Raw genomic sequence first — 72,089 nt, 5'->3', positions numbered from 1 at the left:
CGTTTTCTAGAGCATTTTCTAGAGACAAGACTACTTGTGAGGAACATACGAACGAAAGGTATACACTTGGGAAAATTTCGATTAATTCCTCTAATCATAAGCGCCTTGAGTTTGGTCTCTCGCGTTTTATCATATTTGGCGGTATTATGAATACTGCACTATAATTGGTGGGTATAATACGCAGATGAAGCAGGAAGAGACAGATTTTTAGTTCGCAAACCGAAACCACCCAAGAACTAATTAGGTGATGCTGCAATGTTAACACACTTTTACTTCGTTTCTGCTCTTTCTTAGATTTAGTTACGTTTGTGAGCAAAAAAAACGCAAATAATATTGCCAAGAAATTAAGGAAAGGAAGCAACACTAAATCTTTGTGGCACAGCGTGACATTTTCTGTTCCAAAGCATGTTTATTTTTACAAATTTGCTCTAGAAGACTAAAAAGAACTATCTGAACTGCTTCAATGCCGTAAATCTTTGAGTACGTATTTTTCCATTTTTTTACAAGGCTAACGACAAACTGTTCTGTTAGTCTAAGGCTTCTGACTAGGACGAGTGCAATAAAATACCACTACTGCTACCAGTGCATTTTATAATGATCGCCCTTTGCGCCGAAAGAAAAAATGGTGTGGTAACACGGCAATGGCCGACCTTGATGCAATGAAGAACAGCATATAGAATCACTACTTAAAAGCCACTCATCATAGTGGCCATATTTGTGAAGACGGTACACGCCAGGAACATTTACGTGCTTCATAAGGTAGGCTAATTCCTCCGTCCGGAAATGACAGAATAGTTCTTAGAACGTTTGAACCGTACTACACTCTGCAGCAGAGCCAGGTTACGGCAAGCGTCGTTCCCCTATGAATGGAATGAATACTTTTCGAAGTATCACTCATTGAGTCTCTTTTTTGTCATTGCAGTGCTGTGCTGAATATACGTCGTTCTTTGCTTCCGCTCCCACATCAAAAATGGTTCACTGAAGCCTAACGGTGGTGTTTTGATAATTGTTCGCCTTTTTCTGCACAGTCAACGTTCATTTCCTTCCCGATATAGAATAAAATAAGTTTTCGAAATACTTTTGCCTCAAATATTCGTTTTTTTTTTAGTAAAATGAAATGCAGGCCTGAACGAATAAACAAAAAAAGGCCTAGTGCCTCGGAAATACTTGTTCGCATTGCTTAGAGCAGCTAGGCGCCCACTGAGGGGAAAGATACAGTCAGGCCCACCAAGGGTCTTTCTACTCATTTGCGTACATGCAAAAACTCTGGGCGAGGAAAGCTACCGTTTGCTGTTAATAACGGGGTTTTACTTTGCCCATGCACATCGTGAAAATTTCGCGTTGAATTAGAAGTTTTTTCTAAACCTCAGTTTGTGAGATGGAGCTGAAATATAACCCCAACCTAGCCTTCAACGCAATCGAGAATCTGTGCTGCTCTATTTGCATTTGCGCAACGTAGTATTTGCATTGCAAACTGTATGACGTAACACACCCCACAGTAAAGGTATGCATGTCTCTAGGTTAGTATCCATGCATAAATCCGAATTAAGGGTGCCATATTCTCAAAAAAAGCTGTCACAATGCAATTCACACTATTCTATACAACCGCCTTATTGGATCAAAGAGCGCAGCGTCCGTCATTAACCAAGAGTAAAAGGCATTTGCGGGCAGTAATTGCTCAAAAAGCTGCTAAGGTGTAAAATATACAAGAGTTCAAATGGCATATATGTTAAACATGGAAATGAAAAAAAGCCCAAACTAATCTCCTTGAATACATGTGCCTGAAGAGCTTTTCCCAGGCAAAAAAATTCATCAATATCAGAATTAGACGCGACCTGTATTTCAGTTTTTTTCTGCTGCTAATAAGTAAAGTATGGTACTTATAGTTTAACCCTGAAGGAGGCAAAGGGAAGAGGGCCTAGAAAAATTGTCTGAAAGCAGTAAATATGAGCGACGTAGCCTTAGATGGAATGCAAGAAGTGACGGCGTTCTGTGGTATTATTTTGAAAAGAAAGACATAAGTTTCTTGCCGTTGTTTCTGAACCGAAGGGAGGCATTATTTTTTTTGCGGCCTCGAGTGGCCTTGAGTGGGTTTTTGTTTATTTATATTATTACTTTTAAGCTTTTTCAATGCAAAACTACCGCTCCATAAGTTTCGATGTTCTTCACAAACTTCGTGTAGAGCTCAGCGGGCATTTTAAATGAATTAACTCTTAAATAAATCCTACCCCCTTGGTTTATAACAAATTTCTCGGCTTACTCTTTCAGGTAAGTTTTAAGCAACCAGTTAATTGTCTTGAATCGACAACTGTCAATACTTTTTCTTTTAGCTTTTTGCTGCCATCTGAAAAAATGCTTCCCAAAATGTTTTGAATTCAAACAATACGCCTCAAGTCTTAAAATATATTTTTTCAGTGGTACAAAAACTAGAGACTGTTTTAGTAAATCCTTCGTTTTACCTAATGAGTCGCTATTAACTTCCAGAGTTGTACACGTTGCCAGGCCAATGTGGCTAAAAACTTCTTCCGCAAAGTTTAGGAGTGCAGAGCTAGGAGAAAACCTGATACCGAACACAGCTAGGCTAATATTCCTGTTTTTTGGCTACTCATAAACAGAATATGCGGTGAGGAAAAGCCAATCACCGCGGTTAACAGAAAGACAGAAGGGACAAGAAACAATGTGACTCGTGACATTAAAAGGCGATGATATACGCGAAATCAGGGCACCAGAAAGAATTCAATAACAAACAGGCGCAGAAGATACACAGGCCAAAAAGCAAATGACATTAAAAAGCATTAAAAGAAAATGATTTCTTCAAAGGCGTGAGGTAATAAAAGAAGAAATTAAATAGCTCAGAAGAAATACAGCAGGGCCCATGTCCATGAAACGCAATGAGTACGGGCCGATGCTTTCTCCAGTTATTAGTTTTAATGCTCCGCTTGCACTAATTTTTTTATACTCGACGAAGCGAAGGAGTCTTCTGCAATTCGTTCCACCTTCTGCTTTGGGTTTCTTGAGATTTTATACCTGTATTTCTTTACTTCGTTGCAGTCGTTTAACTGAGGCCTTAAAACATGTGTTTATCTCACAGTAAGAATGTTTAATGCATGTGCAGCTATAGCAGATAAAGAAAACGATATAATTCAGCCCAGATTTTTCAACTACTATAGAAGGGCTAAAACAAAAAGAAAATTACAATTCGCAAAACTTCCACGACTGTTCTGCGCGTAAGACAAATTTGGCGGCGAAAACAGTGCATCAAAAGCCTTGTCAACATATAGCGTCCCGTGAAGCTTATCTTTTTGCATTGTGAACGTTACGGTAATGCGGTCTCCTGCAGTGCTTTTCCTCAAACCCCTCCATTAATCTGGCATGACCTCGCTCATATGGCATGGATTCCAAGAGAAAGTAAGCGGAGCAGGGGGCGGCAGAAGGTTAGGTGGGCGGATGAGATTAAGAAGTTTGCAGGCAAAGGGTGGATGCAGCTGGCAAAGGACAGGGTTAATTGGAGAGACCTGGGAGAGGCCTTTGCCCTGCAGTGGGTGCAGTAATGTTGATGGTGATGATGATGATGACCTCGCTCTGAAAAAGAAACTTGTGGGCGCATGTACCAACAAGCCAAGCTCTGTTATTGTTCTTCACTTGTTTTAAAACTAATTGCTTCTAAAACTTGATTCCGCTTATTGTGTAAATAGTCCCTTATTCGCCCGCACTAATGTATACTATTAATAATAATAATAATAATAATAATAATAATAATAATAATAATAATAATAATAATAATAATAATAATAATAATAATAATTAGTTTTTGGGGAAAGGAAATGGCGCAGTATCTGCCTCATATATCGTTGGACACCCGAACCGCGCCGTAAGGGAAGGGATAAAGGAGGGAGTGAACGAGGAAAGGAAGAGAGATGTGCCGTAGTGGAGGGCTCCGGAATAATTTCGACCACCTGGGGATCTTTAACGTGCATTGACATCGCACAGCACACGGGCGCCTTAGCGTTTTGCCTCCATAAAAACGCAGCAGCCGCGGTCGGGTTCGAACCCGGGAAACTCCGGATCAGTAGTCGAGCGCCCTACCCACTGAGCCACCGCGGCGGGTCCTAATGTATACTATTCGGCCGCCTTTTTAGTATGCGTAGAACCTCTCACCCTCGTTCAGTGAGAATAAAGGACTCAAATCTCGATTATGGCTGTGCTAATGCGGATAAACAGAGAAAGCCGTTTTCGTCGTGTGCTTCTGCGTTTCAGTGTGGTTTGTCCTTGGGACTGCGTAATGTGTTGTGGTCTTCCCCACCACCATTCCGAGATAGTTGGGATTACTGTGCCCTTGCCTCGCCCTGATGGGCTCCTTCACGGGGAAGAGTTTCACCGCACCATTTTTTTCTTGTTTATGGTTTATTAGGGTTTAACGTCCCAACACGACTCAGCCTATAAGGGACGACCTAGTTGAGGGCTCCAAAAATTTCGACCACCTGTGGTTCTTTAACGTGCACTGACATCGCACAGTACACGGGCCCCTATAGAATTTCGCCTCCATCGAAACTGGACCGCCGTAGCTGGGATCGGACGAGCGTCTTTCGGGTCAGCAGCCGAGTGCCATAACAACTAAGCCACCGCGGCGGCCCACAGCATTTCTTTATTGGCTCATACAGGGGATTTTTGTTAGCCGAACTTATCTACCGCCTCTACCCCATCACTCCGGGACCATCTCCCACGCCTGCACGTAAAACGTATTCAGACTCGGCGGCGCTCTCTGCGTGTAGCAGCGCCCTCCTTATGAGCCGCTTCTTCGCTTATTTTACTGCGCCCTCTTTAATAATTGTTTTTTTTTGGGAAAGGAAATGGCGCAGTATCTGTCTCATATAGCGTAGGACACCTGAACCGCGCCGTAAGGGAAGGGTAAAGGAGGGAGTGAAAGGAGAAAGGAAGAGAGAGGTGCCGTAGTGGAGGGCTCCGGAATAATTTCGACCACCTGGGGATCTTTAGCGTGCACTGACATCGCACAGCACACGGGCGCCTTAGCGTTTTTCCTCCATAAAAACGCAGCCGCCGCGGTCGGGTTCGAACCCGGGAACTCCGGATCAGTAGTCGAGCGCCCTAACCACTGAGCACCGCGGCGGGTCGCCCTCTTTCTACGAAGCTACTTTGTCGTCTAATTTCGATCCAGCAATGTGTGCCGCTCCATCGTTCTCAGCTCTGGCAACTATCCCCGCTGCCTTTGAACTATTTCCTTCTCCTGTTAAAAACTTTCGGTAACTTTCAGTCATGTCGGAGACCCTGCAGCTTCGGCGAAAGTAAAACGATACTTGTTGAATAGAACTGATGTCAGGTTAGATAACTGGTTTACCATAAATCGGAGGAGGGATGTTGTTGACACGGCGCCCGGTCCGGACTACATTCCTTGCGAGGTTTACAAGAGATAAAGTTCCCCTGTACTGCCTCAACCCCTCGCCACCATTATCAAGGTATATATAGAAGGCATCGTACCAGAAACCTGGGAATCGGCTATTGTGATCCCCATACCTAAGCTGGGGAAGCCGCCGACAAACCTCGGAAATTTCGGCCCTATTTCGCTTACGCCAACATTATGCAAGCTTACCGAAAAAATGCTTGCCATACGACTTTCATGGTAGCTTTAGCACCATGGATTCTACCATCCCGCCCAAATTCGCTTTCGTACGTCCATAGGTACAGAAGACTGATTGGCTGTCTTGGCGTCAGAAATCTGGCCTCAACTCGCAGCCACAATGTACGTACTGTACTGGCCATGGACATTGAAAACGCCTACGATAATATCAGTCATGCTGCCATCCTGGAATCGCTTGACGTGCTGTATTTCCCTTTTAGAGTGAGCAATTTTGTTAAATTCTTCCTTGAAGGCCGACACTTTGACTTATGCTTCAGTAGTGAGGCCGTCGGATCATTTGTGCCTCATCGCGGCGTTCCCCAGGGATCGGTGTTATCGCCAACATTATTTAATATTGCTTTTTTTTCTCTTGCTTGGCGCTTACATGATGTTCCTGAAATTAAATTCTTATTGTATGCTGACGACATAACGGTGTGGAGCACTCACAACGACCTGATTACTGAAGCAGCCGGCCTACAATCAGCCATAGATATTACGTCGACTTTTGCTTCTTCAATTGGTCTGCAGCTTTCATTGAGCAAAACTACGTTCCTGTCAGTCGCCAACCGCTGAAGGCGCCGTAAACTCGCTGCAACACCAATTCGTCTTCATCTATTAGGAACTCCAATTCAAGAAAGTTCGACCGTAAAAAACTTGGGCTTGACAATACACAAGTCAGGAACAGATACTGCTTTGCTTTCTCGGGCAGAAAAGCAAGCAATTCTGGCATTGCGTCCGATTAGACGCATTGCTCCTAAAACAGGTGGAGGCCGTCCTCCTGTTGCACGGTAGTTGGTGCGGGCGGTTGTGCAAGCGCGCCTCGTTTACCGGGCCCAATACCAGCATTTGACGAGTGCTAAATGGGATCGTCTAGAAGCTGTTAATCGAGGGGAAATGAGGGTCATCACTTGCTTTCCCCGCATTACCCCGATCATGGCGCTCCAAGAACATGCACAGCTGAATACACTAGATGAGCTGGTGTAGCAACGACGCGATGCTCGCCGCCTGAAGTCAAACCTTACAAACACAACGTGTGCACTCAGGGCATATGCTTCATAGCACTCCATTCGACAGCCGGCCCCGCTAGTTCTACCTTCCTGGCGTTTTGTGCAGCTAAGCGACAACAAGCCAACTGATCTACGTCGGCCATCATCTACTCGCGCGGCATCATCATTTCGCGACTGAATTACACAGCAAGATGCCAATCTTCCAAATGGCTCCATAGTTATGTATATTGTCGCAAGCATCCAGGCCTGCAAAACAACAACGGCAGTTTATTGTTCTTGCAAGCCTGCTCTGAACAAAACGTCAAGGTTTCGCCTCTCAGAACCTCCTTCCTCCTTCTGTGCGGAGATGCTTGCGGTTCAAGAGGCACTTTGCTCTGTGGCCGCCGTTCCCATGCTACCTACGGCCCGCATTGTCATTCGCACCGACGCCCTTCACGTCACACGCCTACTACGACGAGTGAGTCGCACCCCAGAAATCTGCCAAGACATACATCGTCTAGCGGCACGCATCCCGCAGCAAATACATATTGAGTGGGTCCCGCGTGACCTCCTGAGCGCACAAAGCCGCGCAGATTCTGCGACCCGCCATTCGACCCCAACCTCGTCTTTACCTCGAGCCCTTACTCTGGATGACACCACGCTCCTTTTAACAAGGAACACCTCCGGCGCCGCACACGTGCTCTAATCCCTTCGTGTGCGGCAATATTCCCCCGTGGTCTTACCCGTGCAGAGGAGGTTGTGCTTCGGAGGATACGGGTCGGGGTTGCCCTAACTCCAGCTCTGACACGCAAGTGGCCGCGTTTCAAAGATTTATATCCCCGCCCCGGGGATTCAGCCTGCAAGATCAGAGGCTGTGACGCGGATATCCACCACCTGTTGTGGGACTGCCCGGCGCTGAAGCCGACAAGATTTCGGCACCTGGCGTTAGTGGGTCTGTCACCGGACAATCCGGATTCCTATATTGCCTGGACACAGGGTCCATATCATCGTTCACTCCTTTATTTCTTCAGATCAGCCCACCTTTTTTTCATTTATTTAAGAAACTTACTGAACTCTCCTTTCATAGTTTTTATGCATTGAGGCAATAAACACCGCTTGAGAAAAAAAACGATACCTAATTTTCTGTCTTGCAATGCTCGCGCTCTGCCCACAAACGTGCGGCCGCGATCGCATGCACGCGGCAGCATGATGGTCAGGACGCTCGACGTTAATGCGATAAGATCTTTCTATGAGGAGGAGCATTTAAGAAATCGCCAGCAGCCTCACTATACACCACTTGGCCAATCGGGCCAACAAATATTGAATAGAGAAAGAATAAGTTTGAAGGCGTTGGGTGTGATAGTGAGCCTAAACATTGGTGCGTTCCTTTCAGTGTACAGGGTATTTACTGACTTCTGGGGATTTTACACACTATTTACACATGTTTTCTGAACTACGGAGGGCACAGGAAAGCATGGGGTTTGCCACTGAAATCTGCACTTAACACCGCAGTACAGAAGTTTGTTACTCTAACGTCACACTTCGCACTTTTAATAGTGATATCCGTTCATTAGAGACTTTGCAGATGTTTAAGTGGACAGAGAAATGTTCTCATATATTGCGGTTCATATGTATGGCTGAAAATTTGTATGGTTGAAAAGTTGGCGTCATTTTCTCCGGGTCAAAACTTTTTGGATGTTCCTTTTTGATCCTTTTTCATTTCCTCAACAGTGCCAGTCGGTGACACATGGTAACAAAAATTGACTGTCCCGTTACTAATTTACTGCTCTATTCTGCTCTATGTGTTCTTAGAGCAGGTAATTTATTGCGATTTATAACAAATTAAGTACGACACCCGGTACTGAACAGTTTATCTTTTTGTACTCAGGATATGGCTGGTCCTAAAGAAGGGAGGTAACCTAAAATAATTACAATATGAAATTAGTCGTTAGCAAGAACGGAATGCAAGCCATAAGATACGAGTGAGGCAATGTTATTACGTATATGATTCACAAAATGCAGCAACAGAGGAATTCTACAAACAGCTATACAGAAGCCGAAGTAATCACGGCGTTAAACATGAAGCCGCAGGTTTGCAGAAGTTGACAAGCTGCTGGTCACGAAGGAACAGCTAAACAATGCTTTGCAAGCAATGCAAAGAAGTAAATCGGATCCTAAGGATTAATTGAGAGCTGCTTTACTGAAGCACGGCGGCTACATTGAGCTAGAGCAGCTTCGCTCCCTGTGTAAACATTGCATTAGGGACAGTGGCGCATCTGAAGCTTGGACGCCTGATAGCATACATCTAAATCAAGGGGGTGCCATGGACATAAAAATTCTCAAATTGGTAAACCTACTTCGCGCGGTCTAGTTAGAGCAACCGTAGACTTCATTCAACAATTCTACAAGGCTGAATTTCCGAAAGCCTACTCGCGAGTAGACCAGATTCTCTCCACCAAGCAGATGAGAGAAAAATGCTGAAGAATATAAGCAGCCCTTATAGAGATCCTTCAAAAATTACGAGAAAGTATTTGACTCAGGTGGGACCCCAGCGGTCATTCAGGCATTGCTAACCAGTGTGTGGATCATGCATATGTAAGCAAACTTGAAAATATCTGAAGCGAATGCACAGCGGCTATAGTCCTCCAGCCACTATAAACATGAAAGTAAAAGGCGAGTAACCTATTCTCCAGCGCACTATTTTAAAAGGGCAGGATTCGCTGCCCAACTCCAGGGGTTGATTTCCCGCACTGACAATACTGAGTATTTAAGCTTGGCAGCGGAAACAAATAACCTCTTTAAAACATGAGAAGTTCTAGCAGTTACGAAGATTTTAACCGAAGATTCAGCTTCCTCTATCTTCTGACCTAAAGACCTCCAGTGCCGTGTTTAAATGCCTCTACCGATTGCTCATTGCGTCAGTATACAATGCTTTGAAATATAAGTACAGCAGCACAAATCTGTAGCTGGCGTGCGTAACGGCAGAGTTGTTCGTGCTCCCGCGGCTTATGTGTTGAGTTGGGTTTATTTTTTCCACAAACAAGGAGATACAATGATTGTGGGGGATTCAAGGGGAAAAAACTGCTCAGGGGCAGCTTGACTGGCTCCAAGTGGCGTTACAGTGGCTGCAGCAGCGCGGAGAGAAGGCTAACGAATAAACCAAATGCTAAACAAAGGCGAAGCTTGAAACCCAAAAAGATACAATTCAAACAGTAAAATAGAAAATAAAATAAAAAAGAAAAAACGCCGTACACAGCTATCACAGAATACAGTCATGCGTACAAAAACATTTCAAGGAGGTTTCTTGCAGAACAATTGACCATGTCGATGTTACATTAAGTAAGGTCCTTTAGTAAGTTCGGCAACCTGTAGCTTAACATTTGGTGACCATGATTAGTTCGCGGATGAGGAACAAACCAAGTCTCCGGAGCTCGAGTACTGTAGGGAGCTACGCGTTTTGTGAGATTAGTGAGAGAGCAATGTTACCTATTTTATTCTTTCTGTCTTTACGGTAGGACAAAGCCTGGCGGTGATTCAATAAGGCGGGAAGTCTCAGGGTTCTAAGATCACGGAAAAGGGGAGGAGAAGGAAAGCCGTGAGGCTTATTGCATATGACGCGGGGAAATTTTTTCTGGATGACAAGCGGTCTGTGAACGTTAGTGCAAGTTGTTGTCCCCCATACAACACAGCAGTAATTAAGATGACTGAGGGAACGTGCGATATATACTAAGAGTTTCACGGAAAAGGAAAGACATCTGACAGATCGGACTAGACCCAGCACCTGAGACAGTTTACCGGTGAGAAAACTTATGAGAGTGCCAGGACATATTATGATCAAAGTGCATGCCCAAACATTTAAATGTTCGTACAACTTCTTTTTTGAAAGTATTTAGTAGTATTACTAGGTAACGCAGTGTTCATGTTTTTCTCTTGATAGAGTAAGGCTTCAGTTTTAACGGTGTTTATTAACAGGCCGTTTACAATAGACCACAGAAGTGACTTATAAAGCACCTGGTTAGCTTGTAGGGTTAAGTCATCTGGAGATTTGGGGGAGAAGAGGAGTGTGGTATCATCAGCATACATAATTAAAGTGGGTTTCAGATCAATGGTAGTGAGATCGTTAACGAAAATGTTAAACTGTAGAGGACCCAAAATGCTTCCTTGCGGGACGCCTACAACAACAGGAAGGACGTTAGATGATATGCCATTCACATCACAAACTGCATTCTATGACTTAGGTATGAGTCAATTAAGCTGAGGGCGATGTCACGAATGCAATAGTAAGACAATTTGAAAGAAGAAGTTTATGGTCAATGGAATCGGAGGCTTTTGACAAGTCGACAAAAAAGCCTTAGGTTAATAAGCGTTCCTCAAAGTGCTTTAGGATTAGCTTTTTCTGTTTAAGGAGTGCAAGTTCGGTCGATATGCCTTTGCGGAAGGCGTGTTGATGCGGGGTTATTAACTTATGCTTATCGAGAAAGCTACATAGCCTGCAAAAAATAATCTTCTGCAGTTCTTTGGAAAAAAAATTCAGATGGGCCTATAGCTTGAAATTTTAGCTTTCTCATGTGTTTTGAAAAGTGCTAGCACCTTTGTCACCTGCATTCTTTTTGGAAATTGGCGTGATGAAAGACAATTATTGTAGACATAAACAAGAACAGGTAAAATTAGGCAAATGACATACCTCACGAACCCAATCTGCAGGTCGCCGACATCACAGGCAGCACTGTTGATCAGTTTTTTGAAAACCATTGTTAAATCACCTTCATTTGAAGGGTGAAAAAAGATGGATTCTGCGCAGTTTGCATTAATATAACGGCATGCATTCACACCAGCAGTTTGGCGACCATTATTGCTGAAATGTTCATTAAAACAACCGGGAATTTCGTCAGCACTAATCTCTGCGCCGTTCACATTAATGTGAAAGTCGGGTGTTGCCCTCGATTACTGTTTCATTACATCATTTAGCTTGTGTCATAATTTTCGGCTATCATTTTGGCACACGAGAAAGTTCTCTTCAAGATATGGGGCTCTTGCCAGACGTAGTTATTTTGTAAGCCAGTTACGAAAGGACAAAAATTCGCAGATCGCCAGGATCTTTATACCTAATAAACTTGTTAAAAAGCAGTTCCTTCCTTTGACTTTTTAAAAAGGTCATTTTCGAACCCCGTTTTACAAATTCGTGAAGATCTAGGCCTTTGCCAACACAGAGGAAAATTTTTCTTATAGCATGAAGTAAAAATATCATTGAAGAGCTCGTACGCGGTATCCGCACAATGAGATGCATAAACAGTACTCCTGTCAAATTTGTGCAGTTCCTCCCGAAAGTGGTCAAGGTGTTCACTGGCTATTGAATGAAATATAGGAGAACGCCTATCTTTATTTTTTACTTGACATTTAAAGTAAAAAAATTGTTGGCATGTGGCTTCTGATGTGATATAAAAGAACACCAGACCTGATATCAGCCTGAAAAGAAAGATCAAGGCATGTTGAAGTGTCACAGGTAACTCTGGTAGGACCACCTATGACATTAAAACAACCATAGGACTCTAGCAGCAGTTCAAATTCACGCCTCACGGCAGTATCAGCACAGCAATCAATGTTGAAGTCACCACCCATATGATGTACAGAAAATTAGAGATGTATTCGAAAAGCCCTCGTAGGAAGAGAAAAATAGAACTGAATTTCCTTGTGGTGGACAATAGAAAACAGAGTAAACAGTACGGGCGTGCAAAACAGACAACACTTCATAATCATCGGAAACATATGAAAATTTCTAGAGACATTGTACTTTGAAATTGTTTCGCACTAGCATGCAGACACCACCGCCAGGTGAAAAACTTGTGATTTGACTAAAACAGTCATAATTTATGGGTCGCCAGGGAGGAGTGCTGTGGTCACGCCAAGTTTCAGATAGCATAATAAAATTAAATTCCAGGTTCAAGCTGCTAAACATCGCATCAAGCTCGGCCGACTTATTTCTCGCTGACTGACAGTTTACATGAACGCACCATCGGTGCATTTATGTAAGACACTTCCGAAAATATCAAATCTAAGCACAGCCTCGCTGAATCCGTGCTTAATATTGAGTTTACCGCAAGGTTGCTTCGTGGCAAAGCACAGTAGTGCGGAAGAAGCGGCCGTCACACGCGCAAGCTAAAGATTAGGCCTGCTGCACACTTCTGTTGTCAACAGCAAGCATTCGATATTTATCTAGTGACCAAAATGAAAAAAATGAAAATTAGTTTTTAGGGAAAGGAAATGGCACAGTATTTCTCTCACATATCGGCGGACACCTGAACCGCGCCGTAAGGGAAGGGATAAAAGAGGGAGTGAAAGAAGACAGGAAAAAGAGGTGCCGTAGTGGAGGGCTCCGGGAATTTTTAACGAGCACTGACATCGCAGAGTACACGGGCGCCTCAGTGTTTCGCCTCCATCGAAACGCAGCCGCCGGGGTCGGGTTCTAACCCGGGAACTCCGGATCAGTAGCCGAGCGCCCAAATCTCTGAGCCACCGCGGCGGCGATAGTGACCGAAATCTTCTGCACAACTTGGGCTGTATTTAGAGTAGGCACCATGTATTTAGAGTAGGCATTCGGAGAATTGGACTGGGAGGAGGGGGAGGGGTAAAATGTGATGAGAAGTACAATAGTAATGCTCTATCACCTAGCGACACTGCATTTCTAAGCAACTGAGAACGATATTCGTAGCAGTCCTTATGAACTAGATATGCATAGCGGAACTGTAGGCATTAAAGGGTAATCTTAATATTATGAATGTTCGAAATTCTCAGAACAAAAAAAGTTGACATTTAAGCTTTCCAGTTTGTTTAAGTCTTAGATTACAAACTGAATTCTACTATGAGGCCAGGACAGTAAATCGCCAGAGTACAGTTGCTTTGCTTTTATGGACTTATGTACGCGACCTTGTGAAGACGAAATTCTGATAGCCCATGCTCATGGACTAAGCCGCAATGGTCAAGTGCAGAGCCTGTGCGTTGGCAGCGCATCAGTATTTCGTGTATCTGGGTAGGTTTATTCTTAACCAGTTGTTCACGCTGATCTTCCGCGAAATGGCAGCTCTGTCGTGTTCATTATACTGGTTAAAATTCCCTGGGAAAGCAAAAGCTTACTTACAGATATGGCCAGTCTCCAGTCTCGGCTGGTTTGCATTACGCGGCAGCGTTCTCCGTTCGAGGACAATATTGTATTTCCTGAAATATTAATTTACGCCACATTGTACGTGTCTGCTCCTGTTTTAAGTCGAAAATGTCTTTCCACGAGGTAACTGAGCAGGAAATATTATTAGCTTCTAATAATCGCAAAGCGCCGAAGTGACCCACGTTTATTTTCGCGTTGTGGATGAGTACTCGTAATTTTGTGTGAATAATATTGATCTGCTTGATCTTAATATTGAACAGGTCGTTTTTCTAGGTCATGTGCTTGGTTACCCAATGAACGCTTGTTGCTTTCTTCCGTTACAGATTCGTTCTACATCAACTTCGCAAACAGAGGATAAGGAGAATTTTCCTTTCCCGAAAGCATTTTCAGCACTGAAAATAACTGCTCATAAAACCACTAAAAAGTGAAAATAGAAATACGAAATTCCCCTAGGCTGCTTACCTGAATATCCAATTTCTCTGAAAGGAAAAAGAAAGTTTAGTGCTGAATAAAATTAAGGCATTTGCGAAATACCAATGCGGAAACAGCGCTTTCATTTCCCAAAGTGTTGTGAACCACGTCTGGGAGAAATGAAAATGTAGTAGTTGTGTAAAAACTATTCAACTATTCAGTTCAATGCCTCAGGTATCTTTTAGGGTTAGAAGACTGCTACCATGGAAAACTATGGCATCTTCAACATATAGTGATGTGTGTTTTTTAAACTGAAGTTTTGTTATATTCGACAAAAATAAAGTGACACATCATAACGGCACTCTCCTTAGTCCGTGCAATGAAGGCAAAATGACCTGGCGTCTTTTACACCAGATCTGTCTGACACTACGAAGCATATTTATTGCTTAACTCTCATTACCTATGTATTCAAAGTTGTTTACTCACCTGATTCAAACATAGAATGAGGTCATCAAAAGAAAATAGCACAGGAAGAGAAGTTTAAGCAGACAGTTTTAAAAAAACGCTGCCATAAAAAAATTATAGACCTCTCAATTACAAAACTAACATATTTTTCTTTAATAACATATCCTCGTAGCCGCGTGCAAGCTGAAACTCTCGAAATATTTTTTCGCAAGAAATTTTTTAAGCAAGCAGACAAGAAAGGCAAACACAACACGAGTTCTATTAAAAGCAGATAAGGTAATCAAAGTTGTAGTGCACCAATGACATTTCCACATCAATCCGTACATCTACAGCAGCCGACTAATTATCTTTCCTGATCCACAATTCAGGTAGATATGACTTAATGCACTTATGCCTTTCCGAGGCGATCTGACGTATGTCAGCTGTTATTATAATCTATTAACATTTGAAACCTGCTCTCAAATGTGACGAAGCGCAATGTTTTCTGTTGAATACTGACAGCATACGGGGCACTGGCGGATACGGGACTGTTTTCTGGATGCAAAGGAAGACAAAATATTTTCTGACCGAATCAAATTCGCTATATATAGACAAGATTATTCTGTATACATGGATGACGGAGACTTTTTCCCAATGAAGGAACCATTAGCGCTATTTCACGTGAGTACAGATTCATTTCTTAAGGTAGGGTGAGCCATTCGTGCAAGCAGATCGGAGATATTATTGCGAGATTTTGTTCCAGTCCAGAAGTTTCCCATCACTGTATAAATGCTCACTTCACCCCTCTATTGGTGTAATCATTCTAAAACACGTAGCTTAAATAATTTACCTTATATATCGCGGTATTTTCTCACAAAAGCGTGATCGGATTCGTTACACTAATTTCTTGTGTCAGAAATGCTGATCAGCCTTACCTTAGACATTTTTTTTTTCAATAATGAACTGCAGAACTGAACAAAAAAGAACTCAATGCTCTAACCTTCTGTTCTAGCCTTCTGCACTGAGTCTGATCTTCACTTTCCTTTGGAAAACTATATACCACATGGCAGGTCATTTACAATATATTTCTCAATGATAATTAAGTAATTCTTATCGTTGATCTTCCCAGCCCTCCAAGCAACCACACCTATACTTCCCACAACAACTGAATGGACTTCCGACTCAACCTCAAAGCCGTCACCCACGACCCGCATAACTACACCGACTGGGTTCGTTCTGTTTGCAACGCACGAATTAAAGCTTCAAGTACTGATCACTTCGCCACCCCTGTGACTCATACTGATCCGTACCTTCTCAAGCTCTCGAAGAAATGAAAACGACGGCTTCGTTCCGCCCGGCTTAAACCCCAAAACGCACAACTCCACCTGCGCCTCGTCTCTCTTCGAGAAGACATTATCACACACTACTCCTCCCTAGACAATGACGATCATAAACTTGTATATGTCCAGCCTAATATCCCGTTCACATTCTATTCACTCTGAGAAAAATCTGTGATTAGAATAAAGCGAATTGTAATATGAATACTAAAGCAAATTCATTTTTCAGTTAAGGCCTCTTCGACACATGTTCAATACCCCTCTCATGCAAAACTTCGTACCGTTTACTAAATAACGAACCTCATTTGCGAATACGTTTCTCTGATTTATATTTGCAATGACAGTTAAAGGCTACGGTTCTCTAATTCTCTGCGTCGTCTCAGAAACACCAGAAAGCATTTCTGTAGGCAGGCAAACCAGTGCCCGCTCTATAAGCTTGGGAAATATTCAGCGAATGGTTAAAATTACAATGTTTCGCTATTTCTACTTCCGAACACAATACCTCTAATTTTGATGTATATTTTATTATTTTTATTTTGATCAGTAATGACGTTGCCCAACATCTCCGAGATCGTGAACGCCCTCATTAATCTAAGAATTAGCCTTTCTGTCCACATTGGTAGATTAATCCTATCAATTAATCAATCCTATCCTATTAATATTTATCAATATAATGCTCTCATTAAAGAGACAGGGTAAGGAAAAAAACATACATTACTTCCTTTACTTTTGTTTTTTTCCGGACGCTCAATTCTTTTCTTCATCTTTTCCAATATCGCACTTCTTTCGTTGCGTATTCCACTTTAATGAATTGCTTTGAAAATGGAGATGCGAGTAGCGAAAGCATATTTTTTTGCACAGGCAATCCATTACCAGCCATTTGAAACACGATTTCATCACCCAACTGAATGTTTCTTAGTTTGTTTGGAGAAAAACATACTTAGGAACAATCTTGGAGTTCTTACGCTAAATGCTAGAATTTCAGTCCTTCATTCCCATCATCTGGTAGGAAGCTAAAAAATTGCCACTTTAGGACCAGAGGCACTAAGGATGTACACAGTAGATGCTTTAATATATTGAATGGCAGTAAAACAGCAAGAGCAAAGGCTATCACCCAAATCTGACGGACCTGAAGCAGTAACACTCACCACTGGTGGCGAGAACTTGAATGGTGAAGTTTCCTCTGCTGGCTGAGCAGCATACGAAATCAAAAACAGAAGCCTAGAAAACTAAACGACCGGTAGAAAAAGACTAAGCTAAGAGAATTAATGACTATGGAGGCCATGCGTATGTAATAAATCGGTCATCAAAAGTTTGCAAAGCGAAAAACTTCGCAATAAAGTTACTTTTTATATGAACTGATTTTTCTCTAAGGAAGTCTTTTTGCAGCGACGGTACTATTATCTTAAAGAGAATATAAGGCGGAAGGCTCAATCTTTGTCTGTACTTTAATAACAGCGAGCGATCCAGGAGCGAGCGCATCGAGCAGGGCATAACTGCTTCTGCACTCCTTTGCAGCTGTTGAAACTGCACGGACGCTGCTGCACAATCACCGGAGGACTACACGTGCTGCTGAGGGGAGCTATCGCTGCTGCTTCCGGGGGAGCCTGCCTTACCTGCGACCAAATCTCCAGCGGCAGATCCTGACTAAGCGCCGGCGCATTGCATCGACATCCCGGCCTTCAGCTATAAATTGGCGCACCAGCGCCAGACAAGCATCATAACAGCGAGCGATCCAGGAGCGAGCGCATCGAGCAGGGCATAACTGCTTCTGCACTTCTTTGCAGGTGCGTAGCATTGAATTATTCTTATTTAGAAAATTTGCTACTCGCTCGGCGCCTTGATCGCTCGCTGTTGAAAAATGGGTGAAAAACCACCTGGTACAATCAAAGATCTGCTGAAGTATGTAAATGATCAGAATGCCGACCTTAGAAAGGAAGTAGAAGAACTGAACCAAAGCATGACTTTCATGAACGATTCCTTCGAAGCCTTTCGCACGACAGGTGAAGAACTCGAGGCCTTGAAGAAAGAGCACGCAGCCCTAAAACTAGAGAAAAACGAACTAGCACAAACCTTAGCAAAAACGCAGAAGGAACTGATTGAACTAAAGCAATGCTCCAGGCTTTCTAACGTGGAAATTAAGGGCATCCCGGAGACCGAGGACGAGTCACTGGTAGAAATGGTCCAGAAAATAGGTGAAAAAATTGTAATGGACGTAGAAACAACCGACATAGACGTAGTACATCGTATTCCCACAAAAGAAAAAACGAAAAAGAACGTCATTGTCAAGTTTGCTTCACGCGCAGCTCGGGACAAATTTTTGCAGTCTGCAAGGAAAAAGAGGCTATCCGCAAATGACATCGGTTTTTCCGAGACCACACCCGTCTACCTGAACGAGCACCTGTGCCCCGAATACAAAGCATTGCTTGGAATGGCAATTGCCCGAAAGAAAGCCAACAACTGGAAGTTCGTCTGGGTCTCTAACTCTAAAATACTGGCAAGGAAAGCAGAAAATTCCACTGTCATACACATAGCCACTCGCGACGACCTGTCTAAGATAGTATAGCCGTTTCCTTTTTTCTAAAGCATTGCGCTTACATAGCGACAAGCATAAAAATGCTGAACAACATAGCCAGAATACGTGGAAAAAAAATATCTTTACTACACTGCAACATTAGAAGTCTGCATAAAAACTATGACTCACTCGCTGCCTTTCTTTCTCACCAGAAAATGCGATATGACGTCATAGCAATTTCAGAAACGTGGCTTAAAGGAGACGAATCTCTGAATCTACCTGGTTATAAATTTGTGTCCCTGCCAAGAGCGGCTGGTTCTAGAGGCGGTGGTGTAGCTTTTTACCTGTCATCGGAAATCACTGACAAAAAATTACTGGACATTACAGAGACCAGTATGGGTAACTACGAAATGCTGTTTATAGAACTAGGGAACAACATGGTTATTGGTGTCATGTACCGTCCACCCATGTCTAGAACTCAGCTATTTTTGGACAAACTAGAAGACGCACTGTACAGCCTCACAAATAAGGAAAAAAAGGCGGTTCTTTGTGGCGACGTTAACATCAACACAGCTGTTTCATCTAGTAGTGAATACGTAAATCTTTTGTCATCCTACGGCTTTCAAAACCATATAGCAAGTCCAACCAGAATAACGCCAACATCATCATCTACAATAGATCACATATTATCAAATTTGGATGTCAGCCCCTTGAAATTTGGTGTGATAAAATATAACATTACAGACCATTTCTCGACCTTTCTTATCGCTCCTACAATAGCTGTACATCATTCCAAGGACAACACTCATATGTCACCTAGATGGGACTATGAGGCAACAAAAATTTCTATCAAAGAAAAAGACTTTTCAAGCATCGATTTTGATGACGCCAACAAAGCATATAATGCATTCAGCACGCTGCTTTCATCATGTTGCGTCCAAAAGCAATACAACTCTCGCAGAGCATGGCGCCTTCATTCACCTATTTGTCCTTGGATGAATGAAGAAATACTCTCCATAATCAGACTAAAAGAGCATTGGCATACTAAGTTGATGAAAAATCCAAGCAACAATTATTACAAGGAAAAGTACAGAAGCATACGGAATATGTCACTTTCTATGATGCGGAGGCGAAAAAAACAGTATTATAGCAACCTGGTTAAGAAAGCCCAAGGTAACTCAAAAGAAATATGGCGGATAATCGCTTCCATTACTAGATCCCCCGAGAAATGTAGTATTTTGCCAGGGCTCAGTGCCTTCAACTCTGACCTAGCATGTCTTGCTTTAACGTTCAACCATTTTTTTCTTAACATAGGTAACAGTATAGCTGCCACCTTGCAAATCAACTCTTGTACTGTTTTGCCAACTCCGTGCTCTAATACTTTTGCTTACACAGAGATAACAGCTGCCGAAATTGTTGCTGTCGTCCGCCAGATGTCGCTTAATAAAGCTATGGGTCATGACGAAATATCAGTGAACATCATTAAGGACAACATTCATATTTTGTGCCTTCCACTGGAAAAAATATTTAATCAGGCTTTTTTATCGGGCATCTATCCTGAAACGCTCAAGATTGGGAGAGTTGTACCGATCTACAAAAACGACAATCCCAATGATGTAGAAAATTATCGCCCAACCACCATACTGAGTTGCATTATTACGCTCTTCGAAAAACTAATAGCTAAGAGAATACAGCAATTTGTTGAAAAATATGGCATCTTAGCCAGAGAACAGCATGGTTTCCGCAGAGGTCATTCTACAGGCACAGCAGTACACTCAGCAACAGAAATAATTAACCGGGCTTTAAATTCAAACAAGATTATTATAGGCATATTCCTTGACATTAGAAAAGCATTCGACACTGTTAAACATTTTTTTTTTATTGATACTGTTGACCCTCGCTTGAGGGTCGTTACAGGGAGGGAATACAATGCAATATACAACAAAAAAAATTCATGTCTCATAACATCAAGTTGGGTGCCCCCGACACAAAATATCGATAGAACGTTCGAACTTGTGCAATTCCGATTGTTCGACAACTTCAACAGGCAAAGCATTCCAAATTTCGATGACATCAGGAAAAAAAGAGTAACGAAAAACATCAATACGTGAGTCGTAAGGCTTGATCGATCGAGTGTGGCTTGTTCTCGCACTCCGTCTTCCCGGAGGCTGAACATATCTATCTGATTTTATCTTGAAGTGCCCTTGAATTATTTGAAAGAAAAGTTTTAGTCTTGATTTTTTCCTTCGATTTTCCAGTGACTCGAGCCCACATGAGTTCAGCATTTCCGTCACTGAGTCCCTTCTTCTGTATCTTGACGATATAAACCGAGCAGCCATTCTTTGGATTCGTTCCAGTTTATCTTTTAGAACTTTTTGGTGCGGGCTCCAGACGACACAAGCGTACTCTAAGGATGGGCGGATGAATGTTTTGTAAGCTATCAGTTTGACATCTTTTGTTGCATGTTCCAATTTCTTCCTCAGAAAGTAAAGTTTTTGGGAAGCTGTCGAGCACACATTATTAATATGTTTATGCCACTGCTGATTATGTGCAATTGTGACGCCTAAATACTTGAAGGTATCAACATTTTTTAGATTATTTTTTCCAACATTATAAGAAAATAACTGCAAAGTCTTCTTATTAGTTATATGCGTAAAAGTTGATTTTGTGTAATTAATTTCCATGCCCCATTTTTCGCACCAAAGATGCAAGGAATTAAGGACACGGTTTATTCTAATTTGGTCGGCAGCTTGTGTTATTCGAGAATAAATTAAACAGTCGTCTGCAAAAAGCTTCAATTCTACGGGAGACATTTTGTTACAGAAACTTGAAAGTTATGAATTTCGAGGACCAGCCAGCAATTTTTTCCGTAGCTACCTAAATAACCGCATGCAATTCGTGCAAATCTCAGATCAAAGATCTTCAATGGGGGAAGTTAGGACAGGAGTCCCGCAAGGGTTAGTACTTGGCCCCCTGCTTTTTTCCCTCTTTATAATTGATTTTCCTCGTTTCATTGAGCATGGACAAGCAGTCATGTACGCAGATGACACAGCTCTACTAATACCTCATCAGTCGGCAGAAAAGGCTGAATCACTTGCAAATGATAGCCTCCAAAAAGCAGCAAATTGGTTTAGCACTAACAAACTAGCGCTAAATGTTAAAAAAACAAAGTTCATTGCTTTCACCTCCCGTCGTAAATCTACCCCCGTAGAATGTAGTCTGCATCTCGATGGATTACCAATTGAACGGGTTCAAAGCTACAAATATTTAGGAGTAACTCTTGATGAGAATCTACACTGGGCACTTCATATAGAAAACTTATGCAAAAAGTTAACCTCTGGGTGCTATGCACTAATTAAAGCACAAAAACATTTTGACAAGAACGCACTACGAATGATATATTTCAGCGTTTTCTATAACCATTTAATATACTGCATTGAATCCTGGGGTTTCACCTTCGCATCTTACTTAGCAAAAGTTAGCACTCTCCAGAAAAAAGCTGTCAGAATAATATCATATGCACCGAGAGCAATACCATCCAAACCTCTTTTTGATGAATTAAACATAATGCCCTTCACCAATGTACGTGAGTACAAAACGGCCATTTTAGTCCGCCAGATAATTAGCACGAACTCTTCACATCCTTCTTCCATATTCATCTCTCCCAAACGTGACACTAGGCAGGCACAGCACAATAATTTTAATTTACCCATAGCTCACAACATATACGGGCGGCGCTCAATTTCTTTTATCGGGGCTAAAATATGGAATACCGTGCCGTGTTACATGAAATACACGTCCAACTTTGTTTCTAAACTAAAACGCCACTACCTTAACAAGCAATCTGGTGCACCAAGCTAAACACGTGTTGTTGCTCATAGCAATGCTCCATATAGTGATTGTTTAACTCTGACAATGTTTGTAATGGATCCATCACTAGCCATAGCGGCTAAGGATCCAGATGACTACACAGCATTTTGTGTATCAATTTCTGCGTGAATAAACGTTCTGATTCTGATTTGAACTTGTGGAAATATACTAAGCTAAAATTAGTAAGTGCTGCGATCTATTTTGGTTTCATATGCAGAAATATCGCCAAAAGCGGCCATAATAATAATAATTGTTTTTTTTGGGGAAAGAAAATGGCGCAGTATCTGTCTATATATCGTTGGAAACCTGAACGGCGCCGTAAGGGAAGGAATAAAGAAGGGAGGGAAAGAAGAAAGGAAGAGAGAGGTGCCGTAGTGGAGGGCTCCGGAATAATTTCGACGACCTGGGGATCTTTAACGTGCACTGACATCGCACAGCACACTGGCGCCTTAGCGTTTTTCCTCCATGAAAGCGCAGCCGCCGCCAACAGCGGCCATAAATCTAGTTGTGGAGAGAGAATAAAAAATCAACAAAATTTGTGTATTACATGCTTTACATTGATTTTGTTCAGTCAAAGGAGCATAATGCAAGGATAAAAATGATATAAAAGATGTGGGCGTCATCTGAATTGGTTGTTGAGCAAAGTGCACAGAAACATTCCCTAAAACAACATGGCAAGAATTGGATTTACCATGTGCTCCTAACGCCACTACAGCATTATGATGCCACTACTGAAGGTATCCCGCGTCTCACTTCTAACCTTTGGGTCTCAACAAGTTCTGGTATAAGCTTTATTCTAAAACTTCAAAAACATTGCGTCAACATGAAGCTAATTTATGTGGCTCGTCTTCCTGCAGCCTTTTAAGAAATGGTTTCGTTCATACCGACTGATCAACTGCACAGGTGATGACTTTAACCTGAAAACGGATTGTAAGAGGACATAGGAATCCACCAGGAACCTTCCGCCCAAACTTACTGACATCCATATACTGCAGTTTACCTGAACACATAATCGCCTATCACTTAATTGTCGTCTCAAACATAGTTTTTTTTTCATTTTTGCAAATCATCATGACTATTGGAAAGCATTTTAGGCAACACACAATGATCAGAATTGGCCGCTTACCCGCCTTTTAGCATTAGTGCTGTGTGGCACGGTTTTTTTATTTTTCTGTAGCTATCAATCGGCTTGCCAGATATCGTTTTTACGCAGTTACTTGATGTCCAACTATAGCTTCTTTAACGCTGACATACCTTTCGCATGTAGTCTACAGGAGTTAACAACTTCTCTTACTCAATTAATGACGAAACATCAGGGTGCCTCAGAGAGGCAGTACCTGCCGTTTGTATCTTATTATTTCTGCCATGTTTAAGGGACACTTCTACTTATGTGTCTTCATCTCTAGGGCTTTATTTTCTGGCGGTTGTTTCTTTAGCGCCAAGATAATTCTAGCGATAAATTGCCAGCTCTTCAAAGTGTCGTTACTCTATTCTAATTTTTAAATAAAATATGCGAAATGACGCTTGACAATAACAAATCGACAGCCATCTGCTTTAGCCGAAACACAGCGACTTCTAGCTAATCTTATCTCACATAGAACGCAGTTTGTGAGGTATCATTATATAAGTGTTTTTTCGTTTACCTAACACATCATCTTTTACAATGAGCATTTACTTCGCTGTCAATCCTGTGTCGGCAATTGTGAAACATCCATACGAGTCTGGAGAATCATTTCAACCTAAAACCATTCTGCCTTATTTAGAATTGATTCATTGGTGATATTACCCACAGCGTCGTGCGGCATGAGAAAGGGAGGGGGGATGTGGCGGGTTAATAAACATAGCCCTTCAAGAAAAGCAACGAACGCTTTTAACAATATTAACATTGTTTGAAAATACATGGCCTTAATTACTAACATCCACGCCTAAATAAACAAGTGAACAAAAAACACAAGGATAATAAGGAATTTACAACAAATGCCTGAAGTGGAATGCTTATTCCGCAATGACCAAGGAAATAAATCATGGCAAGTATTGGGGGAAATTTCATATGGATGTTTATCCCATTTGCAATGTGTAGTTTGAAAGGACAGAATTTTGCCTAAATTACATAAGCGTGCGAAAGAAGAATTGTATGAACGATAACAGGCGAAGGTGAAGACAAAGAATTGTCAGAGACTTCGCGGTACAGATAGAAGTTGATGAAGACGACGGTGTGCGATGCACAGCGCGAGAGTGTTGGGAGTTTAATACGAGGAGTGATCGGCTGCGTCGATAGCCTAGTGCTGTGGCGCAGTTGCCAGAGAAGCTGTTAGAGCCGCCGCGCTTTTTATTCGCAGTCACGCATATTTTTTATTTATGTTTAGTTACTTCTTTCACTTCCCGCAAACCAGAAAAAAAAATCTATTTCACTTGGCACAAAGCCACAAACATCGCAAGATCTTGCTCGGAGTTTACCCATCGGAACATAGCTGTCGGATTTAAGAAGGACACCCGTGAAACCTTGATTAGCATGTTATGCTTTTTACATTTGCATTACAAGCATCGTAATCGTGCGAAAACAACTAAAACAACATGTTACAACTTGTACAGTATAAAGCCACTAGCTTCATTAGGGCAAGCCATAGGCCGCCTTTGCGCATTACACGAATCAAGGTTGATGACAACACTCTCGAGCAACTAGACATGCGTCGATCTGTCGTTCTCCTGTCTCCCTATCATTGCAGAGCCTGGCTATATCCAATGCCTCTCCAAGTGTCTTCAGGTATTTCAGGTGGATTATAGCAGTCACACCCACTGAAGGGAACCAATATTCTGAAAAAGGCGTAGTGTCCTGGCCCCAATGAAACCATTTGAGGGCTGCTGATATTTGCGAGGCCTAGTTCAGTGTTTTTGCTTCTCTAATGTTAGGTGATTATACACAACATTAATTAGCTACATTTTCTTATCCACTTCATGAACGTAGCTTAAATTAAAAAGTTGTAGGTCGTATTAAAAAAGCTACCTGCTGACACTGTTGACACCAAGGAAGCGTTCCCGCTGCTTTATTTACCGGCCTTAAACGAAAGCGGCCACGTGAGAACTTCTGGCTCATATATCTCTCCCAGTGCACACCCAGTGCTGCGTTGGGGTGAGCGTACGAGAGAAAACTTTTTTCTCAGAGACCTGTCTTTAGCCGCTGAAGCAGCGCGGCTGTGACGTGCCGGCTTTTAAAGCGAAAGCTTCACTACGCCAGGTTTTCAAGAGACTAGTGTAGTTCCGTTTACGACATTGAAAAGCTTTATAGGTGAAAAGGATAGGAGTAAAGTGAATTACGCCATGGAGGATAGGCACGTAGGCCATGGTGCGGCATATATGGCAATCCAAGATGGTGGGCCAGCTTCCAAATCTCTCAAAGGTCAAGTTCAAGGTCAAAGTCAATGTCAAGGTCAAATTGAAGCAAAGCATTCACCAAGCAAGGTTTCAAGATGGTACTGTAGTTCCGTTTAGGAACTCTAAAAGCTTTAGAGCTTAAACCGTGGAGCAGTCACATAGTCCATGGTGGCGCATATATGCTAAACCAAGATGGTGGGCGACCCCCAAATCTCTCGAAGGCCAATATCAAGGCCAAAGTCAAGGTCAAATTGGAGCGAAAGCGTGACTACGTCAGGGTTTCAAGAAGTTAGTGTAGTTCCGTTTATAACCTTGAAAAGCTTTAGAGGTCAAACCATGGAGCAAAGTCACATAGGCCAAGGTGGCACATAAATGCCAAATCAAGATTGTGGGCCACGTCCAAATTTGTCAAAGGTCAAGGATTGAGGAGCTGGGACAACTTGCGATGCTGTATGACAGTGACGTTATAAAAGGAATTTGAGGGAACAAGCACATCAATCATGGTGATAGATAGTCTGTTTGACAACGGGGGTGGAGCCACCGTCTTTGACGTCGATGGAGAGCTGTGTACCAGCAGCGAGCCGGTGGGTGTAGAAACCGGTTTTGCGATGGAGGAGGAAGAACATTCTGCCGTGATAGCGCTCCGGAAAGCGAAGCTTCAACGTTTCAATGAGGCTAGGAAGAAACAGCGTGCTGAAGAGACAGGAGAAGAACGTGCGAAAAGCGTCCAAAACGATGGAAGAGTGCTACTGTGGTAGTGTGGCGAGGGCGAAGAAACAGCAGTAAGCACTTCAGGCGGTACGCCTGACCAGCGTCGCAGAGCCGGAGGTTTTGTTTCGCTTCTCACCATGTTTAACAAAAACTATACCACCGCTAATTTTTTTTATGTTGGAGTTATCTTTTAAGCCCTGTTAACAAAACTGGTTCGCCTATAAGGTACCTTCGGTGTAAAGATTTCCGTCACCTGCTTTAGATGATATTCTGGAATATCGGAATTCAAAAACTGTTCCTGACGCGAAAAATTAAAATTTAACAAAATACGTTTTCTATAATTATATTAAGAGAAGAAACAATAACTATGTGCACGTCCATGTCCCACTTAATACTCCGCAGTTGGTGCAACTGGGCTAGAAAATTCTGCCATTTGTATGCTTGGTTACACTTAGGCCACGTGGCATAATACTTACAGCGTCAAAAGCATCTATTGAAGACCATTAGAATTGTTACAATGTTTGCTTCTACGTGTCATCGCTTTTAGAAATTTTCTCCCCGCAGTGATCGCAACCATATCCAACTGTCAAGCATTTCACGACCAGCTGCTCATCATTACTTCAAAGGGCACAGTGTTTCGTTACAACTTTATTGTTTTTCTCACTTTCTCTTATAACCTTATTACTTGGAATATTGTCGTACTATATATATATATATATATATATATATATATATATATATATATATATATATATATATATATATATATATATATAGTGGGTGCGTCAGCACTACCGAGATGCAGGAAACAAACCCGTTCCTTTTTGTGATTCAGGTTTCCCTTGGTTTGCTGCTGGTGTCATCGGGACCCTCTTCAAGGCCGATCGCTTCCCCGGATCTGTTCCGGCCGCCTTAAATCTGGGAACATGACTTGTGTCTTCACCGAGGTCCAGACGGCGTCTGCGTCAACTACATACCGAACAGCGCCGCACTAACAGCAACGGCAACATCAGGGACGACGACCGTGACGTCAGTGGACTGGTATATAAGCCAGAGCTTCAGCAGACAATCCTTCATTGGGTGCGGCAGCACTACCAAGATGCAGGAAACAAACCCGTTCCTTTTTGTGATTCAGGTTTTCCTTGGTTTGCTGCTGGTGTCATCGGGACCCTCTTCAAGGCCGATCGCTTCCCCGGAACTGTTCCGGCCGCCTTAAATCTGGGAACATGACTTGTGTCTTCACCGAGGTCCAGACGGCGTCTGCGTCAACTACATACCGAACAGCGCCGCACTAACAGCAACGGCAACATCAGGGACGACGACCGTGACGTCAGTGGACTGGTATATAAGCCAGAGCTTCAGCAGACAATCCTTCATTGGGTGCGGCAGCACTACCAAGATGCAGGAAACAAACCCGTTCCTTTTTGTGATTCAGGTTTCCCTTGGTTTGCTGCTGGTGTCATCGGGACCCTCTTCAAGGCCGATCGCTTCCCCGGATCTGTTCCGGCCGCCTTAAATCTGGGAACATGACTTGTGTCTTCACCGAGGTCCAGACGGCGACTGCGTCAACTACATACCGAACAGCGCCGCACTAACAGCAACGGCAACATCAGGGACGACGACCGTGACGTCAGTGGACTGGTATATAAGCCAGAGCTTCAGCAGACAATCCTTCATTGGGTGCGGCAGCACTACCAAGATGCAGGAAACAAACCCGTTCCTTTTTGTGACTCAGGTTTCCCTTGGTTTGCTGCTGGTGTCATCGGGACCCTCTTCAAGGCCGATCGCTTCCCCGGATCTGTTCCGGCCGCCTTAAATCTGGGAACGTGACTTGTGTCTTCACCGAGGTCCAGACGGCGTCTGCGTCAACTACATACCGAACAGCGCCGCACTAACAGCAACGGCAACATCAGGGACGACGACCGTGACGTCAGTGGACTGGTATATAAGCCAGAGCTTCAGCAGACAATCCTTCATTGGGTGCGGCAGCACTACCAAGATGCAGGAAACAAACCCGTTCCTTTTTGTGATTCAGGTTTCTCTTGGTTTGCTGCTGGTGTCATCGGGACCCTCTTCAAGGCCGATCGCTTCCCCGGAACTGTTCCGGCCGCCTTAAATCTGGGAACATGACTTGTGTCTTCACCGAGGTCCAGACGGCGTCTGCGTCAACTACATACCGAACAGCGCCGCACTAACAGCAACGGCAAAATCAGGGACGACGACCGTGACGTCAGTGGACTGGTATATAAGCCAGAGCTTCAGCAGACAATCCTTCATTGGGTGCGGCAGCACTACCAAGATGCAGGAAACAAACCCGTTCCTTTTTGTGACTCAGGTTTCCCTTGGTTTGCTGCTGGTGTCATCGGGACCCTCTTCAAGGCCGATCGCTTCCCCGGATCTGTTCCGGCCGCCTTAAATCTGGGAACATGACTTGTGTCTTCACCGAGGTCCAGACGGCGTCTGCGTCAACTACATACCGAACAGCGCCGCACTAACAGCAACGGCAACATCAGGGACGACGACCGTGACGTCAGTGGACTGGTATATAAGCCAGAGCTTCAGCAGAGAATCCTTCAGTGGGTGCGGCAGCACTACCAAGATGCAGGAAACAAACCCGTTCCTTTTTGTGACTCAGGTTTCCCTTGGTTTGCTGCTGGTGTCATCGGGACCCTCTTCAAGGCCGATCGCTTCCTCGGATCTGTTGCGGCAGCCTGAAATCTGGGAACATGACTTGTGTCTTCACCGAGGTCCAGACGGCGACTGCGTCAACTACATACCGAACAGCGCCGCACTATCAGCAACGGCAACATCAGGGACGACGACCGTTACGACAGTGGACTGGTATATAAGCCAGAGCTTCAGCAGAGAATCATTCAGTGAGTGCGGCAGCACTTCCAAGATGCAGGAAACAAACCCACCCGCTCCTTTTTATGATTCAGGTGAGAAAACGCTTCGGCAAAACTTTCCGTAGCAACAACCTTTGTTTGATTTTGCTGCCGTGCCCACTGCCGCTGTTTGAATGGTTATGTAACATGTTGGTGTCTTTACGATCTCTGTTGTTACTGGCGGGAGACGCCGAGACAAATCCCGGGCCCACAGGCGAAACAATTGGACAGCAGCTGAAAGCGATCGCGAAAGGCATTCAGGAGATAAAGCAAGAGAAAACGGTGACCAACCAAAAACTAGGTTCAATAGATAAAAAACTAGAAAAAAATCGGTAAGATTGAAAAACAGGTCATAGAATGCGTGGAACGAGTTGATAAACTTGAAAAAATGGTTGTATCCTTGACTAAAACTGTTGATGACCTTGATAACAGAAGCCGCAGGTCTAATCTTATTATATATGGTATTCAAGAACAAGAAAATGAGACCCTCCAAAGCTTGCAGGACACTGTGGAGAAAATTTTTGAAGAAAAGTTAGAAAACAAAACAGCAGGCTTCGAAAGGATTCATCGTGTCGGACGAAAGGAAGCATCTGACGATTCTAACCATAGGCCTGTTATCTTGAAATTATTTGACTACCGAGACAAAACTAACATACTGGGTAACTGCACTAAGCTGAAACAAACTGGGTATTCAATTGGGCAAGACTTTTCCCGAGCTGTGCGAGAAGATGGAAAGAAACTCTGGGAGCGAACAAAAGTTAATCGTGATCAAAAAGATAAGGTGTACCTTAAATACGATAAAATAAAAATAAACAAGCGTTTGTACACATGGGACGAAAAAAAACGAGACATTATTGAAATTACAAAAAACGTAAGCCAGGACGACGCTCCAGCCCGAGCAACCCGAACCCGCCGACGCCCCTAACTATTATCAATGTTAATGCGCGTAGCCTCGTAAACAAAGCTGAACAGCTAGAGGCGATCTTTATTGCTCTAAACCCTGATATTGTTTGCATCACGGAAACGTGGCTGCACGCAGATATCAAGAGCCTTGAAGTTTCTCCTCCTGGATACACCATGGTTCGAAAAGATAGAAAAACTAGAGGTGGGGGAGTGGCTTGCCTCTGAGGCAAGGCATACGCTATTCACTAATGCCAGACGTTCCAGGCGTTGAAGCAGTCTGGTGTAAGGTACAGCTAAGTCAGAGCTCTGCCTGCGTTGGCGCTGTGTACAGGCCCCCTAACGCAGAGGCTTCTTATCTTAAGCCGCTTCTTGAGTATATGCAGAGGTATATGCTGGGAAGCGCTGTAATAATGACCGGTGACCTCAACCTTCCAGACGTAAATTGGAACTTGTTAAGCCCGTCCACAGCAATAAACAATCTTCTGGTAAACTTTTTATTCACTCTGAATCTAACTCAGGTTGTTTCCAAGGCTACTCGGGTGCAGGATACTTCAAGCTCTATTCTGGGCCTTATTTACTTAAGCGATCATTTTATGAAGGAAAAGGTTAGCGTGAATATTTTTGATGGTTTATCTGATCATAATATCGTTATGTGCACACTATCGTATCCAGGACGGTTTTGTCAGAGTGGTCCTACAAAACGTGTATATGCCTTTAACAAAGCTGATGATGCAGCTATCATGACATACCTTGTACACGAATACGTCGATTTCCACAACCTATGCACAGAAGGATGTGCAGACATCGATGAAATATGGCTGCAGTTGAAAAATCACGTAATGTACTGTATGAAGCAGTTTGTCCCACTAATAAAAAAGACCATAAGAAAGCACAATCCATGGATAACGCGCGAAGTAATTCACTTAAAACGTAGAATTAAAAGGTTGAGAAATTCCAACAAATCAAGCCAGGTCTCAGACTACTGTCAAAGGATTAATACAATGAACAAAAAACTGAAGGAAAAGACAAAAGAAGCAAAGCAGCACTTCTGTAAAACAACTCTTGCAAATGTATCAAAGAATCGCCCAACAAATTCTGGCGCTATATAAGTGACAAAGAAAACCCTCCAAACCATTTGCCATCGTACGAAGAAAAGAAGCAGGCGGTAGCGTTCAATGAATTTTTCAAATCCGTATTTACACCAGACAATGGTATTACGCATTCTTTTAGGCAAGTAAACAGAGAGCAATATGGCGTACTTGATGCCCCAGTCGTAACTGTAGAAGGAATACTATTACTGTTTTTAAACCTAGATGATAAAAAGTGCAGCGGTCCGGACGAAATTCCAAATGTCTTCTTGAAATGTTATGCCGAACCCATGAGTAAGTACCTATGTCTTGTATTCAATAAGTCTATATGCGAGCACTGCCTCCCAGCGGAATGGAAAGTTGCAAAAATAATATCAGTTCATAAATCAGGTGATAAGTCTTGCCCGTCAAATTACAGGCCTATTTCTCTTACGTGCACTTCCTGTAAAGCTTTAGAACACATTATCCTAAAATCAATAACAGAGTTCGTTCAATCAAATAACATTCTTCATCCCCAACAACATGGCTTCAGACGTGGTCTTTCCACTGTTACACAACTTGTCGAGACTTTACATGACTTCGCTAAAACAATTAACGACCAAATGCAAACAGATGTCATCTTCTAGACTTCTCAAAGGCCTTCGACCGAGTCTGCCACCCCAAACTACTACAGAAGCTAAGTTATATATTAGGGGATGGGTCAGTAGTCCAATGGATCGCCAATTATTTAATCGACCGTCGTCAGTTCGTGAAACTCGGCGACCACACTTCAGATACGGTTCCGATCCTTTCCGGTGTTCCACAGAGCTCTGTTTTAGCCCCAATTCTCTTCCTTCTCTTCATAAACACCATTGCTGACCAGGTAGAAGCGGAACTGAGGTTGTTCGCTGATGATTGCGTACTATATATAGAGAAATAAAAAGGAGAGAAGATCAAATAAGCTTAAACAATGATTTTGGCAAGATAGAAGAATGGTGTTCGAAGTGGCAAATGGCTCTTAACTTAGACAAAACAGTTTCAATGACTATAACGAAAAAGAAATCGAAACTTAGCTTCCCTTATGGCTATAGCAGCACTGCACTCAAGACAGTCACCGAGCACAAATACTTAGGCATCATTATATCAGCCAATCTGGGGTGGACAGCTCACGTAGATCATGTAACAAGCAAAGCGATGCGTAAGCTCATGTTTTTAAGAAGAGCCCTGCGGTATTCTACCAAAGAAGCCAAGCTTCTGGCGTATACTGCTATCATTCGCCCAATACTAGAATACGCCAATGTCGCTTGGTCCCCGTACACGCAAGCTAACATAACTACGATTGAGGCTGTCTAGCGAAAAAGTGCGCGCTTTATCTGCACAGATATAGGTGCGCCGATTCTCCGACGCTTATGCTATCTGAGACTGGGCTTGACACGCTAGCTTTTCGTGCGACGCTTCACCGGCTGAAGTTTCTGTACATGATTTTACATAAAAAACTTAAAAGTTGATTCTGCTATATACATTACTCTGAACACTTTCAGAGAAACGCGTCACAAAAATGAACTTACCATACAAGAATATTTCTGTGCAAATAATACCTTTATGTTCTCCTTTTTTCCGCGAGCTGTGCGCGAGTGGAACTGCCTTGATCAATCAGTGATTATGCAACCAAGTACTGAGAAATTTTTGGCGCTAGCTGGTGTATTGTCAGGAAAGGAACTGTGATTTTTATGTCCTTTTTCTAACATTTTTGGTTTTTCCGTGTATTTGCTTTTCCATGCCTTTCAATTTCCATGTATTTGTATATTCCATGAATTTACTTGTACTTCTCGTGATCATGTAAGTAAGGAAAAGGTGATGATTACTTATGGGTTATCTTTGTTTTTGCTTTTCCAATGCCTATTCTTATTGTCCCCATAATATTCACTGTACTTTTTGCATACTTGAGAAATAGTGTTTATGATTAGTCGACAGTTTGCCTACGACCAGAACCCACTCCTGTAAAAATCCCAGAAACAGGGATTGGCAGTATTGACAATTATATATATCGCGTCTTGTGCACTCAAATATCGGTCAACTTTTATCAGGTGAAGTACCTTTTGTCGGCAGTTGTGAGTCTGGCATACCCGTTTACCTAATTACGTTACATCACTTCCAACCAACTTATCGAGAGATCTGCAGGTATTGTAGTTCACTCTAAAACGCAGGCGTGCTAATTTGGTAAAGACATTGGTGAAACACGGCAAAACCACGCAACCAGGGGCTTGAAGCAGGTAGTATTTCCAGTTGTCTACGTTGTCCTAGTTTTGATACATTCAACTTCTCCTATAGTTTATCCTTTATATACTCTGAAATTTTAGGCGTTTAGAGTTTCCCGCCTTGCACTATTCTTTCCTTTCTATCTTCCCTAGCATTTCGTTTTGTACTTTTATACTCATTGCTTTTGTGGTGTAGTGCTTTTGTTTTCTCTAATCAATGACATCAGGCCTTGTAGATGTATGTTGGAAAAAAAACTTGATTGGAAAAACTTCCGTAAACAGAGACTTCACTTTAGCAAATAAACTCAATAAGATAGTAAAAAACAGCATACTAGAGCTAAATGAGTAGCGTATGCCATGGGCTTCGTCTCAAAAGGGCTAATGAAAATTGGACGTCCAAGCCTGAGGACATCATCATCATCATCATCATCTAGCTTGTTTATGAAGGCGCATGCAGATTGGGCAGACAAAAGTCGATAAATTGAGTTCGTTCCATTCTGCGGTAGCAGTTGCCCACAATCCAACCCTACCTCACCCCCTAACTCACCGTCTTCCCTCGGGCTTTACGCCTGAGGAGGCAGAGGAGACCTCCATCGCCCTAGCCCTTGCACATTCGGACGCCCAATACATCTTCAGCGACTCCAAAACGGCTCTGTCCAAATTTGCCAGGGGCAGGATTCACGCCCCTGCCTGGCAATTGTTGAACACCCCTACACAAAATTTACTGCGCAGGGTAGAGCTTCAGTGGGTGCCGGCTTACTCTGGGAACCCTGGAAACGAGGCTGCCGATAAATTGGCCCGAGATCTGATTTGCCGGGCTCAGGACAGTCTCGATCCAGGATTCTCGAGGGAGCGGGCGCACACCTTTGCGGAGCTCACGCAAATACCCCGTTTGGACCGTCGGACTTACCCTCCTCTCTACCCCTCTCTTACGCACTCCTAACAGATCCTTTTCAGGCGCCTCCAGACCCGCTCTCTCTCATCCCCTCAGCATTTATCCCACGATTGCGGCACATCCCCTGCATGCTCCCTATGGGGTGACCCCCACGCCACACTCTCCCATATTCTTTTTGGCTGCCCTGCTGACCCTCCCCCGCGGGAACAGCACGCCATCTCGAGCTGGGAGGACTGGGAGGTCCTGCTTATGTCTGCAGACCCCACATCGCAGCTTGCTGCGGTGACTCGGGCTGACGACGTCATGTCCCGGCATGACCTACGTGATGCAGTGCGGGACCACGCAGTGGCCCAGGAACCCAGCTGGGTTTAAAACTCACTTGCTGAATAAAGTTTTTCTGTCTGTCTGTCTGTCTGTCTGTGGTTCATGTATGAATAATTATCTGAAAACGGAAGTGCGCTTTTAAAACAGTAGAATATGGGCACGAAGATTTCTAATGTCATTAAAGAGGAAAGGCTGCATTACTTCGTTACACCGAGATTTTTGAATTTTCTCAAATTATATAATGTAGTGGACACAGTGGCAGTGAATTTTTCGAAGTTTTTTTTACTTAATGCTTATATTACGAACACTAAAGAATGTTTTGTGCTTTGCAGTACTCAAGGTTACAGACCAGTTTCTAAGGCCTGCTTTAACAAGATAGGTATTTATATTTCAGAACAACAAGACTGACAACTCACCTCTTCCAATTCGAAGAATTCTATAGTGCGGTGATAATCAGTGCCATCGATGCCACGATATTTCGATTTCAAACATTTGACTTTTGTCGCGCTGTCCTCATAGCCTGACATCCATGCCATCAAAATATCATCCGTGCCCTTGAGCCACTGCATGAATGGCGGTGCCCACACCGAGCACACGGTTTGCAACCGAGCACAAGTATTAGACAAGCACTACCCGCTCCTACCCTCAAAACATAAAGCAACGCAGAAAATAAACAACTCATTAAACCGATATCATCGGCTCCACGTCTGGGAGCCCAGCTACAGACAATGTTCATGAGAATTTTAGGGGAATCTGAAAGCTTTTTAATTAGCCACACGTGAAGACAGCGGCTTTTCTACTAGTAAAGACCAATTTAAATCGACAAATATCTTATTCTTAAAGCCTGCCCTGTTTTTACCATATGCTCACACCATCAACCCTCTGGAGGAGTTGGTGTCGTTTTCTCATTTCTGACGGGCGTGCAAGTGTACTGCCAGATATATTGTTGATAAACAGGACCCGAACTCTTACTCTGTAGCCGCCGTTGTGGCTCCGTGGTTATGGTGCTCAACTGCTGACCGGATAGACGCGCGTTGAATCCAGCCGTGGTTGTATTGTTTTGATGGAGGCGAAATGCTAGAGCACCGAGTACAGTGCGTTGCGAGTGCACGTTAAAGAACCACAGGTGGCGGTAATTATCGAGAACCCTCCACTACAGCGTCCCTACTAGTCTGTGTCGATCTTCGATATTAAACGCCATAAGCCAAACCAATTTTCCTCTCTGGGTTCTACCTTTGCATTGTATTTTTGAATCTATGCAGAACGCATTACGGTCAGTCGCAGTTCTACGGCCCGATCAGTTGGGTCAAAGACTTCATAGAAAACCTATGACCCGTCAACAAGCGTCGACACTTCCGTAGGCTCAAATGATACTTGTACCTCGCACCGCATAAAATTGTTTATTGCACGGAAAGCAGCTTGAGTTGAGTCAGCGTAGCATGTTATTAGAAAAGAAGTACGGCATACAGCCAATATGAAATACGTCTTGAGAAAGTTGACCTGGAGAGATAAGGAATGCCGTATAACCGATAAACGAGTCCGAGAACCTGAAAAAATTGCCAGTCTGCCAGAGAGTTAGAGGAACTCGCTTAAGGTGCGACTTCCTGCTGCTTTGAAGTAGATTAGCCACCCAAAGCAGCATGTATCACAAGAAAGTGTCAGCAGCTCAGGTTTTTATTGAACAACCATTCAAATTATATATAGAATGCAATGCTTCTTGGTACTGGATTTCTGTGCCTGGCGACTGATGATTTTTTGAATTAGTGATGATAGGTCGTAAAAGAAAAAAAAAACAAGGGAAACGTTTTAAAAAGCTCTGGCACAAAATACATTCAACTTCTATTCGTAAAGTGTTTCCGAGCACCGGGCATACCGAATAACAATACGCTGAAAACTAGATTGCGCTCTGGGGAATTTTACGATTGTAAGTTCTGCACATTATATACCACCATTTGCGAACTTCGTGTAAAGGTTCCGAAAAACTTACAGGATTGCATCTAAGCCTGCTGAAGAGCGCAAATGCTAAATCCTTTCCCTGCCGTCTTCTTTTCCCTACATTTTTCATGTTACGTTTATTTCTATACTTTTCAACCTTTTCGTTTTTTTTTCAATTTTGCTTTTAATTTTTTAATATGTAATTTCACTTCCTTTTTTTATTTCTACTCTGTTGTATTTTTTTTTAATTTCTGGCTTTTATTTGATTGCATATATGTTGCTTAAGAACTGTTGCTTAATCCAGATTTACTTCTTTTATGTGCCATACAGCTTCTGAATGAACTTTCGTGCGGACCAATTCCGTCCACAAACTTTCGTCTAGAACTTCTGTCCACGCCACTCGTGAGCCAAGAAAGGCTTACGCCGTAATACATCGGTGCACTAGAAGAGGAAGCAGCCCGCTTGAAGTGGTTTTTGTTTTTGATATGATACGGGTCAGCAGATTTACTATGGAAAAAAATAATTTTTTCTCTTATCTAAAACCTACCTCGGCTCGATCCCACAATTACGCTTACATTCTTTTTTTTTCAAATGTGTGGATGAGTACAGCACTAGGCGAAGCTAATGGCCTGTGAAGTTTTCATCGTCGTCGCTCACTGGCTGCACTTGTTCTGGAGTAACTTGACGTGTGCTAGGCACACCGAGATAGAGCACGTACGGAAATGGTAATTCCCTACAATAAGGCAGGAAAGAGCCAATGGCGCAAGCGATGTATATATTTTAATCGGCGCTTGCGCCGAAATAAAAAATACAGGCAAACATTCAGGCTGCTAAAGCCACGAATAAGTTGTGGATGTTGTGCGAGTCTTTTCCCACGTTACCAATTCCCCGTAAAATTCCATTCACTGCGATATTCCTTGCATGACACCTGCAAATTCTAGCCGGATACTGAAGTGGCACCTGGCGCCGGTTGCGATCTACGCTCGCGCGCGTAATGTAGGATTGAGGGTACAGACACGCGTGCGAAGGAAGAACTAGAGGACGTGCGCAATTAGGTGACGCATAGCGCAAATTTGACACGCTTTCACACGTCCCGCAGTATTGTCATCGCCACGGTACGTCGACTAGGTGAACTGAAGTATGAAGTAGTTCTTGAAGGAGCGACAGCATCACAGCTGTGCCGCCGGCGCCTTGAATTTTTGCATGGTATGGGCTTGAAGCCTCATTACGCGCGCAACTAGCGGTGGTATTTGCAGTGATTTTTGTATCACTGTATTCAAGCATCGAGCCGGTGTTTTCTTAAGAAGTGCCTGACGGGGCAAAATATTGTAACTTTTCTTCGTTTATGCCATAAGCCGCCGGCACGTGGATTTGTCACTTTGTGCCGCGAGAGGAGAGGCGACTTATATCGAATGACTGCTGCAACACGCAACTACTTATGCGTTGCTGGATATGATCAGAGATTCTTTCGCACCCCGTCTACAAAGCTGTTTGCCAGCCTTAGTTTGGGCTTGGCTGAGAGCTGTGGTGATTCTCCTCCACGACCGCTGAGTACGCTTGCTGCTACCCCGCCGCGCATCTGCTGTATTCTTTGCGCCCGCAAGCCAGCCCTGTAATTGATTCCATTCAGTTCCATATAAGTTTTCTCATGTGTCTTTCCTCAGCGTTGTTGCCAGTAGTTCCACTGTGCAGATTTTACTTTAGATCAATATTACAAGCTTATTGAGCCCTTAACCAAACCATTCTGAAGTTTACTATTTTTGCATATTTAAGCTGCCGGCTACCGCAGATATATCTTTTATTTTCTTACCCCAAGAGTGAGGAAGAACCAAAAATTCTCTGCGGGAACACGCGCATTGCTCAATTGCCTTTTTTTCTAAACAGCACGGTTGTAAGAGCCGTGGCTGCGTTATAAAGGCTATGAAAGTGTGATGGTGAAGTGCGCGACAACAAAGCAGCCATTCCATGCGCGGAAAACCAATACGGGTGGAAAAAACCTGTGAGACCCTCTCGAAGGTTTGTCTGTCTCATGTACAACTTCCGTTTTCTTGTTGGGTTTCCTGTAATATAAGCTCCCTCATGCTCTACTCATAGCGCGACACGTGACACAAAAAAGTTAGGCAGCGCTGTGTATAGCGAAGCGGGGTTTAAGTGGGTGCCTACAGGATGGCGCTACGGCTGCACGCCAAGCTCGGAGGAATTGTACTAGAAACACATAGTACTCGCTTATTTGCTACATCTGTCATTTACACGGTCATAATTGCTCATGTACGCCTGAGAATAGATCTCGAAGGTACGTTTCTAAGAAACCCGCACAGTCACTAGATGTGCATTTATTCAGGTTCAACCGTCGAGCCGTATCTGGATCCTTGTAAGTACCTCCCAGACTTTTGATGTTTTAGAAGGAGAGGTTAGGCACGGGTATGGTGGCCTGGTGTTTTGTGGCATAAGCATGTTTAGATTTTTATTATCGGCATTATTTCCATGCAATAAAGAAAAACACGACCCATCGTGGCGGTGTGGATGCGTCCCCGTCTCTGCGGCCCTAGTTCGATTCCCGGCTTGGACGTGGATTTTTCTATTCAATTACTGTGCACGCACTCTCACTTTTTCTCTGCCCCCGAATATTGCGGCGCATGCGCAGTAAAGGAAAGGGCTCTGCCAGGCATGGCGAAATCGGCTTTACATGGGGTAGTGAAGCTGTCGATTTGGAATTGAATCCGCCTGTATTTCGCCTCGCGAAGGAGTGAAGGTTGGGACAAACCAGAGAGACCCCCAGCAGTCGAACCCCGCATCCACTTTTATTCCGTGTCAAAATAGAGTGTATTACGAATTCCATTTTTTGCTTTTTGTAGTCTGTCTTTACATTAAATTAGAAAAGTCCTCAATCGGAGAATAGCGCAAAAATTGGGAGAATCGGGTTATTGGGAGAAAAAGTTGGTTTCAGTACGCCTTGAACCAGAGTCCCTATTTTTGTTACCAACTTCGCGCTCTGGAGGCTTCTGCGCCGGAAAAACTTGTAGCCGTTAAATAAATAAACTGAATGGACCCGGTTGTTATTTTTTCTCACTACTATATGTGGATAATCACATATTCAAATCACATTTTATGAATGCTGACACTTCGTATGGAGTTGTGTATTTCCGAGCAATCTTCAGTGAGTGTGCTCAGCAGTGCAAATTAAGTTGTCGGAATCAAGCAGTCCTTAGTTCCATTCTTGAGTCATCAGAATGGTAGGATACTTACTTTCAGCTTACTTATGGCTTCTATTAGTGTAATCATTTCCACCAACCATTACCTACGATTATTCACTAAGTGTCCTTTGTGCGTTAATTGCGAGACTTACCATTCTTTGTGTTATTGCTCAGGTCTAAATTGCTCCAGCCACTAAATGCAGTTCTGCCGTATTTGATAAAATGCATTAAACGGCTTCGTAATCGAATGACGCTTACGTGGACGTATTTTTATAGGTAAGTGCCAATCAGCTCCTTCATGTAAACAATATTTTTTTTTTTGTTGACAAGTATGAGTTTGATAAAAGGTCTTTTGCAGCTTTCACTCTCTACACCAGTTTAGAAAGTTGTTTCGGTGTTTAAATTTTGGCACCACTGAATTTTTCCTTGAATAATTCCCGTTGCCTTCTTCAAATTTAAAAAAATATATTTCATATGAGTACTATGCATGTTTTCTTTAATTTATCAGACATTACACTAACCCTTCGTTATTCGAAGGGAAAAAGATTTTGTATCCTTAGAGTGTCATGATGAGAATAACAGTAAAACTAAATAAAGATGAACAGATAATACCGGAAGGTTATATGCCTTACAACAAGAATCGGTGTCTTTGCTGTCAATGCTCTGTCTCAGAATATGTTGACATTGATGTAGGGGCTGCCGCTATGCCTGACATGCAACCGCATGCAAGATCTTATCGCCAGCCGCTATAGGCATCCGCGCATGGGGAGAGTGCGTGTGAGGGTGGTTTGTCGATTCCGCAAGTTGAAGGAGCAGGTGCGCAGTGCCTCCGCCGCTGGTGCTCCGTCTAAGGCTAAGGGTTGAGGCTTCACATTTACGTCGGGTTTTTCAGCTTTGCTACTGAACTAATGCTCTCGCACTAAGAGAGGAGTAGGGCAAATTTTTTCAATATATCATTATTGGCCCTTTTCGAACGTCTCTGGCAGATTGTCGACGTTAAGCAAAACAGAAGCAACGAAGTACGAATCAGAAATTTGGCAAGCAATAACGATTGCGTGTGATCAAAAATTGACCCACACATAGCTTGGAGTACTAAAGAAACCGTATTTTTCAAGGCCTTAAACTTGGCTCCCAATAGCGCCTCCAGTTTAAAATTTACAGAAGAATTAAAATAGATTAGAAGGTTGGTTTCACTAGACCCATGCCTTTTCACTTACGGCATTCTCTCTCCGGCACGCTTTGATTGTCCACACTCCGAAAACATCCGAGCTGGCAGTGGCAAACGCATTTTCCTTGTCTACAGAGAGTGTCGATCAGATCAGGGCAAGTGCCTTCGTCCACGCAGTCTCTCTCGCACCATCGCTTTTCTTCATTTCGTACCCAGCACTCTGTAAATTATAAAAAGAAAGTTTGGAGTCTTATTCAGTGATAAGAGTGAGTATACAAGGACAGGGAAATAAGGGGCTAGTTACGAGACACTTATTAAAAACCCCAACAGTCACATAAACTAAACAATGCATAGGGAACCGAAAGAATAAAAATGACCATGTGCCGCTGAAGGGATCCGTACTCATGACCGCCGCATGTCGCTTTTGGTGTTCTGCGAGCCGAATTGCTATGGAGGCTGTTTTCTCTTTTGGATTTTATTTAGTTATATTTGAGGTAAAAAATGGGTACATTATAAACTTCCTATTGATCAAGACCAAAACTTAAAAACAGAAGACCTATTCCCCAATGCATTCTTCTCGTTCAGCGACGCTGGCTCTTCATCACATGGGTGCCTCAACGACACACTCAATCACGTGTTCGTTTCGAATAATTCTCTCAAAGAGAGCCTCAGTTTCGGCATAGTTGATGCGTTCAGATAGTACAGTACGGGTATTGCACAGCTGCCTCCCTCGCCGTTGGATCTTGTTCCACGTGTGCTTACGGTGTTACCGAACGTTCCTACGTACGCCGCTCTGTCTGAGGTTCGCTTTGTTAATGCTGTCGAGGCTAGGTTACCTACAACATAAATACACTCGCAAATAGAAGATTGGAAAGCAGGCGTCGTTGCTCAGCAGGTAGAACACCGCATGCGAAATGCAGATGTCGTGGTTGTAAATGCGACCGGTGGCACGTCGCTGTTCTTCCGTGTAATTTATTCAGCTATTTACAACATAAACAAGGCTAAGCTATTTTAAGCTAAACAGGGTGGAACTACTAAATTCCCATTGATCAACACAAAAGTTTAAAGCGAGAACATTCCTTGTGCTTTCCTCTGTGGCACCGACTGCTGGAATTCTTCATATACCAGTCATATGACGTTAGCCTGCAAGACCAGCGATTGGTGTCACAGTGCTGTCCCACAGACTGCGCCTCTTTACAAATCTGCACAAGTGGTTGGGCGTTCGTCTTCTGCTGTCTCGATCCATGTGTTTCTTCGGATCTGCAGCGTAAAATTCGGTGCACACATTCACAACATTTTACTATAATCAAATTTAAAACAAATGTAAAGCGCTGGTGCATTCAGAATATTGATACTTCCTTTTCCTCAGTAATGACTTCAAAGCTAGACTTCCTTGAGACCTGCCATTTTGCGATTTTAAAAATCCCCAAAAGAAATGGTTAGTACAGTTAACCCTATCTGAAAATGCCGGCAGACGATTAGAGCTCTTTATAAAACACGTAAGTTAGGTTTCAAAATAATATTGTTATGGCGTCGTGATTGCTGTACAGTTGATAGGTAAAGCGGTGAATGGAATCCCACAATTCCTGGTTTTTGTGCTTGAGTAAATGCACACACAGATTAAGCTTCATTCTCGTCAAAAGACTAAAAAAACTTTGAATTGTAGTTGTGATAAATTAAATTATTTCAGCATAAAATTTTAGTTTTAAAATTCATTTTCATTTGTTCCAATAAATTATTTGAGAACACAGTAGTAAAATGACAAACAACAAAACCTGTGTGCCTCTCAATGGCACGCTTCAATCCTGAAAACATGGTTTTATCTGAAAAAAAATAAAGAAGGAGACAAGATTGGCAGCAGTACGAAAAACAGCCAGCATGGGTACTGTATAATAGATTAAGTTCATGACACTCCGCCTGAAGGAGATGACTTAGCGCTAAGTTGTCAACTTTCTGACAGGCGGCACTACATCAGGTTAGCTGTATTATATACATCATTGCCCCATGACGCTATGAAGACGACTACTTCAAGGAGAAGACACGCCACTCGATTCCTGTAGAGCAAAGTTCGGGTAGGATATGAGAATACACTTTCCATCGGGGATAGCTACGTTGTCAAAAGTCAAAACAGGCTGATGCTTTAACGGCAGGCACACAAAGCATTGCTCAGATTTGGGGACCGTATCGTGTTATAGATTGCCTGACTGCATGGCCGGCTGACGTTGCTGAGAAACTAAACCAGGTCTTGAAATGTTAGCACAGCCGCCAAAATTGGACACTTTAAAAACTGCCTGCATGAAACCGACAAATCGATGCATAAGCGCAAAGACTTTAGTTATAAAACAAAATAAATGCTTTATCGAAAAGGGCAGCAGAGCAAACGACATTAACATGCCGGTGACATGGAATTGACGTCTGCATATTCTTTCCCTTTTCTATTTAATTAATCGGTGATTCTGGTAATTAAACACGTGCCTCTTTCGAAGAAGAGAGCACATCTAAGAAGACCACCTTTTTTGTGTCATTGTGTGTTGCTGCTCAAATCACAATACCTACGCATTCAGTATGCCTGCACCTTCTCTTAGGGTGTTATGTATGGGCCAGTGCTTAAAAGTTTGTTCATTTGGGCAATCAATCTTCTAAAGTGACTAAATTGTGAACGGCTAATAACAATGCTGCAGATCTTCCACCAACATACAATCAGATGACGGAGCAGATGAGGTTCCAAACATGGTGCCCTATAGCTACCCATAGCGAGCACCCAGTTTCGTAATGTCGGTAAGTTTTCCTGTAATTAAAAGTTACGACCTGAGAAATATCAAGGTTCTTCGTGATTGGCGGCGTTAATTGAAAATGTGTTGAAAAGCGAAAAAATTCAATGAGTGCAGCAGTCTTTGCATTACCTGGCTTGGCAAATTATGACCTCATGAAACGTGAATTAAAAGAATCATGATGCCACCAAGCCAAAACATTAAGAGCATCACTTAGTGAAGGGAGGCGGAACATGAAAGTGAGAAATACGACATCCCACCCACATTGGCACATTTTGTACTCGCTTCCCATAATTTCGAAGAATCTATAGAGAATTTTGACATCGTTACTTCAACGTTCCAAAAGCATGGACGTACCTGCGTTACGTTTCGAAATATTTTCCAAAGGTCACGAAATTCTCGCTTTATTGAATATTTTAGACTGAACTATACAAAACGTCTTTTGAACCCCTATAGGATAATGTAACGTGAAGATGTGCACACCAAAAGGGAAAAATATATTTACAGGGAAACAGCTTACAGCCACACAGCCGAACAACCGGGCACGCGAAGCCCAGCCGCAGAAACGCACTTCGTCCTCTTCGCGTTCCAAGCGCGAGCGCACCAAGCACGAGCGTTCCAAGCACAAGCACAACCGTAGCATAACTCCCGGCGGCGAAAGCACCGTCCCGGTGCTAAGTGGATGATGTAGCAGGCGTGTGGTACGGTTTGAGACGGACTACATGAACGACGTCAGTCAAAGGGCTAGTGGACGACGTCGGAGCATGTAGAGGTGTAATCTCGTAGGTCACGTCGGTCACCTGACGGAGAACTCGATAAGGGCCACTGTACTGACGTAGAAGTTTCTCAGAGAGACCGACATGGCGAGAAGGAGACCAAAGGAGGACGAGTGAGCCCGGCGGATAGTGTACTGGACGATGCCGGCGGTCGTAAACTGACTTCTGGTAGGTCTGAGATGCGGTGAGCCGGTCTCGGGCGATTTCACGGGCCATAGTTGCTCGGGAGATGGCGTCACGTGCATACTCTGTGGTCGAGGCAGTAGAACTCGGTAGTAATGTATCCAATGGCAGCGCAGGATGCCGACCAAACAGAAGGTAGAAAGGAGAATAGCCGGTGGTATCATGCCGCGACGAATTATAAGCAAATGTTACATAAGGCAAGGCAACGTCCCAATCGCGGTGGTCGGGCGAGACATACATGGATAGCATATCGGTCAGAGTCCTGTTGAGGCGCTCGGTAAGCCCGTTCGTCTGGGGATGGTAAGCTGTAGTGAGCTTATGCTGCGTGCCACAGGACCGGAGGATATCGTCAACTACTCGGGACAAAAAGTAGCGGCCGCGGTCCGTCAGCAATTGGTGTGGAGCGCCGTGGTGAAGGATTACGTTCTGCAATAGGAAGTCGGCGACATCGGTTGCGCAACTTGTTGGTAACGCACGCGTGATAGCGTACCGGGTCGCATAGTCGGTCGCCGACTATTGGTGGAGGTGCTGGGTACAGCCACAGCAAGCACGGAACTCCGCAGCGGTCGTCAGCTCGCCGGCTCTTCAACCATGACCAGCGAAGGGGCCGCTCCGTCGGCGTCCGCCAACCCGGCGTTCATCATTGCCCATCCGAGAGATCCTGGGACCTTCAACGGAACGGACGGCGTCGACGTGGAGGACTGGCTCGCAATGTACGAGCGCGTGAGCACACACAACAGGTGGGACCCGACCCTAAAGTTGGCCAACGTCATCTTCTACCTGACGGGCACTGCCAGGGTATGGTTCGAGACCCACGAGGATGAACTCACCAGCTGGGATCTCTGCAAGCGCAAGCTTTGTGACCTGTTTGGTAAGCCATTCGGGCGTCAGCTCGCTGCGATGAAGGAGCTCGCATGCCGTGCACAAACGTCCACAGAGTCCTACGTATCATACATTCAGGACATATTAGCTCTCTGCATGAAAGTCGACGCCACTATGTCAGAGTGCGACAAAGTAGGTCACGTGCTCAAAGGCATCGCAGATGACGCCTTTAACCTTCTTGTATGCAAGGACTGCGGAACGGTTGACGCAATCATCAAGGAATGCCGCCGGTTCGAACAAGCGAAGAGCCGCCGAATTTCTCCGCAGTTCACGCGGTTGCCGAATACGACTGCGACGTCGTCCTGTGTAGACTCGACTCCACCGAGCCGTCTGCCGATATCTGAGAGCCTGACACGACTTGTGCGCCAAGAAGTAGAGGCAATGTCCCCCGTTGCGTTTCATCCACCCGCAACAGACAGTACTCCAGCAGTATCCCTTATACAGGCTGTCGTTCGCAAAGAATTTGCCAATCTTGGGATTCAACCTATTTGCTCAGTTAGTGCCCCATATGCTCGCCGCATGTCCCCGGAGCTCGGTTCTGAACGTGCATACTACCCTCGACGCAGCCGCAATCCAGATGAATGGCGAACACCTGATGACAGGCCCATCTGCTTTAACTGCTCCCGAGTTGGCCACATATCTCGACACTGCCGAAGCCGTCCGTCCTCGACCTACAGCCGCTACCCGCCGGGTTCTGCATATTCCCGCCGCTCTCCCTCGCCCTCGGAAACGACCTCTTCTGGCCACCACGCTCAGACCCCGCTTACCAACCGTTCGTCGTCACCTCAGCGCCGTCGATCTCCATCGCCCCGACCTCGCCGCCCTTCGTCGCCGGCCCCACATGCCCGCTCCCGGTCGGAAAACTGATGGCTGCAGCGTCTGGGGGTGATGCTGCTCTGACGACCCGACCAGAAAACCCTCCTTTAACTCTTCATGCTCATCGGAACATCCTTAACGTCGACGTGGACGGGGTCCCTGTTACCGCTCTGATCGACACTGGAGCGCACGTCTCACTCATGAATGCTCGTCTTCGCCGTCGCCTAAGGAAAGTGCTCACTCCTGCCCCCTCAACTGTGGTCCGTGTTGCAGATGGCGGTATGTCTATTGTCGTCGGAATGTGTACTGCTCGTGTTTCAATAGCCGGCCGCCATACTTCTGTGCTCTTCACTGTCCTCGAACACTGCCCTCATGACATCATTCTCGGCCTTGACTTTCTCACCGACCATTCCGCCCTTATAGATTGCGCCACAAGCATCGTTCAACTCGCTCTACCTGTTCCTTCAGAGACACCGGATCCAATTGTTCACCGACTGTGCACCGCCGACTTTGTCCGCCTGGACCCCGATGCCGCCACTTATGTCCGTTTCTAATCTGTCCCGCCAGTTCCCGATGGTGACTACATAATTACTCCGGTTCCTGATGTGCCCTTTACACGCAGTGTTGCCCTTGCGCATACAGTTGTCACCATGTCGGCAAATCAAGCGTCCCTTCCGGTTCTCAACTTTGCCTCTTACGTTCAGCCGCTCCCACAAGGTATGTCGCTCGCCACGCTGTGCCCTGCTGCCGAATGCGTCGTATCGGCGTCCCACCCTCGTCGAACTTCCGCGACTCTGACGTCCCACCGCCTGATGAATATGCAAAAATGATTGCTGCTGACCTCTTACCAGGGCAAGCTCACGACCTTCGGTATCTTCTGTCGTCTTTTCGCGACATCTTTGACTTCGATGACCGCCCTTTGGCTCGAACATCTGTGGTCACGCATCGCATCAACACCGGTGACGCAGCTCCTATTCACAGACGACCCTACAGAGTGTCCAGTACAGAACGCACCATCATACAGCAAGAGGTGGACAAGATGCTCAGTAAAGACATCATAGAGCCCTCGTCGAGCCCTTGGGCCTGACCAGTTGTGCTGGTTAAAAAGAAGGACGGCAGCTGGCGCTTTTGTGTTGATTACCCAGCACCTCCACCAATAATGTAACGTGAAGATGTGCACACCAAAAGGGAAAAATATATTTACAGGGAAACAGCTTACAGCCACACAGCCGAACAACCGGGCACGCGAAGCCCAGCCGCAGAAACGCACTTCGTCCTCTTCGCGTTCCAAGCGCGAGCGCACCAAGCACGAGCGTTCCAAGCACAAGCACAACCGTAGCAATATATACAAGCGTTCTTATGTTTTAGACATGGGAAAGAACAGCTCCAGACAGCGTGGTCGAGTTCTACGCTCGTCGATTTGTTCAGTAATCTTATATCATTCGCTCAATTTTCCTTCAGCGAGCTGCGTTTCAGTATTGGGAAACGAAGTGCATTTAAATTGTCCTATGTCAGATTTCGGATGGCATAAAACAAAGTCGCAAATTGAGCGGTTGATCATAGAAGTGAAATGCTTCATGTCCTATATATATACCGTCTTAATTTTATGAGTGCGCGCAGATGAAGGCGACGTGTAAATGAAATCGTGTTCATTCATGTCACGCAGCTTTCGATCGATGGTAGCTGAAATGAACTGGGACGATAAGTAAATGTAAGGTATTTATTACTCTGCGTTCGTAATGCCATTTTCTATGCAGGCGCGAGTGGCTAGATTGGGTAGAGACTGTTCACCAGGGCGGTGCCGGCGAGGCTGCTTCTTATTAATATAAAATGCCTTAAACTGCAGCCTGTTCGCTTGGATCACACTAGGAAAAGTCATAGACGCCGTAAACACGCACACACTCGCCGCAGGTTGTCGTGACAGTGAAGTAGGGAGTAAAATTGTTTGCACAAGTGAACCACCAAATGAGCGGCAGAATGCTGACGCGCAGCATTGCTCTTCACGAAAACGATAGTAGCGAAAGGGTGAGCATATTTACGCTTTTCAGTCTAAGGAAGGTTCGCCACACACACAGCTTGTCGCCGCTTGAGACCGCACAGTGGCTGGCTTTGCAAACGTTGCTTCCTACCAGCCTTTTCCATGCTGTGAACATGGGAACAGTTCGGGGCTGTGGCTATTGCCCGCTGGCTATTGCAGCGCCACACGGCTCGTTTACGGGAGTCCAGTAGTCGGTCATTTGTGCTAAACTCTTTTTCTTGCCTCTTAATGAACCTGTATGCAGGTTTTCATCCACAGAGGCGTGATTAAAATACTAGCGGTCTAATTATATCAGTTCTCAACCTATGAACTGCTTACTACCTCCGGTACTGATTTGTTTGTATAAAGTTTTGAATTTATATGAGGAGAACTATCCGAAGCAAAACGGCACCTAACGCGCTGCTTTAATGCCGGGACAGATATAATCGGACTTACCGTCACAAATTATTCGTTTTGAGCCGCAGCTGACCAAGGACCTCATAGTAGCGACAAGAAGAACGTGTACTACGATCATTATTCTGTTGCCTTGACCACACGCACCCTAAATAAACATATATGAAAAGATTCACGAGCTAGTTAACGACAAAGGTAACTAAAATCAAGCTATAATAATGTCTTGTTTACAGCAGCACTGCTATAAAGCGGGGACTCGGCTCCTGTATCTAATTCTAAACATTACCTACTGTCCGAACTCTTTAGCCAATGGGGAAGAAGTTCACATAACCTGGTTTGTATATTATTTTATTGTATGAATATGAGAATGTAGTCATAATATGAAAGCAGTTCTATTAACGTACGATCTCATTTTGAAGTACTGTTTGAACACAAATTCTGAGTTCAGAGGCGATACAAAATTCTTGCTCCCTGTTGCTCACTGTTCAGTTGTCAAGCAATTAAGACGGCATTAAAAGTTCTCTCGCACTGCCTATGAAAGTTGTTTCTTTAAGGGAGTTGTTTTCCTTGCTCATATCAAGGCTGACAAAAAGTTTTTGAGGAAACGCAACATTAGCAAAATAATTTAATACTATGCTCATATTGTCGTGGATGAAATAGAATTACTTTGTTCTAGATGGGCTCCTGATTCAACATGAATTCCTAGCCTCCTCTTGGTGTCAGCTACAGGCTAGTCTCCGTAGGTGATTGCAGGTATTGGCTAAAATGTCAAGCATCAACCCGAAGTTATTACTTGTTGCATTATTCTGTTCTAAAACCCGCCTGTTTATACCCTTTTACACCTTTTTACACCTGTTTATACCCTTGTATAAAACAAATTGTACCAAAAAAACTGACAGAAAAGTTGTCAAGTTCAATAAAAAAATTTTGCACATAAACTGACGCCATTGGGCTCTCAGGAGATGTCGACAAGAACCCCAGGCGCTAAAGAAATAGGATGGCAATTAAAATTGGAACGTAACGACAACACTGCAGGAAGTAGTTCTGGACTTGCAACCGGTGATCTGCCACATTGGACATTGGAATGCATTGTGGCATTCTCAATCGGGGAGAATGACGCGCGAACGTGTCCTGTCAACAATGAAATGTTAGATGCAGAACTACGGTAGTAAACACTCTGGTTAGACTCTGGTGACTGTCGGTAGTTGCGAACAGCATGGATGTGGCTGCTAGCTAAATTTCTGCGTTTGATTTACAGCCTGGGGAAACTACAAAACATGGTAAAAGAGCTACTACAATGCTAGAGTTACTACCAGACTTCTGCTGCGCCCTTTATTCGGTAGTTTGGTCTCTACATTCTCTTCTATTATAGGCTTCGCAAGGGCGTCACAAACACTGCCAATAACATCAATAAGGTTCCAAAAAGCACCGATAATCGGCGCAATATTGGAATAGAATGGTTTCACTCAGGTCTTTTGTAGGACCGGTCTTTGCCAAAACACTTCAATTATTAGGCCGATTACATGTGCTGCTTGGAGTTTCCATTCTGGTCCTGGGGAATCCCTTTATTCTCCAAGTGTTTTTTTCCCTCGAATACTGGTCCTGCGCTGTGATCCGCATGCATCCAGTTCTCGTTTGCAAACTTTTTTAAGTGTGCAACTTCAAGACTCAACTCTTCATTTGCCCTTTTGAGAGTGGCGTTCATTTTTTTTCAAATCAGTGCACTCTTTTCGAAAGTCCTCACCATTATTGTTCATGTGCTCTTTCCTGGCCTTCAGCTCCCTGATTTCTTTGCGCATGTCACGCTTAAAATCAGTCATCTCAGTTCCCATGGCGGAAAACTATGCTTCACAAATGTAAAACAGTTACACAACTATAAGCATCAGAAGCAACGGGAATAGAGTTTGCAAGTGACTGCCGAGGCAGCTGCTCCGTCCTTTTAACAGCAGCAGGTGAAGACGGAGCTCACCCAGAAGGCCTACACAGCGATGTGCGCAGTCGCGTCCGTACGTCAGCTGTCCGCAAGTATCCGGCTGCCTTGCTCTTGCTAGGGTGACGCTTGGATCATGCGCTCCTTAAACGAGTAAAAAATGAGCGTTTGCTCGGTCCGTCGCCTCCGCTGCCTCACTACCCTTTGCAGTTTCTACCGATATATATCATTCTCTTTACCTGGATCAACAATTTTCCAAACAACGTAGACCATTAGCCGCGACGCATCGGTAAAAAAAACCTCATACCCTCCCAGCGTGAACTTTGGCTCAGCAACAGGTATTCAGTAAGCGGAGATATCCAATATTATTTGCTGTTTTACAGCGATAGCCTTCAAGCGCCCGTTTCCAGGTCTCGCGTTGCAGTAGTATTAGTATGTCGAAGCCATCGGCGTAACATAAGTCACTTTTGCCATGGCAACTACTCGGCGGTGGTTCCCGTTAAAGGTGTGTTGGATTTAATGCCGCATAAGCAGCTAATGCGGTCATGCGCCAAGCTCAAGGTGTAGGAAAATTGCTTTCTGAAGATTTTTCTAATATGTGAAAACGTGTTGGTGTGGAGTGCCTTGAAGGTTAGTGGCTGATACCTAGTAATGCGAGAGAAAGAAATTTTATAAATGACTATTAGTGAAAGCTTTAAAGAAGGCAGGGTAACTTTAGCAGTAATCGTTGGCTGGGGAAGAACGCTCAGGCACCCAGCGAGTCATATAAACTCATCAGCCTTCTCAGGAATGAGAATGTGGTTGAAGTGTATCATATAATAAAGCGTAGCAGTGGATCAAAATTTAAGAAGAACACCTGCTTCTTTTAAAAAGCTCAAAACAAAAGACGCGTTAAAAATGACATATTCAATTAAGAGCGCGGCTGAAGGAATGCATTAATTCTAAAATTTAGTAAAGTGCCTTTTAACAGTTTTCTGAGTTCTGAGCAATAGCATAAATTAGGGTTTAATGTGAGCTGGTCTCTACAATTTTAACATAGAAGTTTGTCTTGTTTCACCAATTATGCATAATGTTTCTAGGTCCAACGCAGAGAAGACATAAAATCACTTTTACAAATCCTTCCTAATGCCTACAGGTCTTCCATTCCGCCAGAACGGGCTTTAAAAAGTGCAGCTTGTTAACCTCGTTGCCCATGACGCCTACCCTTATGCTGTAAGTTTGCTTTGGACAAAGTTCATGCAGTCTTTACGCCATATGTTCACTTGTTTCACTTTACTATTGCGGGTAAGTGCGTCACATGCACCAGAGATCTCGTTCCCGCTAACTCCAACGTGACTAGGAACTAAGTAGCACCTCTTTTTTTGCGTCCTTGCGTACCACCATTCATTACTTTCTCTACTGTTTCTTATTATGGGTTCAACTGAATTTCTGGAGTTTCTTGCTAGATTACAGTGCTCTCTAAGCCTTTCTTCATTATTTATTCTACAGCTACAGCAATGGCGAAACATTCTGCTGTAGAAATTCAGGAGCACAGAGGCAGCTTCACTACTTTACCTCATTACTTTTGTATTATTGCCCTGCCTAGATAGAGCGCTGTTTTAGAACATGTAATATATATGTAATAGCACATGTAATATATATATATATATATATATATATATATATATATATATATATATATATATATATATATATATATATATATATATATATTTCTCATCTTTCACTCACTGCAAAAAAATTCTTGCTGTATATATTCCTGGGGTGTTTGCCTTATTTGAATGTATGTCAGTGCGAAACCACATGCAGCAGGAAACGTGTACCAAGGTTGGAAAGAATTCGGGCTCCGGGCAAGATTGGGAAGTCCGCGTCAGTATGTTTATTTGTTGGCATTATTCTTCGAAGTGGAGGAGGACTTGTCTGACAGCTTGAGATTTGTTGGTGAAGAGTGTTCTGACTGGGCATTTCGTAACTATGGGGCCGCAGAGATGTTTTGGTAGTGACCGTATTTTCAACACATATGCACAGGTAAGCATTGTTCTCCTGTTGGTGAGGAGGTAAGGAGCGGTTCAGTTCCTTCTACGTGAAGACTATTTTCAGGGGATGTTTTGTATGCACCAGTTGAAAGACGCAAGCCAACGTTTTGCACAGCGTCCAGCCTTTAATTTATGATGGCCTCGCAGCCCCTGCCCTATGCATCCGTAGTGTAAGGAAGAGTTTACTACTCAGCGATACACCTGCAATAGATACACATCGTATCGGTCCCCCATCGTTTTCTTAACAGTACTTTGAGTATATTCAGGGATTTGATTGTTTTCTTACTGAAGCTCATGGGATTGTAGAATTAGTATTAGCCTATTAATTCGGCCATTTTCAAAAGATATCGCGACAGCTTGTAAAATTTATAGGCCTGTAACTAGCAGGGGAGGTTGGTTGGCTTCTCTGGCTTTAAAGGGACTATGCAATAAATTAATTGAGATTACGTAAAGCAGACGAGAGATAGGCATTCGTTCACTCTTCGCCCCAGCGCAAGAAGTTTTGAGCTAGCATCAATAACAGCAAAGATATAGACGATTAAAAATTACGCTCCTCCTCTCCCCCCTCAACTCGTGCACGATGAGCACAAGGAAAAAATAAAGAAAACAGCTCTGGGACCGGGCCGCGCCTATGAACACGTCATCCGCTTACGTTTATTCTGCAACTTCCGGTTGTCGCTCCTAGCCCCCCGCAGCAGCGTAGGCGGCGTGGCGGCATCTCTCCGGTCTCTTCGCCTTCCTGGATTGCGGCGCGCGTCGGGTTTCTTTGCTTGTCATCTGTGGTAATTAGCAGTAATAAACCCGGACCTCGAGGTGCGACTGCTCGCTGTTACGGCCGCGACGGGCATCGAACCCTATGCGTGCGCACGAAGAGCCGTGCGAGTTGCTACGGAACTTCCGACAGAAGGAGGCGGAAGAAGAAAATTGAAACCATATGCGCGAAGGCAATGCTCTGGCTTGCGCTTGCCCGAGAGGCTCGCGCGGCGGCATGAGCAGACGATTTTCACGGCTACCGGAAGTGTGCCCGTGACGTCGGGGCTGCCGTGGCTGCAGCGCATGAGAGCGTGTGGTGGCCTGGTGACGTCATGGTACAGTGACGTCTTTCTTCCACGATTTTAGTTCCAAAATCGGTCACTACGAGCACACCAATCGGCCTGCGAATTAAAAAAAAAACACGGTTTTTAAAAGTTCATAATAAATTTCTGGCTGAGTACTGAAGACTCATACTTGGTGTGAATACGTCTTAGCATCATTTCTAAGCATTGAAAGCATTTACAAGTGACTTTTTATTCGTTGCATAGTCGCTTTAATAAAGGAACAATAATGGCCCTTTCTAAGCTGCTGGTATTTTTCGTACTTTTATTTGTTACAAATATTTAACAGACATTTTACAGAGGGTCCAGATAGTTGGGACAGTGTTTCATAATGAATTTCATCGGGGCCTGGTGCAATTTGTTTGCCTATAGACAGTACTCTCTTAATTTTTTTAAATGTAATCAAATTATTCTAAGGCTCGTTTGCGCTACCGGCCGTACGAAGCCACTGTTTTGTGGTCGTGTTTCCCTATATAAAGAATAACAGTGTGTAGTGCGAGGAAATAAAAACTAGAAAAATGCTCATCCCAAATGTCTGCTCATTCTTTAATACTTGTATGTGTATCAGGGACCGTCAGGAGAGGAAATCTGAATGGGGAGTAGCTGCCGTTTATTTTGTAACCTGCTGCCAATTTTTTCTGTATGCTACTGTTATGTTTATGAAACAAAGAAAACTTTGCCAAGGAGTTGTTTCGGCACTCCAACGTATATATCATTATTTAGCTTTTGTTTTTTGACAATTAAGAAATTCTTGTGAGTTGGATTCCCACGAAAAACACCCGAGGATTTAGTTTGCTGTCCTTTGGCTTCCTTACATTCTTGCGTCCAACATACCTTGTTGTTCTTGCGCACCACTCCTGTTTTTGGGCCTACGCTTGGCGTGTAGCATCGATGATGCACTTCAAGACAATTTCATTCACTTCATCTATGCTATTTGTTTCTGAGAAAATACTATCTAAACTGGCTTATTATGTGGGCAATGCCCAGTGAGGTAAATGGAGCTTCGATCGTTGTGGTTTAATTGGGATGACTACAGGTCGGGATACTAGGCTGATAAAAACTGGCAGTAGATCACTCCAATATGGGTTTCCTTACATCCGATTTTAAATGGCTAAAAACCGACTGTGAACGAGAAGATAGGTCTAAACAACTTATTTTTATCAAAGGTTGAGGAGCAGTATATAGCATTTTCTCTATTACAAGATACAAATGAGTTATTAGGATGAAATATTCAATTACTATGCCGTCAGAGTCACAGCGTTCACTTCCCCACAAAGGAGAATATGTGTTCAAGTCCGCAACTACCCGTTATGGCCCCTAAGTTCATCGATCAGTTGTTGTAGATCATTTACTGTTAATGTAAAATGTAAGAGAAGGTATACAGAACAGTTTGCTAATGTTTTGTAGGTTACGATGCTGACCGTAATCACCTCGAGTTTTGTTATGAGTTTGATTTCTTGAGCATTGAAGGCGCTTTGAACGACAAATGCAACACCTCCCTAGAGTCTGTTTGGCTGTTTAGGATCGCATCTAAAATTTATATAACGGATCAGGATATTCACGTGCTGTGTCCAAGATTGGCTTACTAAAGACATAAAGCTACGGGCAACATTCACGCTAAAATATGTGTTATATCACTGTAGTTCCTCAGCAGTCCTCTACAGTTACATTGAACAAAAAATCATGTTTATGTTTTTTGGTTGGAACGAAAACGGCCAAATACCAGGCCTCTGTCTATTTTTCGCTACAGAGAGCTGTTCCGCCGCTGTAAAGCGGGCGAGGTGGAAGTTACATCCATCACTACGACAAAGGTGCTGGAGGGCGGCTGCTAATTCGTGGGTGTGTAGGTTTTAGCCTTCCCCGACAGGGGGACGTCCTGCGGAATGCGGACCCATGGACCGATGCTCCTCGTTTTGGCGAAGGTAGGGCACCCTTCGCTGTCCCTGTCTGGGGCGTGGAGGGCCCTGCCTTAGGCTCGGTGAAAGTGGCTTCGGCAGGTGCCGGAGTGCTGTGTGGTGCACAGCCCCTGCGCACCATATGAGCGAATATGGATTTTGCGGTCTTGTTGAGCGGAAATCGCCTCCTCGCTTCTTTAAATAAACTGTTACCCTTGGTCTTAATCGAAATTATTTTCTTCCTTCTTCCAGGACGGACAAGCCCTGGAGTATCTCCTTTGCAGTTAGCGCAGCGTACGGCTGCGTCACATTCCTCAGAATGGTGGTTCCTCGAAGCGCATCTGGCAGAAGGTTTACGGCCTCGGCAACTCTGCAAGCAGTGGCTCCAAACCTATGATAATTGAAGCGTCTTCTGTGGTTAGGGATATAGCGCCTGACATTTTGTTTAAGGTGTGCAACTTCGATGGATTCAGGCAATGTGTTTGTGTTGAATGTGAAGGCCAAGTGTTTACTATCTATTTCAATGTTGCCCTTGCTGATTGCGATTCGTACACATCTGTGACTTTTTTGACGGAAAGCCGTTTTAGCATTTCTTTCTATGTGAGATGTAAAAAAGCATTTTCTGAGATTACGCCATGGACAGTGTTGATGGATTGGTGTGTTGTGATGTCGACAAGAATGTCCCCTCTAGGCACTATGTTTGTGAGTTTAGAGGTTTCGACATTGTTCAGCAAAATAAAACGTAAGCAGCGCACAAAAATCACCAGGATGCTTGGAAGAAACGACACAGATAAGAGTGCACTAGCAAATGAAGCAAACTGAAAAACACTCATTCCCTCCGTGATAATGCACGCATTGTTTCCGCCCGTGTCATAATTATTAAGCCAGAAAAATACAATAATTCCGTATTATAGAAACAGTTAATAAAAGGAGAAAACGAGAACGAGCTGTGAATGCAGCAATGCACAAGCTCAACGCAGCAGAATGATGAAAGATTTCAAGAATGCGAGGCAGATTAGAGTACATCATATCTATTAACCTCCGTTCCTTGTCAATAAGAAGAACCGATGTCAAACTAATGTAAAAGTTCTTACCTGTGGCTATAATGTTGGACGCCTCCAAAGTCCCTCTGTCAATTCTCTACATCCCGCGTCTGGTAATTCGAGCAGCGCCAAAGTCATACGCGCACTTGTCCCCTGTGTCCCTGCATATCATTTTTCTTCCCATCCTTGCATTTTTATTTATGCAGAAGAAGGTTCGAGCCACATCCTGGCCATAGCGACGTAGCATGCCCACGTAACCTCGCCGCACCTCGCCGTCTCGCCAACGTAAACCTCACCGCAGCTGAGGGTAATGCTGTAAACGACGCCTGTCGAACAGGGAACGAACTTATTCTATTAATTAATCGCACATGAAGACATTTTAGAGCGCCGTTCATTCACGAGCCGGCATAGGTTGTAAAGTTAATGTGGAGCGGAAAACACAAGATCTACTCCAACCCTCAAGGCTACTTTCTTAATAATATGCGACGCTCTCTGTATGTAAGGCACCACCGCGAAGGGCTTTTTGCAAAGTTCTGTGATACTGCTGCTCAAACTATTCTGGTTTACCCGGAAGTAGCCGCTCAGCAAGGACTCGGATACGATGGAGAGCAAGTACACGGGGTAATCCGATTCCTGTAACCTACCAATCTGTGGGGCAAATTTTCTTGGACGTGGTGTGGGCACGACATGCCAAAGCAGACAGACGGCAGGAGGTTGCCATACACCTTATCACCATTTTAGAATCGGATGAGGAGAACGGCAACATTGCTTTCTTCAATCACGGCATGTATGCCCAAAAAATATGATTGACTCTTGGAAACGCAGTCGCATAACTAGAAACTCAAAACACCTGTTCATCGGATGTTAACAGTGAAACTTAAGGACTTGGAACAGCCCGCGTACACGCTGAAAATGGATTTTACAACGGAGTCCGCAGGAGACTTTTTCATTACATTAAGAAAAAAAAGTTCTCTACATATCTGTAAACTTTGACTACTACCTTATCTGCAGAAGGCAACTCCTGCTCCAGCCTTCCATTAAACTGGGCCAAAAATATTTCTGGGAGAACAAGATCCACACAGGATCCTATACACGTACCCCGCTTTTAAGCATACAGGTGATGGCCGTAACTGACAACCGTAGATTCAAGGTAACATCTGTGCGGTTCCAGAAAGGAAGTCTACCGACACGCTGCAGGCATTTTGAAACCTAGTGCATCCCGTACTCTGTATCAGTTAACGTACAGCAGAAAACAGCTCATCTTGCGGGATAGAGTAAAACAGTTCTTCCAGATCCACAGAAGCCGGGTTGTTAGCCTCGGCGATTCCTTCTTCCCAGGCAGCCGCGATAATGCTCGAGTTTACGACTTTACAGGGTTCTCCGTGTTGAGTCCGCTAAGACCGCGCTGTAGGTACTTGATGACCAACGAGTGTCTGGTCTTTGAGTTCAACATTGTCTTGGAGTTCCATCGGTAAATCGCCGTTGGCAATCTTGGATACCTTGTAGCCGCGGTACAGGGCCTCTGTTAAACATTTCGATACCAGGAATAGAGATAGGCTTACGGTTTGTTCATCTTCTAGTTCTCTCTAGATGACATGGAATTGGACGTATGTTGATTTTTTCTTCGAAAATGTCTGCAACATCGTCCCGCAGGAGTGCGATCATGTTTTGAAAGGGGGGGGCGGGTGTCGTAACGAGTAGATATTATTCGGCCGTGATGCCAGCTACCCACAATGGAGCCCAGAGAGGGGACGGGACAGGACGTAAAAAGTAAGTACTGTCCACTCCATCTGCACACCTCAAATATAAACAAATATAACGCAACTCAGAGTAGCTGGTCACGCAAGGTTAACTTTTGCCGCCAGAAAAAAAGGAAAGCCCAAGAAGTGAACAGGAGACAGGACAGCTGTGAGAAAGAAGATAGCAATGGATCCGCTTTCCCCAGGACACGGCTGAGCCACATGCGGCTAAACACGGTTGCTTTGGTCTTTGGTGACGCACTACTCGCCATCATCCCCCAGCGGGCATGCCCCTGCGGATGCTCAGGAACCGGTGGTGTCAAAACCAAGCAAGATATGCATGTAGCAGATGCCCCTTCGGGGAACCGTGAAAAGTAGAAGGTATAAAATAAGTGGAGAAATGCGTTTCCAGTCGGCGATTTCCGCGGAAACAATCCGGATTGGGGTTACTGCGGAAGAGGAAGGGCATGGGGTACCTAAATGATTTCCTGCACAGGTTGAGCAATTGATCAAAAGAAAATCGTCTAAGTTTTGATCTTAAACAAAACCTCTCATTTTTCGCACTATAGGTACGTGAACATCTTCAAATTTAAGCTCAACTAGCAGCTATAGCCTTATTGAGACTGTCAGCGCCTTTAATAGCCTCGGATGCATAAGCTAATACAACCGGAATGGCCCCGGGTATTAGGCATCTCGAGGCCTACCAGTGCATAATGCCTTGGAATGCCTTTGAAGGCTTCACTGTTAAGAAAATTTGTCATAGAGCAGGACAAATTCATAGAAATCACTATATATTACGTTTACAGAAAAATAATTCCTTTAAAAAGCACTGTTCGCTTCCCCCAATAATTATTGTCATTTGGTATGGGGCACAACGACTAAGTCGAAACTCAATCAGATATTTACACTGCAAAAGAAGTCCATCCGCATTATTGAAAAGATGCATGATCGACAGACATACCTGTAATTTCTTTCATAAACACATAGTCATAAGAATCCAACAAATATATCGATATAACCTGCTGAGGCAATTTTATTATGGTAAGAGAAAGAGCAAGACTAGTAAGAATTTCTAACCTACACCAATCAGTATATTTGTTTTGCTCTCGACACAGAGACTTCTGGCAGATAAATCAAACAAGAACAAATTATTGGCTTCAAATGCTACGGCATAGCTTACCTAAACTCTTCAACTGTTTACAAACCCTAGGTACATAATTTTTTACCTAAACTTCTGTAGAATTTAATGCTTCCTACACTCAAATTTTCAACCTTCAGTGCAAAACAAGGCACTTTATCTTTTAGATCTTTGCATTGATATTATTGTAATGAGGGTAATGCGCCTCCGTAAGCATTCGTGTCAAAAATAGTGTAACTTAATGATTTGTTTTTCAGTGAACATAAGGCAGATGTACCACTGTACATTGATTGTAATTACTGACCTGTGTGCATGTATTGAAAATTGCCTTGTAATAAAAAAGGGGGGAAAAGACAGCAAAAACCAACATTGCGAGCATCACGCCTCTGCTGTTGCTTCTAAAGGTGGTCGAGGTGTCCTCAAGCTGCTCCCATGCGGCTATTAGATAAAAATAAAGCGATTGAATAATTCACAATTGAAACCAGACCAATCTCCAACCGGAGGCCGGCTACAGTGGAAGCTGAGGCGTATGACGAAGCGTAAGAAACGAAAACGCAACTGGTCGGTGGTTGCCGTGCAAACAACCGGGACGTTAGTTATCCTGGAAGGCAAGGAGAATTACCGTGAAAAATGGCTGTCGTTTATCTCTGGTTAAACCTGAGGGGCGCGATAGCTACATATGGCTGAGTGGAACTCGCTCAGTCGAATTGAAAATTCAGCCTTTCGCCCCTCCGTTTCGCTGGCATTCCTTCTTCAACTTCGTCCCTTGACGTGAATTCACTCTCGACCGCCTCTCCAACACTCCATTTTCTCCCCCCCCCCCCCCCACTCTCGGTATCGCCGGCGCGCCGCGCCGTTAGCATCTGCTCCGCACCACTTGACCAACCACGTGACAAGCCACGGACCGCCATGGAACTAAATGGCGGCCAAGCAGCTCAAGAGGTACCACGCTAACGGCTCAAAGCACAAGCTCAGTGCAGCTATCGCTGCAGAAATGCTTTATGGCAAGAGCTTAGAAAGGCGTAATCTCAAGGTGGCTACCCAGGAAATCATAAGGAAGGTGGTTACCGCGGAATCAGTACGGTATGGCGAAAGCGAAGGAATATACAACCGGAGGATGGTTGCCAAGGGGGGGGGGGGGGGGGGGGGGCATGGCGATAGCAAGAAAAAAACCGCGCAACCGGTTACCACCACAAAAAAACACCCGGAGTGTAGTTGCTGTGGACGAACTAGGGGGGGTAGTCGTGGATGGAGGAGGGTGTGTCTATAGTGTGGAAGGTGTAACCAGTTGCTGATTACAAAGGTAGCCGTTCGTAAAGTGGTTGCTGTCGAAGGAAGAGGGCGCGGCGAAATAAGGAGGGCAGAGGAATGTAGAACAGTCCACGTGTGGGAGCTGCTGCGAAACTCACCGCCCGGGGAGAGGATCATCAGTGTCGCTGCGCTTCTGTAGCAGCAGGCCGGAGAAAAGGGCCGGAGAAAAAACGACTGAGTGGAAAACTTAAAGGAGCGGCCTAGAACTAAACACATGTGAGGTCGCTCTCATATTCTCCAGAACTAGATATATTCAAGTATAACTAATTTAATCGTTTTCCCTGAATCGCGCGGATGACCACTAATGATTCTCGTGCCAGTATTTTTTTTTGAGGCGGGGGGGGGGGGGGGGAGGGGGGGGGCTTCCTACATCATTTTTTTAATTTAACCTCCCGAATCGCCCGCCTACCAACTCCGTAAACGGAGGTAAGAACGGAAGTCTCTATTTTAAAGTTTCATACTGGTGTCACCTGCAAACAAGGAAGCTTCTCCAAATGTATACAATTGATTGTGGCAAAGCCTCAATACATGCGCTACCGCTAATTTTCCTGTGCTGTTCGCTCAAAAAATATTCTGAAGGAAATGAAAGGCGCACCACATAAAAAAAAGAGGAAAAGGTTGCGTCAGCGATACATCAGTGAACTTTTTAAAGCCGAGATTTCATATCTTGAACGGATTTGTTGATAGCGCATGAGATTTTTTTCTGCGCATGCCTGTTTTTTGGATACTTGCTCGTTTTCAGAGAATAAACTCAGATGAAGTAGTGCTTGTACTAAGCCGTTCTTTAGCTGTGTGTGTGTTTTTCGTCGTTAACGTTTTTCCTTTCTCGAGTATAAGGAACCATCTAGCCCGAATAGAAGTTCTTCTAAACCATACGTCAAACACTCAGGGCACTTTTGTATGTGACAACTGGTAATCTACCTCTCGTCTTGATACTTTTGTTTCCCTCATCGTGGAGTCAACATGCCGTGCAAGATATATCTCGTTCTGCCTTCGCAAATATTTCTTTCCGGAGGACGTGAGTGCAATTTTCGGCAATTTGCGACCGCCAATAGGACTTCTGAAGTGTATTTTGAAACTGCTGAAAGCTGAGCTGTGGCGACAAACAAGAAGATATGAAGACCATGTGCATGCTGTCTATTACAACAGGAATATCGGATGACTGGCAGAGATTAAGCGCCATGCGATTCGTCACCTTACAAGATGAATGTCCGAATTTTGGGGGCTCACACACTAAACCGTTTGATGCAGTCTGCTCAGTTGAATAGGAACAGGAAGCCACCTGGTTCGAGGTTGACGGCTGTCGGCGAAGCTAAGCTTCCCAACGAAATAAGACATGTCTCGAACAAGGGTCCTAAATTTAGTCATGCGCCAAGGGTTGAGGCGCATGAGTTAATGGCTCTGAATAGGGGCATCACAGGAAAATATTAAGAAGAGAACAAGGAAATATGCCTACTCGATGGAGTGGATGCGCTGATGAGGAATACAAGTGGAACCGTCACCAAGCCTGGCAAGGATCCCATGGCAAATCTCTTGTCATACTTAAGACAGGACAGTCTCCGGCTTCTACAAACTGACAAGGATGGCCGCTTTGTGGTGCTATCGGAGGAGGAGTTCCGAGAAGGGACGGTGATGCGATTGTCGAGAACTTTTTGATTTTAAAGTCCAGTGAGACGCGAGTGAAAGGCAAGGCGGCAATGATGTGCAGATTCTTGGAGTTGAACAGACTGGCTAATGGCATTGTAACAGCAAGAGCAATGGTCTCATTGTATTTTTTACTGCCAAAACGCACAAACCGTCGGTGCCGGTCGGACAGCCGGAAAACCGGACATGCCCAGGACCACAGTGATACTCTGAATCGCTTCTGACGAAGGACCTTAGTGTTGAACTTGACGCTGGTTAGAGCGTAAGAGTCTTGAGTCAAACTCTTCACTGGGGAGTGAAACACGAACCACTTTTGCAGGTTTAGTTGTTCGAAACTGTGTTTGGACCCGAAGGGGCGCGGCGGGGTTTCGGAGCCTCCTCCAAGCACACACCCCTGCAGAAGCCGGGCGCCGGGCCGGGGATGGCTTGTACCCATTTTTACCGGTGGGTGTCCGGCGGTGGCTTTTGAACCAGCCACCTCTCGCAGCCAAAGCGGACGTCAAGACCCCTAGGCCAAACTAGGCACTTTATTTTGTTCTAATATTTGTATTATATCTGTACCGCTGTTGACTGCTTAGGGTCAGAGGCCTCCTCAAGCACCACCAGCCTTAAGCCTCTGTCCCTGCATCATGCTCTGTGCTTCATCTGATGCTGAACTAAAGAAAAAATAATGAGCAGTAGTAAGTGAGAATGGTAGGTGGCAGCATATTCTGAAAAAATACCTGCAGAAGCACCTTAATTTTCTTCATGATCATGATCCGTTTGCTATAAAAAGCTCAGTTGATGTTTTTATGTTTATTTAGGAAAATGTTTCCGTTGGATATGTGTGTTCGATAGAAGTGAAGGCCTTGTATTGCTCCGTGACTACGATGCGTTGTTTACCTCCGTAAGAGATTCCACAGAAAGTACCGGTGCAGTTGAGTTCAAGAACGCCTTAGGCGTGTCGGAAGCTAATTATTTGAGAATGCTGGCATTTTATCTTAACGTGATGTTTGTATCTTTTAACAATGCTTTTATGAAAAAAAAAGGGATCCGCGTAGGACCCTGCGTAGCCCTGGTGCTTACTAGCATATTTTTAGGATATATTGACCGCGCCCTAGAACGAAGTTTAACTGAGAAGGGGGTACTAAACGTTTTCAGGTTTGTTGACGAATACTTGATAGTTTAAAAAAAAAACTGAAGGACGTGGCCTACGCCGATGCTGCAAGCTAGTGTTTAGGAGATAAGTGAACGGGAGGGGGTTACTTTTCACGCATGTGATTCTCTTGCAGGGATGTTTACAGATTTATACCTGAAGCTTACTTTTAGATAAGAACATGTATATTCCCAGTATGCCCTTGAGCTAGGAAGGAGCTGCTGTCATGTGGATCTGTTAATTCAAATACGGTTAAACGCGCTATTGATAGTCTTTCTCTCGAATCTGCACTCGTGAAGTCATGTCAGCATGGCATGCAAGGGAGCATTGATACGCAAATGAATCGATTGGTGTGGGCCGGGTTCCCAACCTCGGTAATCACAGGCATTGCTGAAGCCCTCCCAAATAAAGTCAAAGGCGCCATGTTGAAGCGGCATCAAAGGGAAGGAAGCAAGGTGCGAAACATGAAGTTGTTTCGTATGTGCACAGGGAGGCCCACAACGTAAAAAAGGTGGCGAATAGACGCGGCGTGCCTGCCGTCTTTTCGACTCCACAGAAGCTTGGTCAGCTCTGCGCACGCGCAGCGAGCGATGGAAAGAGGAACGGCTGCAGTAAGAAACACGGAAAACACTTTGTGAAGTGCTGCACCGTGTGGTCTATGAAATACCACCGACCTCCGGCAAGGCCTATGTCAGCTAAACAGGCAGGTGTATCAATGACCGTGCAGCGGAGCACGTGTTCTCGCTCAGAAAAGTAGGAGGTGCACATCTACGCAAACACTGCGCAGAGTGCAAGGTGTGTCACCGAGCGGCAGAACGTACGGCGGGGGAAAATTACGAGCACTGCAAAAAGTGTGAACCGCGACTTGATGAGATAAAGACTCTCCACAGGAGCAGTGATAACAAGGCACGGCAGGTTTTGGAGGCGTACCACATAAGAAAAAGAGGAAAAGGTTGTGTCAGCGATACATACGTGAACCTTTTATAAGCTGAGATTTCATATCATTAACATTTTTGCTGATCGCGCATGGGATTTCTTTCTGCGCATGCCTAGGTATTCTGTATATTTTCTCACTTTTCAGATAATAAAGTCCGACGAAGTAAGCGCTTGTTTTTTTTTGGAAGCGATGTTTATTGCCTCAGGGCATAAATCTAAGAAGTGAGAAATGAGTAAGATGCTTGCATAAATGAAAAAAGTTGAGCTGATTTGATGGAATCAAGAAGTGAACGATGATATGGACCTTGTATCCCTGCAATATATGAATATATATGAATATATGCACTATATAATAATAATAATAATTGGTTTTTGGGGAAAGGAAATGGCGCAGTATCTGTCTCATACATCGTTGGACACCTGAACCAAGCCGTAAGGGAAGGGATAAAGGAGGGAGTGAAAGTACAATGGAAGAAGAGGTGCTGTAGTGGAGGGCTCCGGAATAATTTCGACCACCTGGGGATCTTTAACGTGCACTGACATTGCATAGCACGTTAAAGATCCCCAGGTGGTCGAAATTATTCCGGAGCCCTCCACTACAGCACCTCTTCTTCCTTTCTACTTTCACTCCCTCCTTTATCCCTTCCCTTACGGCTTGGTTCAGGTGTCCAACGATATATGAGACAGATACTGCGCCATTTCCTTTCCCCAAAAACCAATTAATATTATTATTATTATTATATAGTGCATATATTCATATATATTCATATATTGCAGGGATACAAGGTCCATACCATCGTTCACTTCTTGATTCCATCAAATCAGCTCAACTTTTTTCATTTATGTAAGCATCTTACTCATTTCTCACTTCTTAGATTTATGCCCTGAGGCAATAAACATCGCTTCCAAAAAAAAGAACAAGCGCTTACTTCGTCGGACTTTATTCTCTGAAAAGCGAGAAAATATACAGAATACTTAGGCATGCGCAGAAAGAAATCCCATGCGCGATCAGCAAAACTGTTTATGATATGAAATCTCAGTTTATAAAAGGTTCACATATGTATCGCTGACACAACCTTTTCCTCTTTTTCTTATGTGGTACGCCTTTGCAATATGTGCAATATAAGTAAGCGCTTGTTCTACGTCGTTCTTCTGGTGTGTGTAATTTTTCGGTGCTACTGTTCTTGCTTTCTCGAGTTCAGTGAACCATTTAGCCAAAATAGAAGTTCTTCTAAACTATACGCATTTGGTCTACACAAAAAAATTGCAGAACGAAAGATATGATGTAGTCTAGGGCATACCACGCTCAACCCTTCGCAATTATTGTTCTCGGTAGGGACGCAACCTAACTTTATAAGCTTGTTTACATTTGGCTGGCACACGTGATATATGCGTGATAACTAGAAGAAAAGCCGCTGTAAACGTAATTGCTGCAATACTGGGCAATCGCTTTCCCATTAGTGACAGTTTTGTCACTTATACTTCAGACACATGTTCCTTTGTATCGCTTCTGGTCCCCCAAAATTCAGTGGGCACAATTTTATTGATCATAGCAATTTGTTTGAAATAATATGAGTAATTTTTTTTATTCAGACAGTATTTACTGACTAGCATCGAACCAAGCCCACTAATACGTACACAAAAGAAAGCTATACAGTTGTCACAGAAACTTCGCAGTTAAAGAAAAAAATTCTCTCTGGTCCCGGGTCCATACTAGGCACCACCGTTTCACCGAAGCAGTCGCTATACCAACTGAGATAACTGCCCACCCGGTATGCGATATCAGATCTGAGGCCACACAAATCCTTTTTTCCTGTTTTATTTTCTGCTTCACGTGAATAATATAAAGTACCCCTTGCATAGACTGAAGCTGGAGTGCAGAGCATTAGAGTTTGGTTCGTGAAAAGAACCAGGAAAAAGAACCTTGTTCCTACGGCTGTAATGAGAAGCTGCTTGAAAGCTGTTTTGGGCAAGACTTAATATCATAGATAACGCAATGAACTCCTCGTTGAAACTAACAGTAACTTGTTTGCAGTCGCGAGAAAAACTAGTGATTGCGTAGTGAAAGAGTTCATCGATTTATGAAGACAAAACGCTAGAACGAGGGATTGAAGATCCATCATGCGCTGAGTGACCTTATGCAACTTTTCCCAAGTGACTGTTTTAAAAACTTATACCAATCCGCTTCGCCATTCTTTTCCCCTTTTTTGTCTCTCCCAGCAATCTATGAAAGCCGCCAACTTAAACACAGTGAGCTCCTGGAGGGAAGGTTGCGTCTGCCTTCAGGAAACTTCATTATCGCTTTTCAGGGGTTAAGAAAACTTGCCGTCAACGGCTTTAACCGCTTCTTAGACAACATGAAAAAAACTGCATGGCTGCTGGCTGCTGTAGACTTAGAACACTGGCGGGGGAGATCACGCTTGCCTCGTGGAATTCCGGGCAGTTTTCAAACCCGCGTCTTTTATCTCTGGATACTGACCGGGAACTACGGCTTCCATCCGGCCTACCACAACGTGAAGCAACTTTGCTGTGCCGCCTGTGGCTTAATGTCGCATTCTGAAACCATTTTTTACTATGATCGGCACGGCTGGTAACCCTGGATGTGACATCTTTGTCGCGGTGAGACCATGTTTGAAATTCTTTTTGAGTGCCCAGCGTACAATCATGAAAACCATTCTCTACGCTGCGCGCTGGAACACACCGACTCACGCCCGCTTACGCAGTTCAAGAGTCTTGGACACTGGCCGCGGCGATCATCGGTGGTGGGGGCCTGCCAGGGACACATGCGGTTCTTAAGAGTGTCGAGCCTCCACGACAGGCTGTGACTTAGTCGAAGTGTTTTGCCTTGTATTTTTTTTAATAACTCCATTTCCTCCCTGAACTTTATATTCCTTCATCTCTTTCCCCCAGTGGAGGGTACCAAATAAGTTTCATCTACAGGTCAACCTCCCTACCTTTCCTACTCCTCCTGCATGGCGAAAAATCCTTCGTGTCTTCGCAGTAGCAGCTGCATCGGTTATCAACAGCCATCAGCTGAGACGTAATCTCCAGTCGCATTGTACACAGTGCATTGGTGCAGCCAAGGTGAAGCATCGGGCTGTGATAGCTCCATGCATGCTGTCGCCCAGGTGTATGAAAGAGCGCCAACCATAAGCTGCTTTTCTCTGAAGCCTAGACACCGATGTGCCGCTGCAAAAGGTAGATGTCACCCAGCGGATAGCTGAAGATTCAGTGGAATAAGAACAGCGTGCTGAGGCCGCCCGAGAGCGGCTGACACCTACGCGGAAATATTTCACTGCAATGAATTTTACTCCAAACCATTTAAACGTATTTCAATTGAAATTCACCTGCATCTTGTCATGCGTAATTATTGTCTCATCGCAGCGACCGCTCCATTTTTTCGTAAGCAGAACACTTTTTAAACTACGATTTAGTTTTCTTACGCCATTTGACCTTTCGCTAAAGAAGGAGAGATTGAGAAGCGTTACTCCCGACTCAGTTTAGAGTAGTCGCGCAATGAAAAACATGAATAAAGCATTGCCTCATATAAAATGCCAAATATAAATTGTGTTCTTGTCGGAAAGATTGTTTTGAAAAGATGATATTATCGAATAATAAAGCGGCGATTCATGACAACACTTAAAGAGTTAACAGAAGAAAACCCCAGTATCCCAACATAGAAGATTTTTTTATATGCTGTATTTTCGCAGATGTTTCGAACTCTAATGTTCTTATAGTGCCCGTCAATTCTTCTTATTATTTTTGTTAGGATAACTTGATTCGTGTTATAACGTCAAGCGAGTTGCCGCAAAAATCTACTCATCAAACATTTCATAGATTTCGGTCGCTCACACAGGAATCCGTTTCTGTTCGTAGGATCTTGGCGCGATGAAATTTAAACGATTTTATGAAATCATCGTTTACATTTGAGACACAGAAGTTAAGCAGTCTAGAAAAATTCCTAGAGAGCATAGGTGGGTGATCGACATGATTTTTGTAGGCACAACATTATAATAAACCCTAAACTTTCAACGCGCACATTTCGGATGAAATCGTTATCATGGTTCATATGTGAACAGTGATAATGATTTCTTCCGGAATTCCTTCGGAAATTCTTCCAAATTCTTCCGAAATTTACGCGTTGGCAGTTGCAGGTCTACTGCTATGTTGTGCCTCCAAAATCATACCGATTATACAACTAGGGTCTCTAGAAAGTTTTCTATTCTGCTTAACCTTTGCATCTAAATCGTAAACGATCATTTCATAGAATCGTTTAAATTTCATGGCGCCAATATTCTCTCATCTTATTCTCTAAACATTGTCCGTAAAGTTTGAGACTAATTTTTTTTCTAGAAACGATTCCACGAAATAAATGTTGGAGCGTATCTGTGGCGTCATCGTTTCAGGCTAACCTGAGTTATTTATGTTACTTGTGGTGGCAGCCGGTAGATGGCAATACGTGTAAAAATATGTTGTTACTAGTCGTCTGCGCATTCTACTGTGAGTGAATGTGGAGAGATGAAAGTCCACATTGAGCAGCGTGTAAACAAAAATTCCTGTGTTAAGCTTGGTAAGACAGCCACACAGATGTATGAGCTCCTTCGTGACGCTAATGGCAATAATAATAATAATTGGTTTTTGGGGAAAGGAAATTGCGCAGTATCTGTCTCATATATATTTGGACACCTGAGCCGCGCCGTAAGGGAAGGGATAAAGGAGGGAGTGAAAGAAAGAAAGAATAGGTGCCGTAGTGGAGGGCTCCGGAATAATTTCGACCACCTGGGGATTTTTAACGTGCATTGACATCGCACAGCACACGGGCGCCTTAGCGTTTTTCCTCCATAAAAACGCAGCCGCCGCGGTCGGGTTCGAACCCGGGACGCTAATGGCAACGAGACATTATTGCGGGCGCAAGATTTCGAGTGGCACAAGAGGTTCGTTTCGAGGAGAACGCCGGTCGACGGCGACACAAGGCTGGGGCGCCCTTCAAACTCACGGAATGAAAACAACGTGGCTAGAATACAGAAAGACCGCACCAACACATTCCGCATGCTATCACGTGCTCTCGACATTATTAAGACACCATTCCACCAAATTTTGCGGGAGAACTTGGGAAAAAGAAAGCTGAATGCCAGACCTGTGCCGCACTCCCTCACACAATACCAGAGGCACACGCGGGCATCAGTGAGCGCTCATTTGCTCTCCGTGGCAAAGAAGAATGCTGCATTCGTCGACAGCATCATTGCTGCAGACGAAACATTTTGTTTTTCAATACGATCCTCAAACAAAGACGCAGAGCGCCGAATGGCGGTCCACAAGCTCTCCGGCGTCGAGAAAGGTGCGGCGACAGAAGACCAATACAAAGACGATGCTGATATTTTTTTCGATGCCAGAGGTGTTATACACCACGAGTTTGTCCCAAGAGGGCAGACAGTGAACCTGGAGTTTTATACCCGGGTGCTCAGAGTTTTTTTCGATGCCAGAGGTGTTATACACCACGAGTTTGTCCCACAAGGGCAGACAGTGAACCTGGATTTTTATACACGGGTGCTCCAACACATGCGTGAAGCACTGCGACGCCGTCGCCCTGACTGATGGGCTACTGGACAATGGAGCCTTCTTCACGATAACGCAAGGCCGCACAGTACTCTCAGCGTGACAAAATTTCTGGCCAAACACAGTATTACTGTATTTCCCATCCGCCATACTCGCCTGACCTCTCCCCATGTGATTTTTTCCTATTTCCTCGGGTGAAGAGAGCCCTAAAAGGTCGCTAAATGGGCAGCGTGGAGGCCATCGTAAACGCCACGACAAAAGAGCTGACAGTCCTGCCAAAAGAAGCGTTTACCAACTGTTTCCAAGAGCTCAAGAAACGTTCGAAGCTGTGTATTGACTGCAAAGTGGACTATTTCGAAGGGGTTCTGCAGAAATGATTTCAATGTTCAACGCATTTTTTTAATGAACGCAGTCTCGGAACTTTGCGGACAAAAGTTGTATGTCTTGTTCTGCGGTCTAGAGCTGTTCTAAAAAGCTCGTGATGAATTACCAACTTTCCAATCTCTTCAATCTGCCGTTCTTCTACAGTTGCTTTCATAATGACGAAATCTGTCGCATATTCTCTTAGTTTGAGCAAGGTGTATTGGTTTGGTTTTGTTTATAGAGGCTTAACGTCCCACAGCTATTCAGGCTATGAGAGACGTCGTAGTAAAGGGCTCCGGAAATTTCGACCTCCTAGGCTTCTTTAACATCGCACAGTACACGGGCCTCTGGAATGTCACCTCAATCGAAAATGGACCGCCGCGGCCAAGATTGGTTGCTGTGCGAGTTGGTTGACATACATTCCGAGAAAAACAGTGCTCGCAAGCAATGGGCGAGAACAAGAAGGACACACAACTGGACTGAAAACAACTTTATTTGGGAAAAGTAGCCGATCTGCACCTTTTATGAGGAATGAAACCGGAGGGAGTGATAAGCACGCGCAAAGATCAGCAAAGTGCAAACATCGTAAGAACCCATCACATAGGCCATCTATTATATCGTAACCCACAACCAATAAAGCAGCCCAAACAAGTGAAAGAGAGGGGGGGGGGGGATGAAGGAAGAAAACAACGCGGCGAAAATAAAAAAGCACTGCAGAGTGTTATCAAACTATTCAAAAATCACAAACATATCAAAAAAGCCAGTAATCAACACGGCTAAACGATTGACAAAGACATATGATTGAAAGCAACAAATTAGTGAAAACCGCGCAAGTAAGGTGACAGAGATAAGAGCACTAAACCTTGCAAAACTGAAAAAGAAAGGTAAAGGAAAAGCCTGTGAAAGAAATTAAAAACTGAGACGGCTAAAATATGGCGGGATAAAGAGCGCTAAAACTCATTAAGTAAAAAAAAAACCTGGAAAAGCCAGTGAAATTGAAAACGAGAAGCGAAGGATTTCGCGTAAGAGAAACTAAACAGTCCGCAGATTCAGAAAAGAAGCAAAGAAGAATGAAAACACTATGGCGATAAAACCTAATACGAGGTAGCAGAGATGTGTTGCAGATTAATAAAATGGGTAAGATTGTAAAAAGTGTGCGCGAAAAAAACAACGTAGGCTGGAACCAAACTCGATGCACTGAATCATATCGAGGCAGAGAGAATTGAGCGCTCTTTTTCTAACGGGGAAACAGACGGTGTGCTAACCCAAGCAGCACAAGTAATTGGCCCAACATTGGAACTGTATTGTCAAAGTTGGCCCTACAAAGGACCAGGATGGGAC

The sequence above is a fragment of the Amblyomma americanum genome, chromosome 8 (genome assembly GCF_052857255.1).
Source record: "Amblyomma americanum isolate KBUSLIRL-KWMA chromosome 8, ASM5285725v1, whole genome shotgun sequence".
Lineage (NCBI taxonomy): Eukaryota > Metazoa > Arthropoda > Arachnida > Ixodida > Ixodidae > Amblyomma > Amblyomma americanum.
The sequence above is the reverse complement of the archived record's forward strand: the minus strand, read 5'-3'. Positions refer to the sequence as shown.